Raw genomic sequence first — 72,089 nt, forward strand, 5'->3', positions numbered from 1 at the left:
TAAGAGAGTCATCAGAACGAAGCTACACTTTCATCATTCATTTCTTGAGAGAGAACCACCTACTTATGTGTTGAGATCAAGAGATTTCAATCCTACCATTTGAACCTTGATTTTTAGACTCTTCAAGTTGCTTTCCACTCGAATCGTCTTACCCAAGCTAAATCTGTGAGAGAGTGATTGAGTATTGTGGAGACTATCTTTTGAAGCACAAGAGCAAGGAGTTCATCATTATCAACAACATCTATTACCTTTTGGAGAGTGGTTTCTCCTAGATTGGTTAGGTGTCTGGTACGTCCGTTTTGCATCATGCTTTTATATCAATATTTATTGCATTATGGGCTGTTATTACACATTATATCTCAATACTTATGGCTATTCTCTCTTATTTTACAAGGTTTACCATGAAGAGGGGGAATGCCGGCAGCTGGAATTCTTGCTGGAAAAGGAGCAAATGTTGGAAACCTATTCTGCACAACTCCTAAAGACCTGAGACTCCACGAAACAACTTTTTGGATTTAATAAGGATTTATGGGCAAAAGAAATAGGCCAGGGGGCCCACACCCTGTCCAGGAGACAGGGGGCGCCCCCCCTAGGGCGCGGCCCCCTATCTCCTGGGCCCCCTGGTGGGCCTCCGGCATCCATCTTCTGCTATATCATCACTTTCCCTCTGGAAAAAATTGTGGGCAAGCTTACGGGACGAAACTCCGTCGCCACGAGGCGGAACCTTGGCGGAATCAATCTAGGGCTCTGGCAGAGCTGTTCTGTCGGGGATACTTCCCTCCGGGAGGGGGAAATCATCACCAACGATCCTCTCATCGGGAGGGGGTCAATCTCCATCAACATCTTCACCAGCACCATCTCCTCTCAAAACCCTAGTTCATCTCTTGTATCCAATCTTGTATCAAAACCACAAATTGGTACCTGTGGGTTGCTAGTAGTGTTGATTACTCCTTGTAGTTGATGCTATTTGGTTTACTTGGTGGAAGATCATATGTTCAGATCCTTTATGCATATTATTACTCCTCTGATTATGAACATGAATATGCTTTGTGAGTAGTTATGTTTGTTCCTGAGGACATGGGTGAAGTCTTGCTATTAGTAGTCATGTGAATTTGGTATTCGTTCGATATTTTGATGAGATGTATGTTGTCTTTCCTCTAGTGGTGTTATGTGAACGTCGACTACATGACACTTCACCATTATTTGGGCCTAGAGGAAGGCATAGGGAAGTAATAAGTAGATGATGGGTTGCTAGAGTGATAGAAGCTTAAACCCTAGTTTATGCGTTGCTTCGTTAGGGGTTGATATGGACCCATATGTTTAATGTTGTGGTTAGGTTTACCTTAATACTCCTTTTTGTAGTTGCGGATGCTTGCAATAGGGGTTAATCATAAGTGGGATGCTTGTCCATGTTAGGGCAGTACCCAAGTGCTGGTCCTCCCACATATCAAATTATCAAAGTACCGAACGCGAGTCTTACGAGCGTGATGAAAACTAGCTTGACGATAATTCCCAATGTGTCCTCGGGAGCTCCTTCTTCATTATTATAATTTGTCCAGGCTTATCCTTTGCTACATAAAGGATTGTGCCACCTTGCTGCACTTTATTTACTTTATTTACTTTTTGCTTGTTACTATTTATCTTATCACAAAACTATCTATCACCTACTATTTCAGTGTTCGCAGAGAAAACCTTACTGAAAACGGCTTATCATTTCCTTCTGCTCCTCGTTGGGTTCGACACTCTTACTTATCGAAAGGACTACGATAGATCCCCTATACTTGTGTGTCATCAAGACTCTTTTCTGGCGCAGTTGCCGGGGAGCGTAGCGCTCTTGGTGAGTGGAACTTGGTAAGGAAACATTTATATAGTGTGCTGAAATTTTCTGTTACTTGTCACTATGGAAACTAATCCTTTGAGGGGCTTGTTTGGGGTATCTTCACCCCAACCAGAAGAGCAAAGAGATGCTCCTAAACCTACTGAAACTTATGAAAATATTCACTTTGAGATTCCTTCGGGTATGATAGAAAAACTGCTAGCTAACCCTTTTGCAGGAGACGGAACATTGCATCCCGACTTACACCTTATCTTTGTGGATGAAGTTTGTGGATTATTTAAGCTTGCATGTATTCCCGATGATGTTGTCAAAAGGAAGGTCTTCCCTTTATATTTGAAGGGAGATGCAATGACATGGTATAGGCTATGTGATGATACGAGATATTGAAATTATAAGTGATTGAAGTTGGAATTTCACCAGAAGTTCTGTCCTATGCATATTGTTCATCGTGATCGTAATTACATATATAATTTCTGGCCTCGCAAAGGAGAAAGCATCGCTCAAGCTTGGGGGAGGCTTAAGTCAATGTTGTATTCATGCCCCAATCATGAGCTCTCTCGGGAAATGATTATTCAGAACTTTTATGCTCGGCTTTCTCTTGATAATCGCAACCTGCTCGATACTTCCTGTGTTGGTTCCTATATGCTGAAGACTATTGATTTCAAATGGGACTTATTGGAAAGAATTAAACGCAACTCTGAAGATTGGGGTTCCCACGATGGTAAGAAGTCAGGTATGACACCTAAGTTCGATTGTGTTAAATCTTTTATGGATACCGATGCTTTCCGTGGATTTAGCTCTAAGTATGGACTTGACTCTGAGATAGTAGCTACTTTTTGTGAAAATTTTGCTACTCACGTTGATCTCCCTAAAGAGAAGTGGTTTAAATATAATCCTCCTGTTGAAGTGAAAGTAGTTGCACCTATTATAGCAAAGAGAAGACTATTACATATAGTGATCCTATTATTCCTACTGCTTATGTTGAAAAACCTCCTTTTCCTGTTAGGATAAAAGATCATGTTAAAGCTTCGACTATTGTTCGTAAGAGTAATACTAGGACTTATACACCTCCTGAGCAAATTAATGTTGAACCTAGTATTGCTATGATTAAAGATCTTTTGGATGAGGACTTAGATGGGCATGTCATCTCTTTCTTGGGTGAAACTGCTAATATTGCTAGACCCGATACTAAGACACGTAGACTTGTTGTAGGCACGCCTGTTATTTCTGTTAAAATAGGAGATCATTGTTATCATGGTTTATGTGATATGGGTGCTAGTGATAATGCGATACCTTATGATCTTTATAAAGAAATTATGCACGATATTGCACCTGTTGAATTAGAAGACATTGATGTTACTATTAAGCTTGCTAATAGGGACACCATTAAACCTATTGGGATTGTTAGAGATGTTGAAGTATTGTGTGGGAAGATTAAATACCCTGCTGATTTTCTTGGTCTTGGTTCCCCACAAGATGATTTTTGTCCCATTATTTTTGGTAGACCCTTCTTGAATACTGCTAGTGCTAAGATTAATTGTGAAAAGAATATTGTCACTGTTGGCATAGATGGTATGTCTCATGAGTTTAATTTTGCCAAGTTTAGTAGACAACCTCGTGAAAGGGAACCATCTAGTAAGGATGAAATTATTGGTCTTGCTTCCATTGCTGTTCCACCAACTGATCTGTTAGAACAATATTTGCTAGACCATGAAAACGATATGTTTATGAAGGAAAGGGAAGAAATAGATGAAGTGTTCCTTAAGCAAGAACCTATGCTAAAACATAACCTTCCTGTTGAAATTCTTGGGGATCCCCCTCCACTCAAGGGTGATCCCGTGTTTGAACTCAAACCCTTACCTGATAATCTTAAGTATGCTTATCTTGATGAAAAAGAAATATATCCTGTTATTATTAGTGCTAACCTTTCAAAGAAAGAAGAAGAAAGATTATTGAAAACTCTGAAGAAGCACAGAGCTGCTATTGGATATACTCTGGATGATCTTAAGGGCATTAGTCCCACATTATGCCAACACAAAATTTCAGTGGAGAAAGATGCCAAACCAGTTAGAGATCCTCAAAGATGATTAAATCCCAAAATGAAGGAAGTGGTAAGAAAGGAGATACTAAAACTCCTTGAGGCAGGTATTATTTATCCCGTTTCTGATAGTGAATGGGTAAGCCCTGTCCATTGTGTCCCTAAAAAGGGAGGTATTACCGTTGTTCCTAATGATAAAGATGAATTGATCCCGCAAAGAATTATTACAGGCTATAGGATGGTAATTGATTTTCGTAAGTTAAATAAAGCTACTAAGAAAGATCATTACCCTTTACCTTTTATTGATCAAATGCTAGAAAAGCTATCCAAACACACACATTTTTGCTTTCTAGATGGTTATTCTGGCTTCTCTCAGATACCTGTATCAGCGGGGGATCAATCTAAAACTACTTTTACTTGCCCTTTTGGTACTTTTGCTTATAGACGTATGCCTTTTGGTTTATGTAATGCACCTGCTATCTTCCAAAGATGCATGATGGCTATATTTTCTGATTTTTGTGAAAAGATTTGTGAGGTATTCATGGATGACTTCTCCGTCTATGGATCCTCTTTTGATGATTGTTTGAGCAACCTTGATCGAGTTTTGCAGAGATGCGAAGACACTAGTCTCGTCCTGAATTGGGAAAAGTGTCACTTTATGGTTAATGAAGGCATTGTCTTGGGGCATAAGATCTCCGAGAGAGGTATTGAAGTTGATAAAGCCAAAGTTGATGCTATTGAAAAGATGCAGTGTCCCAAGGACATAAAAGGTATAAGAAGTTTCCTTGGTCATGCCGGCTTTTATAGGAGGTTCATTAAGGACTTTTCTAAAATCTCTAGTCCTCTTACTAATTTATTGCAAGAAGATATTCTTTTTGTCTTTGACGATTATTGTGTAGAAGCATTTGAAACACTTAAGAAAGCTTTGATTACTGCACCTATTGTTCAGCCACCTGATTAGAATTTACCTTTTGAAATTATGTGCGATGCTAGTGATTATGTTGTAGGTGTTGTTTTAGGGCAAAGAGTCGATAAGAAATTGAATGTTATCCATTATGCTAAGAAGACTCTTGATACTGCCCAGAGAAATTATGCTCCCACTGAAAAAGAGTTCTTAGCAGTTGTGTTTGCATGTGATAAGTTTAGACCTTATATTGTTGATTCCAAAGTTACTATTCACACTGATCATGCTGCTATTAAATATCTTATGGCAAAGAAAGATGCTAAGCCTAGACTCATTAGATGGGTTCTCTTGCTCCAAGAATTTGACTTGCATATTATTGATAGAAAGGGAGCTGAGAACCCCGTTGCAGACAACTTGTCTAGGCTAGAAAATGTTCTTGATGACCCATTACCTATTAATGATAGCTTTCCTGATGAACAATTAGCGGTCGTCAATGCTTCTCGTACTACTCCTTGGTATGCTGACTATGCCAATTACATTGTTGCTAAATATATACCGCCTAGTTTCACATACCAGCAAAAGAAAAGGTTCTTTTATGATTTAAGACATTACTTCTGGGATGATCCACACCTTTATAAAGAAGGAGTAGATGGTATTATTAGACGTTGTGTGCCTGAGCATGAACAGGAACAAATCCTACGCAAGTGTCACTCTGAATCCTATGGAGGACACCACGCTGGAGATAGAACTGCACACAAGGTATTACAATCTGGTTTTTATTGGCCTACTCTTTTCAAAGATGCTCGTAAGTTTGTCTTATCTTGTGATGAATGTCAAAGAATAGGTAACATCAGTAGATGTCAAGAAATGCCTATGAATTATTCTCTTGTTATTGAACCGTTTGATGTTTGGGGCTTTGATTATATGGGACCTTTTCCTGCCTCCAATGGTTATACACATATTTTAGTTGCTGTTGATTACGTTACTAAGTGGGTAGAAGCTATTCCAACTAGTAGTGCTGATCATAACACTTCTATTAAAATGCTTAAAGAAGTTATTTTTCCGAGGTTTGGAGTCCCTAGATATCTTATGACTGATGGTGGTTCACACTTTATTCATGGTGCTTTCCGTAAGATGCTTGCTAAGTATGATGTCAATCATAGAATCGCATCTCCTTATCACCCGCAGTCTAGTGGTCAAGTAGAGTTGAGCAATAGAGAGCTCAAATTAATTTTGCAAAAGACTGTGAATAGATCTAGAAAGAATTGGTCCAAAAAACTTGATGATGCATTTTGGTCCTATAGAACTGCATACAAAAATTCTATGGGTATGTCTCCATATAAGATGGTTTATGGAAAAGCATGTCATTTACCTCTTGAACTTGAACATAAAGCATATTGGGCTATTAAAGAGCTCAATTATGACTTCAAACTTGCCGGTGAGAAGAGGTTATTTGATATTAGCTCACTTGATGAATGGAGAACCCAAGCATATGAGAATGCCAAGCTTTTCAAAGAAAAGGTCAAACGCTGGCATGATAAGAGGATACAAAAGCGTGAGTTTAACGTAGGAGATTATGTGTTATTGTTCAACTCTCGTTTAAGATTGCAGGAAAACTTCTCTCAAAATGGGAAGGTCCTTACGTTATCGAGGAGGTCTATCATTCTGGTGCTATAAAAATCAACAACTTTGAAGGCACAAATCCGAGGGTGGTAAACGGTCAAAGAATTAAACATTATATTTCAGGTAATCCTATCAATGTTGAAACTAATATTATTGAAACCATAACCCCTGAGGAATACATAAGAGACACTTTCCAGAACGTTCCCGACTCCAAAAAGGAATAGGTACGTGGTACGGTAAGTAAACCGACTCCAAAACAACTCTAATGGCAATTTTTATCAGTTTTGGATTATTTAAGGATTTTAGGAAGAAAGAAGTAGTCTAAAAGGGACACGAGGCTCCCATGAGAGAGGAGGGCGCCCCCCCCCCCTGTAGGGCGTGCCCCCTATCTTGTGGGCACCTCGTGTGCCTCCCGGACTCCGTTTTCTTGTATGTTACGTATTTTGGTCGGTAAAAATTCATTATATATTCTCCCGAAGGTTTTGACCACCGTATCACGCAAATATCCTCTGTTTTCGTTTTGAGCTGTTCCTGTTGCAGATTTGGAACAGGATGTCGTCCCAAGATTCAGAGGGAGAGAGCTACATGCCTGATTATATTGCAAACCCAGAAGTATATGGGGATGTGGAACATTATGGCTGGACCACAGAGGAAGAAGAAGACTATGATCCAAAGAGGAAGGAGGAGACAAGCTCCGATGAAGAGGACGATCCACTGCCTCAACCTGGTGATATGCATGTGGAGTTCAAGAAGTCAAGCCTCCCTAAGGTCCAATCTATCCCACCACGTTTTTTGCAGGACAGCAAGGCAACACTATGCAAAAAGATAATGAAACTTGAGCTCGAGAATGAGGATCTGAGGGCGGAAAATTTTAGCCTCAGACGCAAGCTAGAGAAGAAAAGTGCAACAACTCCTACTTCACCACCTCCGAAGAAATAATCACATGTGTATGGGCACTCCCCTTGGCAACTGCCAAGCTTGGGGGAGGTGCCCCGGTATCGTATCACCATCACACTCCTATTTTTACCGCTTTATTTAGTTCGATCCTTTTAGTAGTATCTTGATTTTTACCGCTTTATTTAGTTTTGAGTTTTGCTTTACGATCTCTTTATGTAACCGAGTCCGTGTGCTATCTATAATAAAGATTAGTGTTGAGTCAAGGGCTTTGCTATGTTGCTATGATCTTGAGAAAGTAGAAAAACAAAAGAGTTCATATTGATCTTATGGATAGTGATAACTTCACACATAGAAAGTATGAGGCATAAAAATTGTTGAGAGTTGATGAACGTAGCCTTGGTCATCGTTGCAATTAATAGGAAGTGATAAGGAAAGAGGGGTTCACATATAAATATATTATCTTGGACATCTTTTATGATTGTGAAGCACTCATTAAGACGACATGCTAAAAGAGTTGATGTTGGACAAGGAAGACAACATAATGGTTTATGTTTTCCAACATCTCAGTTAAAGTATATTGTCATTGACCTTCCAAACATGTTGAGATTGCCTTTTCCCCTCATGCTAGCCAAATTCCTTGCACCAAGTAGAGATACTACTTGTGCTTCCAAGTATCCTTAAACCCAGTTTTGCCATGAGAGTCCACCATACCTACCTATGGATTGAGTAATATCCTTCAAGTAAGTTGTCATCGGTGCAAGCAATAAAAATTGCTCTCTAAATATGTATGACTTATTAGTGCAGAGAAAATAAGCTTTGTACAAACTTGTTGTGGAAGTAATAAAAGCGACAGATTGCATAATAAAGGTCCACATACAAGGGGCAATATAAAGTGACATTCTTTTGCATTAAGATTTTGTGCATGAACCCTAAACGCACATGACAACCTCTGCTTCCCTCTGTGAAGGGCCTATCTTTTACTTTGTGTTTTACTTAATGATTGAGTCAAGGTGATACTCACCTCTCCCTTTTTATTTTTATCCTTTGGCAAGCTCCTCGTGTTTGAAAGATCATGAGACATACATCCAATTGGATGTAAGTTGGCATAAGCTATTATTGTTGACATCACCTAAAGGTGAATATGTTGGGAGGCAACACAATAAGCCCCTATCTTTCTCAGTGTCCGGCTGAAACTCTATAACCACACGTATTGCGTGAGTGTTAACAATTATAGGGGACTACAAGATAGTTGAGTATGTGAGCTTGCTGAAAAGCTCTATTATTGACTCTTTCTGATGTTACGATAAATTGCAATTGCTTCAGTGACTGAGATTATAGTTTGTTAGTTCCCAATGAAGTTTTGAACCATACTTGACATTGTGAATTGCTTATTACTTGAACATAGGGAATCATATGACAAAATCCATATATGTTGCTGTTATTAGAATGATCATGATGCCCTCATGTCTGTATTTTATTTTTTATCGGCACCTCTATCTCTAAACATGTGGACATAATTTTCGATTTCGGCTTCCGCTTGAGGATAAGCGAGGTCTAAGCTTGGGGGAGTTGATACGTCCATTTTGCATCATGCTTTTATATCAATATTTATTGCATTATGGGCTGTTATTACACATTATATCTCAATACTTATGGCTATTCTCTCTTATTTTACAAGGTTTACCATGAAGAGGGGGAATGCCGGCAGCTGGAATTCTGGCTGGAAAAGGAGCAAACGTTGGAAACCTATTCTGCACAACTCCAAAAGACCTGAGACTCCACGAAACAACTTTTTGGATTTAATAAGGATTTACGGGCAAAAGAAATAGGCCAGGGGGCCCACACCCTGTCCAGGAGACAGGGGGCGCCCCCCCTAGGGCGCGGCCCCCTATCTCCTGGGCCCCCTGGTGGGCCTCCGGCGTCCATCTTCTGCTATATCATCACTTTCCCTCTGGAAAAAATCGTGGGCAAGCTTACGGGACGAAACTCCGCCGCCATGAGGCGGAACCTTGGCGGAATCAATCTAGGGCTCTGGCGGAGCTGTTCTGCCGGGGACACTTCCCTCCGGGAGGGGGACGTCATCACCAACATCATCACCAACGATCCTCTCATCGGGAGGGGATCAATATCCATCAACATCTTCACCAGCACCATCTCCTTTCAAAACCCTAGTTCATCTCTTGTATCCAATCTTGTATCAAAACCACAAATTGGTACCTGTGGGTTGCTAGTAGTGTTGATTACTCCTTGTAGTTGATGCTATTTGGTTTACTTGGTGGAAGATCATATGTTCAGATCCTTTATGCATATTATTACTCCTCTTATTATGAACATGAATATGCTTTGTGAGTAGTTACATTTTTTCCTGAGGACATGGGTGAAGTCTTGCTATTAGTAGTCATGTGAATTTGGTATTCGTTCGATATTTTGATGAGATGTATGTTGTCTTTCCTCTAGTGGTGTTATGTGAACGTTGACTACATGACACCTCACCATTATTTGGGCCTAGAGGAAGGCATAGGGAAGTAATAAATAGATGATGGGTTGCTAGAGTGACAGAAGCTTAAACCCTAGTTTATGCGTTGCTTCGTTAGGGGTTGATATGGACCCATATGTTTAATGCTGTGGTTAAGTTTACCTTAATACTCCTTTTTGTAGTTGCGGATGCTTGCAATAGGGGTTAATCATAAGTAGGATGCTTGTCCATGTTAGGGCAGTACCCAAGTGCCGGTCCACCCACATATCAAATTATCATAGTACCGGACGCGACTCTTACGAACGTGATGAAAACTAGCTTGACGATAATTCCCAATGTGTCCTCGGGAGCTCCTTCTTCATTATTAGAATTTGTCCAGGCTTATCCTTTGCTACATAAAGGATTGGGCCACCTTGCTGCACTTTATTTACTTTATTTACTTTTTGCTTGTTACTATTTATCTTATCACAAAACTATCTATCACCTACTATTTCAGTGTTCGCAGAGAAAACCTTACTGAAAACCGCTTATCATTTCCTTCTGCTCCTCGTTGGGTTCGACACTCTTACTTATCAAAAGGACTACGATAGATCCCCTATACTTGTGGGTCATCAGTGTCATTTGGGAGCCTCCAAGATCTTCTGGACTTGAACTAAGGAGTTTGTAAGGGCAAGGAGATCACCTAATTCATGAAGATATTCCCTAGTTGAGGCTAGTCATTCATGGACATAAGCCATGGCGGAATAGACAAGGCTGTTTCTTTATAGACCCTTCACGGGTGGAGCCCTCCATGGACTCGTGCGGCCATTACCCTCTGTGGTTTGAAGTCTCCATCAACTTGGACGTACAATAGCACCACCTATCAGAAGCATGCAAAAAACCACTGTGTCTTCATTGCGTTTTATATTCCCATCTCCACCCCTTTACTTTTTGCACAATTGCATGTCGTGCTATTTCTGCCGCCATATCTCGAGATATGCATGTGTAGAAAGTGTTGGTTCTATCTTAACTAGCGCCAAAATCTTCCTAAACTTAAGAAAATTAAAAACCGCATCTTTGGTTTGTTAAGAGTTATCGGATTCCGGGATCCACAGACCCAAGAAAGGTTCAAACTCAGGGGCGTGTGTGAAGAACTCAACCTCTCGAGCTGATCGATCTGCTGCTCTCACGATCTGCAACTATTTTGTTCGCTGTAGATGTTACATAGATTCAATCTTTCATAAATATAATTCGAGGGTTGTACCGATTGAAGAGATCAAATCGTGGCAATGTGACTATCCGAATATCCAAACTTTCATTGATCATTGATGTAAAGAAGCATGAAAGAGGGGAGCGAGTCCCAATAACCTTGCCTGAATTTAATACCTTGAAATTGATTGCATGGAATATTGTTCGAAGGAGGAACCTGAGTTTGAAATTCGCCCAGACAAATATTATGCTGCTTTAAATGCCGATTGGCCTCCATGTCTCTTGCCAATGAGTGATTATGTCCCTCGTGAAAACTGCCAAAATGAAGGTCAACAGTAATTGCATTGCCTTGATTATCCAAGGAAACTTTATTGCCAAAAATTATCTGGTTGGTTTGCCGGTGTAGGTGGCTAGCCGCCGGCGAGCTTTCTGGTGGCTCATTGAAGGTAGGAGAAATATGCTCTGAACAAGAAATGGAGTCCAATAAACCGAATTTTGCCAATTCTGAAACAAAAGATGGATCCCAAGCTTCATTCCTGGAAGAGAATGCCAGTTTGGATTTTATTGCCACTGGTTCGCAGGGTGAGAGCTCAGAAAAATGTTGATCTGAATGCCAACTAGAATCCTTCCATGGAACAACATGACTCTTTGGACGTATAGTTGAAAATGGCACATAAAGTCTGGAAAAATACGATCTTTGAGATGATATATGAAATGACCAACTCGGTTGGATGCCACAGAGAAGTGAAATTTTCGATCACCCAACCATTTGACTTGAAACCCCGCAGAAGAACCTCCAATACAGCATTGTAGAGCAATAGCAACCGAATCTTCTAAGAGAGGAAAAGAGGCGAAGGAGAAGAAAACCACCAAGAAAATTTCCTTGGTTCCATATAGAGGAGAAAAGTGGACCGTGGATCCAAAATGACGACGAACCTGTGCTGCGATCATCTGGCCTGGCTTGATGTCCCAGTGGACAAGACCGTCCATGATGCCAAGGATTAGAATGCGCCATCGTTAGGGTAGAGGTGGAGGTGGTGGAGAGGCATCATCTCCTCATTTACCGATCACCCTTATTATATCCTTCTTGAATATTCATCATATTAGGACCAATTTCAAACCTTGTGCAAATTGTCATCACTAGTATCAACTCTCAAAATAATATAAGTGAAGCATGAGAGTGTTCGACAAACTACTCCAAAAGGATATAATTGAAGTTCAAACAAGTAATTAAGTAAATGGGTAGCTATGTGAGGACTCACTCTCATTTAAAAACTTTCAGATCTTAATTATTTTATTAGAAAAACAAGCAAAAGAAAATAAAATGACATTCCAAGAATAACACACATCATGTGAAGAAGCAAAAACGTAGGCTCAACTGAGGCTAACCGATAATTGTTGATGAAGAAATGTGGGATGCCTACCGGGGCATCCCCGAGCTTAGATGCTTGAGACTTCTTCCCAAGCTTAGATGCCTACCGGGGCATCCCCAAGCTTAGATGCTTGAGACTTCTTGAAATGTTATCTTGGGATGCCTTGGGCGCCCCCAAGTTTGAGCTTTTGTGTTTTGTGAATTCCTTTCATATCACGGTTTCCCTAAATCTTAAAATTTCCATCCACACAGAACTCAACAAGAACTCATGAGATAAGTTAGTATAAATCAATGCAAATCCTTATCATTCTCTATTGTAGCAAATCACTAAAATTATAATCTAACATTGCATAATAAATTCCTCTACATATTTAATACTCCTATCCTCAAATAGAATCATTAAACAAGCAAACATATGCAAACATAACAACAATCTGCCAAAACAGGACAGTCTGTAAAGGATGCAAGAATATTCATACTTATTTAACTCCAAAAAATCTGAAAATTACAACAATGTAGATTTTTTTAAGCTAATTGTGTAAAAATTTCAAGATTTTACCACGTTTTGACTTTCCAGAAGAATTTAGACAATGATAGCAAACTTTCTGTTTTCAAACAGCAACATGTAGACTTGCAAAACAAGCATGGTAAAGGCTATAATTGACATTTTTATTGAAATGGAAGATGCAAAACATTATTCTAAATAGAAGCAAGAAATTCTAACAAAATAAAATAACTCTCCAAAAAAAACTCATATCATGTGATGCATAAAAATATAACTCGAAGTGAGGTTACTGATAATGTTGAAGACGAAAGTAGGGATGCCTTCCGGGGCATCCCCAAGCTTAGTTACTTGGATCTTCCTTGAATACTACCTTGGGTGTGCCTTGGGCACCCCCAAGCTTAGGGTCTTGTCTCTCCTTATTCTCCTTATATCGATATCTCACCCAAAACTTGAAAACTTCAATAACACAGAACTTAAAGGAACTTCGTGAGATAGGTTAGTATGATAAAGACAAATCATTCCCTTTGGTACTATCGAAGACAAGATTAATAATTTTTCTCACACAATGCCTATTATAACCTATCATTTCTACAATTTATATTGACCAATATAAGCCATAGAAACAAGAAAACAAGCAAACTATGCATTGAAAACAGAATCTGTCAAAAACAGAATAGTCTGTAATGATCTGGTCAATGACCATACTTCTGTAAATCCAGAAATTATGAAAAATTTGGACAATGTAGGAAATTTGTATAGCAACCATCTTTAAAAAATTCAGAACTTTATCACGTTCCAGTGAATTTAAACAATTCTGTCACTAGAAGTAAAAGTTTATGTTTTTGCACAGAATCAAGTCAACTATCATCCACACTATCCCAAAGGCTTTACTTGGCACTTTATTGAAACAAAAGCTATAAACATGATTACTAAAGTAGCTTAATCATGTGAACACACAAAAACAGTAGGTAGAAGTGTTGGGTTGTCTCCCAACAAGCGCTTTTCTTTAATGCCTTTTTAGCTAGGCATGATGATTTCAATGATGCTCACATAAAAGTAAAGAATTGAGACATAACGGGAGCACCATGAAGCATATGACTAGCACATTTAAGTCTAACCCACTTCCTATGCATAGGGATTTTGTGATCAAACGATTCATGGGCGCAAGAATCAACTAGCATAGGAAGGCAAAACAAGCAATACTTCAAAACTTTCAACACAAAGAGAGGGAACTTGATATTTTTGCAATGTAAAAGCATATCTTCCTCTCTCATAGTAATTTTCAGTAGCATAATGAATGAATTCAACAATATAACCATCACATAAAGCATTCTTTTCCTGGTCCAGATGCATAAATTTTTTATTACTCTCCACATAAGCAAATTTATTCTCATGAATAATGGTGGGAGCAAACTCAACAAAATAACTATCATGTGATTGAAAATTAAAATCATGATGACAAGTTTCATGGTTATCATTATTCAATATGGCATACATGTCATCACCATAATCATCATAGGTAGCAACTTTGTTTTCATAATCAATTGAAACATCTTACAAGATAGTGGAATTATTATTATAAGATTCAACACCCTCCAAAATAGTGGGATCATTAGTACCTAGAGTTGACACTCTTCCAAACCCACTTTCATCAATATAATCATAATAAATAGGAGGCATGCTTTCATCATAATAAATTTTCTCATCAAAACTTGGGGGAGTAAAAATATCATCTTCATGAAATATAACATCCCCAAGCTTGTAGCTTTGCATATCATTAGCATCATGGATATTCAAAGAATTCATACTAATAACATCGCAATCATTCTCAACATTCAAAGATTTTACGGCAAACATTTCATTGAATTCTTCTTCTATTAATTGAGCACAATTTTCCTATATCCATCATTTTCAAGAAAGACATGATAAAGACGAATAATATGAGGCCACCTCAATTCCCTTTCTTGTAACTTTCTTTTATAAACCAAACTAGTGATAAAACAAGAAACTAAAGGATTCAATTGCAAGATCTAAAGATATACCTTCAAGCACTCACCTCCCCGACAACGGCGCCAAAAAAGAGCTTGATGTCTACTACACAACTTGTTCTTGTAGACTCGTGTTGGGCCTCCAAGCGTAGAGTTTTGTAGGACAATACCAAATTTCCCTCAAGTGGATGACCTAAGGTTTATCAATCCGTGGGAAGCGTAGGATGAAGATCGTCTCTCTCAAACAACCCTGCAACCAAATAATAAAATGTATCTTGTGTCCCCAACACACCAAATACAATGGTAAATTGTATAGGTGCACTAGTTCGGCAAAGAGATGGTGATACATGTGTAGTAATGATAGTAGATATTGATTTTTGTAATAGTAACAATAAAGAACAGCAAGGTAACGAGTAACAAAAGTGAGCACAAACGGTATTGCAATGCTTGAAAATGAGGCCTAGGGTCCGTACTTTCGCTAGTGCAATCTCTCAACAATGCTAATATAATTGGATCATATAACCATCCCTCAACGTGCGATGAAGAATCACTCCAAAGTTCCTATCTAGCGGAGAACATATGACAAAAATGTTTGTAGGGTACGAAACCACCTCAAAGCTATTCTTTCCGATCAATCTATCCTAGAGTTTGTACTAAAATAACACCAAGCTATTCTTTCCGATCGATCTATCCAAGAGTTCGTACTAAAATAACACCATATGATACATATCAACCAACTCTAATGTCACCTAGATACTCTAATGTCACCGCGAGTATCCATGAGTTGATTATACGATATGCATCAAACAATTTCAGATTCATAAAACTCAAAACAACACAAAGAACCTCAATGAGTGCCGCAAGATTTCTATCAGAGAAATAACCACGAGGACGTGCATCAACCCATATGCATAGATTACCCCAATGTCACCTCGGGAATCCACGGGTTGAGTGTCAAAACACATATCAAGTGAATCAATATGACACCCCATTGTCACCACGGGTATTGATAGCAAGACATACATCAAGTGTTCTCAAATCCATAAAGTTATTCAATCCGGTAAAACAAAATCTCAAAGGGAAAACTTAATTCATCACAACAAGATAGAGAGGGGAAAACACCATATGATCCAACTATATTAACAAAGCCCGCGATACATCAAGATCGTGCCAAATCAAGAACACGAGAGGGAGGGAGAGAGAGAGAGAGAGAGAGAGAGAGAGAGAGACAGAGAGAGAGAGAGAGAGAGATTAAACATATTGCTACTGGTACAAACCCTCAGTCCCGAGGGTCGACTGCTCTCTCCTCATCATGGTGGCTGCCGGGATGATGAAGATGGCTTCCGGTGATGATTCCCCCCTCCGACAGAGTGCCGGAACAGGGTCTAGATTCTTTTTTCGTGGCTACAGAGGCTTGCGGCGGCGGAACTTCTGATCTTGGGTTATTTTTGGGGGTTTCTGTATTTATAAGATTTTTTGGCGTCGGTTTCACCCAAAGATGGGCCATGAGGGGCCCATAAGACACCAGGGCGTGCCTGGGGGGGGGGGGGGGGCTGGCACGCCCTGGTGTGTTGTGCCCATCTCGTGGATCTTCTAGCCCCCCCGCGAAGCTTCTAGTGCCTCTTCTGTTCCAAAAAAATTGTCAAAAAGTTTCGTTGCATTTGGAGAACTTGAATTTCTGCACAAAAAACAACACTACGGTAGTTCTGCTGAAAACAACCTCAGTCCGGGTTAGTTCCATTCAAATCATACCAAAACCATATAAAATAGTTGTAAACATGGCATGAATACTTCATAAATTATAGATACGTTGGAGACGTATCACCCCCTAGATGTATCTTCTCGATCCAACGGTGTAGAGCCAACCCGTCTCGTTTGCGGCGAAGGTGAGGGAGCCAAAGGTGAAGCTTTGGCTCGACATGAAGGCGATGGCTTGAATTCGAGTTCCGATCTGGGTTAGCTCTCCAGATCGAGCAGAGGGCTTCTTGACTTGTACAACAAGATGAGAATCTTCTGGAAGGAGGGCTTCCTGGGGGTCGAGGGGCCCTTGCCACGCCTTGGCGTGTTAGACCCTGAGGCGAGCCTAGTGACTGGCTTCACAGCCGACGGCCCACCTTCTGTATCGTACCGTCACTTGTAATGCATGAGAAATACAACAATTTGAAACTAAAAAAGAGAGCCCATTTTAGGTTGTGATGAAAAAAAATGGGCGTGATTTATGTTGAAACAGGAGCAAGTGCTTCCCAGCACCATGGGAGTGGGAGATTGACGGAGTACATGGTTGCTACTTAGTCTGTACAAATATATATGATCAGATATTTCCAAGGGTTTCGTGGTTGGTTTTTTCTTTGAGCTGACTTTGTGGTTGTTTGTTGTGCCAGACAATACGGTGGTTTCGGCGTCCATCTCATGGCAGCACTGAGGTAGTGGAAGCAAAACATTCGACGAATCTAACTTTGCAGCTACTGGTGAATGGACGCCAGTAAAGGCGGCCAGATCTTGTCCTTGACACTTTGACAGGCTGAGAACAAACCTGCTTTGCTTATTTGGGTTACAGCCACAGGTGGCTGAAACCGCCAATATATACTCGTTGCAGAGCCTGGCAGTTGGTGAAGTAGAGGCCGAATTAATCACCACACTCCATTTTTGTGTAGATAGCAGAAGAACAAAAATGATAACCCTTCGTCCACGATGTGTGGAACGAGAACGTATGATCCACCCGACTCACCGTACGTTCACCAACCATGATTTAGGTTCCATATATATATACGGTTCTAGAAAGGAGATAAGGTGGGAAAAGGCAAGAAAGTGAAGATGGGCATGGATCCGTTGTCTTGAAGCTAGGAGTAGCTGCACGCCGAGGCAGCCCGTAGCTGTCACGGCGAGTGCTCCCTGCTCTGGCTAGCTACCGCGTTTTTGCTCGTGGTATTATACGTGCGAGACAGGTCGATGCGCCATGCAGACCGCGACACGCGATAGAGAGGGACGCTTAATTTTGTGGTCGCCCGTGCCGACTAACATCACGACGGCAACAGAGTATGACCTGCAGCTGGTTAACTTCTCCTTTAAAGAAAGGTGCAAGTATGCATTTACGTCCGGCTACAGCTACCCCATGTCGGCTCACAACAATGAATGGAATGGCACTATCCTTTGGGCTTGGAGTGTGTGCTAGGATGCATCTTCGGCTCGACCGCGACGCGAGTGCGAGCGACTACGGGCGGGTGGGGCAGACGAACGCAGCAGCAATGAAGGAAGGCGGTGTATGGCAAGCCACGCTTGACGCTACTGTGCGCGGGCGGGGCCAGCGGCAACGGTAACCTGGCCGGCAGCGGTGGGCGTCTCGCCGCCCGTGACGACGGGGTCCACGTCCCGGTATGGGGGCTGTTCCGCTTCCGCGGCTCCGGTCTTGTCTTTTCTTCATGTCCGAACCGATCGTCTCCCGGCCGTTGGCACGCCTTTTCCTGGTTTTCCGTGCCGCAAAGCGCAGTAGTCATTGGGCAAAATGTACACATTTGACCTCGAGACGAAAGTATTTTACAAATTGAACTGTTCATGATTTTTTTTTACACAGCTGACCCTTTTGTGTAGCGCCTGACAACTAGGCGTCATACTACGCTGTGCAACGCCTGACTGACAGACGCTACACGTTTGGCCTGCATCGCACCCCAGACTGCCTGAAAATTGCTAAGTCAGTGTGCAACGCCTAAGAGCCAGGCGTTACACTATATAGTGTAGCGCCCAGTGTCTAGGCGTTGCACTACATCTTCAAGCGGCCACTAGTGCAGCACCTAGCTCTTAGGCTCTGCACTGTGCTGTGCAGCGCTTAGCTCTTAGGCTCTGCACAACGACTTAGCAATTTTCAAGCAACCAGGATGCGACGTTGACCCGCCGTGCAGCGCCTTTCCGTCGGACGCTGCACAATGCAGTGTGGTGCCTGGCTGTCGGGCGCTACACAAAAGGGTCAGCCGAGTGAACTTTTTTCAACGAGAGTTCACTTTGTGAATTCTTTTTATTCACGGGTCAAATCTTTCTTTTTTGCCTAGTCATTGGGGGCGGTTTGCATCGGCTGCGGCGCCCGATGGTTCTGTTTGTTGGGAAACCGGGGCCACCACGAGGGTGGCGGCGGCTAGCGCATGAAGCGCTCGGGATAGCCCCTCCCGTCCTTAAGTGGGTACTTATCCCTTGACCCCCTGGTCCCTATACAAAGCAACGAGGAGCTATCATTGTAACACCTGATCATTGATTAATAAAGCTGGTCTCCTCCATGTCTTTCTGTGTCATTTATTTTCGCGCGTTCGACTACTTCGTCTACGATGCTCGCCCTCGCTCCGCAACCTCGGACCGGACTCGCCGGCGGAGTTGCGGAACACGTTATCAGCACGCTTCGCTCTATCAACTCTCTGTCACGCCTGCATCACGCAGGCTTTCGTCGATGCCGCGGAGGTATAAGATCCGATCCCCACTTTTGCAAAAAATGGATTCCCTTCGCTACTGCGATTCCGTTTTTGCGATTAGATTATTTTTCGGATTTGATCTACCTATGGTGTGGATTTTCCTCCCAAGAACCAAGCGGACGAACACGTCGCCGACCAATGTCGATGTTCCTGGACTAAGAGGAACTTGTTGACTGCACTATAAGGAGTCGGTACAGATCGCGATCCAGATGATCGCGGTACCGCCGCAAAAGCACCAGATGTGCCATGCGCCGTCGTTTTTCCGGATGAACGCGAGAAGACCCGCATCCTGAGGCCGGCGTCCAGATGACGACGTGCTTTCCGCGACCCTCCTGGTCGCGCGTGAAGCGACGTGCCCTGCTGGCCGCGACCCCGCTGCTCGCCGGTGCTGCCTCGCTGGCCGCGCTGCGCAGCCCCGCCCCGTCTCGCTGGCGCATGCTCGTAGCAGCCCGCCTCGATGGTCGCTGCCGCGTCGTGGCCGTGGCCACCGCAGCCGCTGGCCTAACCTGGCCTGGCCGCGCCGCGCCGTGGCCGTGGGCCCTGCTGGCCGCGCCATGCCGCCCCGCCTCGCTGGCCGCGGCGTGGCAGCGCGCCGTGCCGCACCGTGCGTGCGTGCGGGCCTGACGAGGCCGCCGCCGCTCGGGCGCTAGGGTTGGAAACCCTAGCGACCCCTGAGCTGGCAAGCGGGCCAGCCCAGCAGGCCAGCCCAGCGGGCTGTGCGCAATGGGCCCCCTTTTCCCTCCATAAATAAAGGGGGAAGGGCGGTGGGGCTGGCTACATGGGCCGACGGCCCATTTTTCGGCCTGCAGACGAACCGGGCCAGGCCAGAGAGTGCGCGCGCTCGCGCGCGATTATTCACGTTTTAGCCTCTATAGTTTCATGTTTTTATGCGTAGTTTATTCCTGCTGTAATATTTCGCGTAGAAGCCCCTGGAACTGTATGTTTTCGCTGAAAACACGTATTTTGGCCTTAAAAAGCCTCGGGAATTCAATTTTTGGGCTATTTTTCACGTACGAAATGCGCTTAACATGCTATATTTTGTAAACATGTTTTATTGTATGATTTTACTACTGTAGATTAATTGTTTTGCATTCTTAATCATTAAGTAAGTCATATAAGAACATGTTTTAGATAATGGAACGTCATTTTATTGAATAAGTTTATCAACATCGCTTTGTGCAAAAGATTATCTGCTATAATCTCATGATATTTTCATAAATCGCAGATGGCCGGAATTGTCAACAAGGAGTTTCCTAAGTTGGCCCAGACAGGGCTAAACTACCTGTCATGGTCCTCGGACTGCGAGATTTTTCTCCAGGGAAAAACCCTCCTGAGGGCGATCGGTAAGGGGGCCCAGCTGGCCGCCACTGATCCCAAGTTTGAAACTGAGAATGCGCAGGCTCTGCACTTCTCCGTCATCACCTGTCACCTACTCTGAAAGATGAGTATATGGCCGAGCGCAGTGCTTCTGGCCTTTGGACCGCTCTTAAGCAGCGGTTTGAGCGGCTGAAGTACACTGTGAAGCCACGTGCAGAGTCAGAGTGGATCCGTCTGAGGTTTGTGGACTTCAAGACGGTTGGGGAGTACAATTCGGCTCTGCACCGGATCTGTATGACTCTTCGGTTGTGTGGTACTGAGATTACCGACTCCCAGAAGATTGAGAAAACCCTATCCACTTTCCACCCCGACGCGGTCTAGTCCTCACGGAACTACCGCCAGGGGAACTACACGAGGTATTCAGAGTTGATTGACGTCCTCCAGGTGGTGGAGGCGTAGAACGAGGTTCTCAAAAAGAACTTTGTCGCGCAACCACTTGGGGGGAGTTCTCGCCAGGAGGTGAACACTCTCAAAGTCCGCAAACCTCAACAGAAGAAGAGGGGCCGCAAGGGCAAGAAGAAGGGCCCTCACCCCCGCCCCGGCTAAGAAGAACAAGCCGGGCAAGGAGGGCAGAGACCTCATGCTGCTTCCGTTGTGGCTCGGTGGAGCATTTCTCCCGCCAGTGCCGCGCACCACCGGAGGTCATTGAAGCATACAAGGCTCGGAAGGCGTGTGAGACACACCTCGCCTTGGTTCAGGAGGGAGCATCACCGGCACCCATGGCGTCACCCATGATGACCTCTACGCCCCCTGTTGCGCCCATAGAGGCGAACCCCGTGGTGCCCATCGCGGCAGCTTTGGCGGTCTCTACCGACACCCACGTTGCCATGGAGGTTGACCACATGGTCGCCTCAGCGGTGCCGCCACTAGACATTGATGCTGCCTCCAAGATGATTTCTAAGGAGGATCAGCTCACTAGTATGGAGATTGCGGCTGAAGTGAATGGCTTCTTCACCGGGTCCACTTAGCATACCTCTTTGGTTATCATGATTCCATGATTTGATACAATAAATTTGAATAAATTCGATTTGGTTGTAAGCTCTATGAGAGCATAAACTTATTCTTTACTTTGGCGATTGGATGACATTTATTTCATTCATTTATTCCATTATTCATACATGACAGCATGTTATGTTCTGAGATGTGTGCATTTATTTTTAATGTATTTTTTCCTCATTACATTAATTAGATGTCATATTTTAGAACACGTGTGGCGCCCGAATGGAGGAAACGTGCCTTGCCGATAGCGCCACCACTCATACCATTTTACGAGAAACTAAGTACTTTGAGTCCATTAAAAAATCTCCGGGAAGTATTATGACAATCACCGGCTGCGGTTCTCACATAGTTGGCTCCGGACGAGCCACTATTATACTCCCTATGGGAACAACTTTGATCATTAATGATGCATTGTTGTACCCGAAGTCGACTCGTACTCTTTTGAGCTTTAGAGACATCCGCGCTAATGGTTTCCATGCTGAGACCGATGATGAAAACGGCAAGGAGTGCCTACTCATCACAAAGCGGGATGCAGGTGGTAAACATGTTATCGAAAGGCTTCCTTCGTTTGACACAGGGCTATACTACACTAAGATAGTAGCACCGCCCGTGTACACTACCCTCAATACCATCTTTAGATGCTCTGAACTCTTCTGCCTCTGGCATGATAGGTTAGGCCACCCCGGACTTAGGATGATGAGAAATATAATTAACAACTCGCATGGCCATAATGTTAACGTGAAGAACTTCCTGAATCCCGATAATTTCGTGTGCTCTGCATGCGCTAAGGGGAAGTTAGTCATTAGGCCATCGCCCCTCAAGGTGAGGGATGAAATCCCCACATTCTTGGAACGTATCCAAGGGGACATATGCGGTCCAATTCAGCCCCTCACGGGGCCGTTTCGGTACTTCATGGTGCTCATTGATGCTTCCTCTAAATGGTCCAATGTTTGCCTGCGGTCAACACGGAATCATGCCTTTGCAAAATTGATCTCTCTGATCATAAAATGAGGAATAATTTCCCGGATTATCGTATAAAGTCTATTCGAATGGACAACACCGAAGAATTTACTTCAAAGGCGTTCGATGATTATTGCATGGCAATGGGAATCAAAGTTGAGCACTCGGTACCACATGTTCATGCACAAAATGGACTTGCCGAGGCATTGATTAAAAGAATTAAATTCATTGCCTGACTGCTCCTTCAGGGTTGTAATTTACCAACTACATGTTGGGGCCACACGGTGTTACACGCGGCTAATGTCATCAACTTTCGACCGCCGGTCTACAACATCCACTCTCCTGTTCAACTTGCGCAAGGGTCGGCACCGAAAATTTCCCACCTTCATAGGTTCGGTTGCCAGGTATATGTACCAATACCACCCCCTCGGCGATCGTCGACGGGCCCGCTCCACAAGTCGGGGATATACGTTGGTTATGAGACTGTGTCCATAATCAGATATCTGGACCCCATGACAGGTGATTGTCACATGGCTCGTTTTGCTGATTGCATTTTTGACGAGGATTTTTCCCAACTTTAGGGGGAGAGAATCAACCCCTTGATGCTAAAAGTCGAGAAATCATGTGGCAAGCCACGGGGATCCACGCTCATGACCCGCGCACTGCTGAGACTAAGAGAGAAGTCCAAAAGATAATAGATTTGCAGTCCTTAGCAAATCAACTGCCCGACTACTTTAGTGACTTAAAGACTATGACAAAATCGCATGTGCACACGCGCAATGCACGAGAAAGGGTTGAAATACCAAAGAAAAATGATGGTATACCCGCTCCCGTCCGAAGGCCTAAAAGGACGAGAAATCTGGCTTCTCAAATCCCAAGTACTCGGGGACGCCTGACGAAAAAGGATAAGAGAAATTTATTACAGTCTGTCGCCAAAGTACCCCAAATTGAAACGGGGAGCCAGTCGAGACCTGGCACAAGTACGAAAAATTCAGTGCACAAAATTCCGGACTTAAACTTTCCCATAGGGGAAACACCCAGCGGAGATGTGAGCGCACACATCGACGCGGGAAATCTAAAGGACCTAGCTCCCATAATGGGAAATTTGGTAGAGCAAGTGTTTGCGCTAGATGCGCTCCATGATGAAATGGCCATAAATTATGTTTATGCGAGCAGTCCCTGAACCGAGCAACGGTGATTGTCGACATCAACTTTGCTACGAAAATCGCCTCAATCAAAGATCTTGACCCTGAGCCCAACACGCTCGCTGATTGCAAGAAAAGGTCGAATTGGAAAGATTGGTAGCAGGCAATTACTGCAGAATTATTATCTCTCAACAAAAGGAAGGTATTCGGACCAGTTTGTCGAACTCCTCCCCACATTCGCCCTGTTGGCCATAGGTGGGTTTTTGTTCGAAAGAGAGATGAAAATAATAAGGTAGTACGGTACAAAGAAAGGCTCATCGCTCAAGGGTTCACTCAATGACCAGGTGTCGATTTTGAGGAGACTTATTCCCCGGTCATGGATGGAGTTACCTTTAGATACTTGATCTTGATGGTAGTAAACATGGGCTTGAAAATGAAACTAATGGATGTTGTCACTGCTTACCTGTATGGTAACTTGGATTTGAACATATACATGAAGGTTCCAGAAGGTATCCCTGTTCTGAACCATGATAGAGCAAACAGGGGTCTATACAGTGTTCAACTTCAAAAGGCATTGTACGAACTCAGACAGTCGGTAGAATGTGGTACAATCGCTTAAGCGATTTCCTTCATCAGAAGGGCTACACGAGCAATAAAGATTGCCCATGTGTTTTTATACAGCGATCCCAAGATGGATTCTGTATAATCTCGGTGTACGTGGACGATTTAAACATAATCGGTACACCTGGGGATATTGAGGAAGCGAGTTCCTACCTGATGTCGGAATTCGAGATGAAGGATTTGGGTAAAACCAAGTTCTATCTAGGTCTGCAACTTGAACATTCCCCTGATGGGATCCTAGTGCACCAGTCGGCCTACACCCAGAAGGTGTTGGAAAGATTTGGATTTGATAAGGCATATCCTTCTAAGACCCCGATGGTCGGGAGATCTTTACAGCCAGACAAGGACCTGTTCAGGCCAAAGGAAGAGGGGAAGGAAACTCTGGGACCAGAGGTTCCTTACCTGAGTGCAGTTGGAGCACTCATGTATCTTGCAAATTGTACACGACCAGACATTGCATTCGCCGTCAGTTTGCTTGCAAGGTACAGTTCTGAACCTACCAAAAGACATTGGAAAGGTGTAAAGGACGTCTTTCGTTACCTGCAAGGGACAAAAGATCTTGGCCTGTTTTATAAGAGGAATCAAGACCTATCTATTATAGGCTATGCCGATGCTGGGTACCTATCAGACCCGCACGATTGCAAATCGCAGACTGGATATGTTTTCCTTTGTGGTGGAACTGCATTTTCCTGGAAATCGTCCAAGCAAACACTTGTGTCGACTTCCACGAACCACTCGGAAATCATGGCACTATTCGAAGCATCAAAAGAGTGTGTATCGCTTCGGCGGATGATCTGCCACATTCAGCAGACATGTGGGCTGAACACCATACAAACCCATACCATTATCTATGAAGATAATGCTGCTTGTGTTGCACAAGTCCAGATGGGTTATGTGAAGAGTAACCTCACAAAGCATATTAGTCCCAAGTTCTTCTATGCACATGAGCTGCAGCAGTTGAATGAGGTGAAAGTTTTGCATACTAAGTCATGTGACAATCTTGTTGATATGTTCACTAAATCATACCGGCATCAACCTTAGAGAGGTGTGTGCGTGGAATCGGTATGATGAGACTTAGAGAGATGCAAGGTTTAGGGGGAGAAACTTCACAAACTCGTCACTAAAATCTCAATCCTGATGATCGAGTACTCAACTTGATGGTTGAGTAGATTGTACTCTTTTTCCCTTGAGTGAGTTTTCCTGATGTTTCTCACACGAGGTTTTTGACGAGGCAATACGTGCAATGCAACAACGTATACTGTGTGCTCTTTCACCATATTTTTTCCCACTGGGTTTTTTGGAGTTTTGAGGCATGGATATATGGATAATTACCCAAGGGGGAGTGTTGGGAAACCGGGGCCACCACGAGGGTGGCGGCGGCTAGCGCATGAAGCGCTCGGGATAGCCCCTCCCGTTTCCCCTCTTTACGTTAAGTAGGTACTTATCCCTTGACCCCCTAGTCCCTATATAAAGCAACGAGGAGCCATCATTGTAACACCTGATCATTGATTAATAAAGCTGGTCTCCTCCATATCTCTCTGTGTCATTTACTTTCGCCTGTTCGACTACTTCGTCTACGACGCTCGCCCTCGCTCCGCAACCTTGGACCAGACTCGCCGGCGGAGTTGCGGAACACTATTGAATGTGACATATTTTGTATTGCTATTTCTATCTTCTCTAGCCTTGTATAGTTGCTAGAGATATGGTAGGATTAGTTTTCTTGTCACGCAAGACATCGTGTGTATATATTGTAACGGACTTCATGGAATACAATGAGTTGCATCCTGATACATCTCCAACGTATCTATAATTTTTGATTGTTCCATGCTATTATATTACCCCTTTTGGATGTTTATGGGCTTTATTTTTCACATTTATATCATTTTTTGGGACTAACCTACTAACCAGAGGCCCAGGCCGTATTGCTATTTTTTTGCCTATTTCAGTATTTCGAAGAAAAGGAATATCAAACGGAGTCCAAACGGAATGAAACCATCGGGAGCGTGATTTTTGGAACGAACGTGATCCAGAGGACTTGGAGTGCAAGTAAGAAGCAGCCGAGGCCTCCACGAGATAGGAGGGCGTGCCCCCCCATAGGGTGCACCCCCCTGTCTCATGGGCCCCTCGCGCGTCCACCGACGTACTTCTTCTTCCTATATAAGCCTACGTACCCCGAAAATATCCAGGGAGCAACCGAAACACAATTTCCACCGTCGTAACCTTTTGTATCCGCGAGATCCCATCTTGGAGCCTTCGCCGGCGCTCCGCCAGAGGGGGAATCGACCATGGAGGGCTTCTACATCAACATCCTTGCCCCTCTGATGAGTTGTGAGTAGTTTACCACAGACCTTCTGGTCCATAGTTATTAGCTAGATGGCTTCTTCTCTCTTTTTGGATCTCAATACAATGTTCTCCCCCTCTCTTGTGGAGATCTATTCGATGTAAACTCTTTTTGCGGTGTGTTTGTCGAGATCCTATGAATTGTGGGTTTATGATCAAGTTTATCTATGAATAATATTTGAATCTTCTCTGAATTCTTTTATGTATGATTGAGTTATCTTTGCAAGTCTCTTCGAATTATCAGTTTGGTTTGGCCTACTAGATTGATCTTTCCTGCCATGGGAGAAGTGCTTCGCTTTGGGTTCAATCTTGCGGTGTCCTTACCCAGTGACAGAAAGGGTTGCAAGGCACGTATTGTATTGTTGCCATCGAGGATAACAAGATGGGGTTTATATCATATTGCTTGAGTTTATCCCTCTACATCATGTCATCTTGCTTAATGCGTTACTCTGTTCTTATGAACTTAATACTCTAGATGCAGGCAGGAGTCGGTCGATGTGTGGAGTACTAGTAGTAGATGCAGGCAGGAGTCGGTCTACTTGTTACGGACGTGATGCCTATATAAATGATCATGCCTAGATAATCTCATAATTATTCGCTTTTCTATCAATTGCTCGACAGTAATTTGTTCACCCACCGTAATACTTATGCTATCTTGAGAGAAGCCACTAGTGAAACCTATGGCCCCCGGGTCTATCTCTTATCATATTTGCTTCCAATCTACTTTTATTTGCATCTTTACTTTTTGCATCTATATTATAAAATACCAAAAATATATTTATCTTATCATACTATCTTTATTAGATCTCACTTTCGCAAGTGGCCGTGAAGGGTTTGACAACCCCTTTATTGCGTTGGTTGCGAGTTATTTATTTGTTTGTGTAGGTGCGTGGGACTTTTGAGGAGCCTCCTACTGGATTGATACCTTGGTTCTCAAAAACTGAGGGAAATACTTACGCTACTATTGCTGCATCACCCTCTCCTCTTCGAGGAAAACCAACGCAATCTCAAGACGTAGCAAGAAGGATTTCTGGCGTTGTTGCCAGGGAGGTCTTCGCTCAAGTCAAGACATACCAAGTACCCATCACAAACCCATCTCCCTCGCATTTACATTATTTTCCATTTGCCTCTCATTTTCCTCTCCCTCACTTCACCCTTGTCATTTTATTTGCCCTCTCTTTCCCAATCTCCTCCTCTCTTTTTTGCTTGCCTTTTTCTGTTTGCTTGTGTGTTGGATTACTTGTTGCCATGGCGCAAGATAATACCAAATTGTGTGATTTCTCGAATACCAATAATAATGATTTCCTTAGCACTCCGATTGCTCCTCTTAATGATGTTGAGTCTTGTGAAATCAATAATGCTTTGCTAAATCTTGTTATGAAAGATCAATTCGCCGGCCTTCCTACCGAAGATGCCGCTACTCATCTAAACAACTTTGTTGATTTGTGTGATATGCAAAAGAAGAAAGATACGGATAACAATATTGTCAAATTGAAGTTATTTCCGTTTTCACTTAGAGATCGTGCTAAAGTTTGGTTTTCGTCTTTGCCTAAAAATAGTATTGATTCTTGGAACAAGTGCAAAGATGCTTTTATCTCTAAGTATTTTCCTCCCGCTAAGATTATCACTCTTAGGAACAATATTATGAATTTTAAACAACTTGATCATGAGCATGTTGCCCAATCTTGGGAAAGAATGAAATTGATGCTTCGCAATTGCCCTACTCATGGTTTGAATTTATGGATGATCATACAAAATCTTTATGCCAATTTGAACTTTGCTTCTAGAAATCTCTTAGATTCGGCCGCGGGAGGCACGTTTATGGAAATAACGTTAGGAGATGCTACAAAACTTCTTGATAATATTATGGCTAATTATTCTCAATGGCACACCGAAAGATCTTCTAGTAAAAAAGTGCATGCTATAGAAGAAATCAATGTTTTGAGTGGAAAGATGGATGAACTTATGAAATTGTTTGCTACTAAAAATACTCCTCTTGATCCCAATGATATGCCTTTGTCTTCCTTGATTGAGAATAATAATGAATCTATGGATGTGAATTTTGTTGGTAGGAATAGTTTTGGAAACAATGCTTATAGAGGAAACTTTAATGCTAGACCGTTCCCTAGTAATTCCTCTAATAATTATGGAAATTCCTACAATAATTCTTATGGTAATTTTAATAAGATGCCCTCTGATTTTGAGAATAGTGTGAAAGAATTTATGATTTCTCAAAAGAATTTTAATGATTTGGCTAGGAACGTTGATAGACTTTCGCTTGATGTTGATTCTCTTAAACTTAGATCTTCTCCTCCTAAGCATGATATCAATGAGTCTCTCAAATCAATGATAATTTCCATTGATGAGTGCAAAGAAAGAACCGCTAGATTGTGTGCTAAGAAAGATTGCTTTATAAAAGCGTGTTCTTCTAGTTTCCATGAAAATAATGATGAGGATCTTAAAGTTATTGATGCGTCTCCTATTAGATCTATGTTTTGCAATATGAATCTTGATAATTATGGGACTGATGATGAATCAACTTTGCCTAGAAGGCGTCCAAAGAATTCGGAGTTTTTAGATCTTGATGCTAAATTTGGTAAAAGTGGGATTGGAGAGGTCACAACTTTAAATAGCGTTGAACCCACTATCTCGGATTTCAAGGAATTTTATTATGATAATTGTTCTTTAGAAGGTTGTATTTCTTTGTTGCAATCCGTTGTTAATTCTCCTCATGCTTATAGTCAAAATAAAGCTTTTACCAAACATATTGTTGATGCCTTGATGCAATCTTATGATGAAAAACTTAATTTGGAAGTTTCTATACCTAGAAAACTTAATGATGAGTGGGAACCTACTATAAAGATTAGAATTAAAGATCATGAGTGTTTTGCTTTGTGTGATTTGGGTGCTAGTGTTTCCACGATTCCGAAAACTTTATGTGATATTCTAGGTTTCCATGATCTTGATGATTGCTCTTTAAATTTGCACCTTGCGGATTCCACCATTAAAAAGCCAATGGGAAGGATCAATGATGTTCTCATTGTTGCAAATAGAAATTTGGTGCCCGTGGATTTTATCGTTCTTGATATAGATTGCAATCTTTCTTGCCCTATTATTCTTGGTAGACCTTTCCTTAGAACGATTGGCGCGATTATTGATATGAAGGAAGGGAATATTAGATTCCAATTTCCATTAAATAAAGGCATGGAGCACTTTCCAAGAAAGAAAGTCAAATTACCTTATGAATCTATCATGCGGGCTACTTATGAGTTTAGTGCCAAAGATGGCACTACTTGAATCTATCTTCGCTTTTATGCCTAGCTAGGGGCGTTAAACGATAGTGCCAGTTGGGAGGCAACCCAATTTTCTTTATGTTTTTTGTTTTTGTTCCTTTTTAGTAATAAATCTTGATCTACCTTCTGTTTATATGTGTTTTTATCTATTAATTAGTGTTTGTGCCAAGTAGAACCTATAGGATAACCTATGATGATAGTTGATTTGATTCTGCTGAAAAACAGAAACTTTGCACGCATGAATTTAGTTATGTTAATTCACAGAAACACGCTTTTGCGTTGATTATTTTTTCTGCTGATCAATAAACAAATTGTCCAGGACTTCCTATTTTGGTAGGATTTTTAGAGTTCCATAAGTTTGCGTTAGTTACAGATTGCTACAGGCTGTTCTGTTTTTGACAGATTCTATTTTTCGTGTGTTGTTTGCTTATTTTGATGCATCTATGGCTGATAAAATAGTTTATAAACCATAGAGAAGTTGGAATACAGTAGGTTTAACACCAAAATAAATAAATAATGAGTTCATTACAGTACATTATGTGGTGGTTTTGTTTTCTTTCACTAACGGAGCTTATAAGATTTCCTGTTGAGTTTTGTGTTGTGAAGTTTTCAAGTTTTGGGTAAAGCTTTTATGAACTATGGAATAAGGAGTGGAAAGAGCCTAAGCTTGGGGATGCCAAAGGCACCCCAAGATATTCAAGGATAGCCAAAAGCCTAAGCTTGGGGATACCCCGGGAAGGCATCCCCTCTTTCGTCTTCGTTCATTGGTAACTTTACTTGGAGCTATATTTTTATTCGCCACATGATATGTGTTTTGCTTGGAGCGTCGTGTATTATGTTAGTCTTTTCTTTTTAGTTTACCACAATAATCCTTGCTGTACACACCTTTTGGGAGAAGCCTACTTGATTAGAATTTGCTAGAATACTCTATGTGCTTCACTTATATCTTTTGAGCTTGATAGTTTTTGCTCTAGTGCTTCACTTATATCTTTTAGGGCACGGTGGTGTCTTAATTTTGAAGAAATTTCTAGTCTCTCATGCTTCATTTATATATTTTTGAGAGTCTTTTAGAACAACATGGTATTTGCTATGGTTTTAAAGTTGGTCCTAGAATGATGAGCATCCAAGTTGGGTATAATAAAAACTATTATAGGAAGAGAATTGGATGCTATGATCAATATGATGCTTGATAATTGTTTTGAGATATGGAGGTAGTGATATTAAAGTCATGCTAGTTGGGTGATTATGAATTTAAAGAATGCTTGTGTTGAAGTTTGTGATTCCCGTAGCATGCACGTATGGTGAACCGCTTTGTGATGAAGTTGGAGCACAATTTTATTTATTGATTGTCTTCCTTATGAGTGGCGGTCGGGGACGAGCGATGGTCTTTTCCTACCAATCTATCCCCCTAGGAGCATGCGTGTAGTGCTTTGGTTTTTGATGACTTCTAGATTTTTGCAACAAGTATATGAGTTCTTTTGACTAATGTTGAGTCCATGGATTATACGCACCCTTTCACCCTTCCATCATTGCTAGCCTTTCTTGTGCCGCGCAACTTTCGCCAGTACCATACACCTACCATATACCTTCCTCAAAACAACCACCATACCTACCTATTATGGCATTTCCATAGCCATTCCGAGATATATTGCCATGCAACTTTCCACCGTTCCGTTCATATGACACGCATTACTTTTGTCATATTGCTCTTTGCATGATCATGTAGTTGACATTGTATTTGTGGCAAGGCCACCTTCATAATTTTCATACATGTCGCTCTTGATTCATTGCATATCCTGGTACACCACCGGAGGCATTCATATAGAGTCATATCTTGTTCCAGCTTTGAGTTGTAATTCTTGAGTTGTAAATCCATAAAAGTGTGATGATTTTCATTATTAGAGCATTGTCCTAGTGAGGAAAGGATGATGAAGACTATGATTCCCCCACAAGTCGGGATGAGACTTCGGACTTTACAAAAGAAAAAAAGAGAAAGGCCAAAAAAAAGAAGGCCAAAGAGAAAAAAGAAAAAAAGGAAAAAAAGAGAGAAAAGAAAAAATAAATAAAATGAGAGAAAAAGAGAGAAGGGACAATGCTACTATCTCTTTTTCCACACTTGTGCTTCGAAATAGCACCATGATCTTCACGATAGAGAGTCTCATATGTTCTCACTTTCATATACTAGTGGGAATTTTTCATTATAGAACTTGGCTTGTATATTCCAATGATGGGCTTCCTCAAAAATGCCCTAGGTCTTCGTGAGCAAGCAAGTTGGATGCACACCCACTTAGTTTCTTTTGTTGAGCTTTCATATATTTATAGCTCTAGTGCATCCGTTGCATGGCAATCCCTACTCACTCACATTGATATCTATTAATGGGCATCTCCATAGCCCGTTGATACGCCTAGTTGATGTGAGACTATCTTCTCCTTTTTTTTCTCCACAACCACCATTCTATTCCACATATAGTGCTATGTCCATGGCTCACACTCATGTATTGCGTGAAAGTTGAAAGAGTTTGAGATTATTAAAGTATGAAACAATTGCTTGGCTTGTCATCGGGGTTGTGCATGATTAAATACTTTGTGTGATGAAGATAGAGCAACAGCGAGACTATACGATTTTGTAGGGATAACTTTCTTTGGCCATGTTATTTTGAGAAGACATGATTACTTTGATTAGTATGCTTGAAGTATCACCATTTTCATGTTAATATGAACTTTTATTTTGTATCATTTGGATCTGAACATTCATGCCACAATAAACAAAATTACATTGAGAATTAAGCTTTTTATCATTCCACATCAAAAAATCACTTTTTATCATTTACCTACTAGAGGACGAGCAGGAATTAAGCTTGGGGATGCTTGATACGTCTCCAACGTATCTATAATTTTTGATTGTTCCATGCTATTAATCATTTTTGGGACTAACCTACTAACCGGAGGCCCAGCCCGTATTGTTGTTTTTTTTGCCTATTTCAGTATTTCGAAGAAAAGGAATACCAAACGGAGTCCAAACGGAATGAAACCTTCGGGAGCATGATTTTTGGAATGAACGTGATCCAAAGGACTTGGAGTGCAAGTCAAGAAGCAGCTGAGGCCTGCACAAGATAGGAGGGCGCCCCCCCTATAGGGCGCGCCCCCTGTCTTGTGGGCCCCTCGGGCATTGAACGACGTACTTCTTCCTCCTGTATAAGCCTACGTACCCCGAAAACATCCAGGGAGCAACCGAAACACAATTTCCACCGCCGTAACCTTCTGTATCCACGAGATCCCATCTTGGAGCCTTCGCCGGCACTCCGCCGGAGGGGGAATCGACCACGGAGGGCTTCTACATCAACATTCTTGCCCCTTCGATGAGTTGTGAGTAGTTTACCACAGACCTTCGGGTCCATAGTTATTAGCTAGATGGCTTCTTCTCTCTTGTTGGATCTCAATACAATGTTCTCCCCCTCTCTTGTGGAGATCTGTTCGATGTAAACTCTTTTTGCGGTGTGTTTGTCGAGATCCGGTGAATTGTGGGTTTATGATCAAGTTTATCTATGAATAATATTTGAATCTTCTCTGAATTCTTTTATGTATGATTGAGTTATCTTTGCAAGTCTCTTCGAATTATCAGTTTGGTTTGGCCTACTAGATTGATCTTTCTTGCTATGGGAGAAGTGCTTAGCTTTGGGTTCAATCTTGCGGTGTCCTAACACAGTGACATAAAGGGTTGCAAGGCACGTATTGTATTGTTGCTATCGAGGATAACAAGATGGGGTTTATATCATATTGCTTGAGTTTATCCCTCTACATCATGTCATCTTGCTTAATGCGTTACTCTGTTCTTATGAACTTAATACTCTAGATGCACGCAGGAGTCGGTCGATGTGTGGAGTAATAGTAGTAGATGCAGGCAGGAGTCGGTCTAGTTGTTACGGACGTGATGCCTATATGCATGATCATGCCTAGATAATCTCATAATTATTCGCTTTTCTATCAATTGCTCGACAGTAATTTGTTCACCCACCGTAATACTTATGCTATCTTGAGAGAAGCCACTAGTGAAACCTATGGCCCCGGGTCTATCCCTTATCATATTTGCTTCCAATCTACTTTTATTTGCATCTTTATTTTTTATATCTATATTATAAAATACCAAAAATATATTTATCTTATCATACTATCTTTATTAGATGTCACTTTCGCAAGTGGCCGTGAAGGGATTGACAACCCCTTTATTGCGTTGGTTGCGAGTTCTTAGTTTGTTTGTGTAGGTGCGTGGGACTTTTGAGGAGCCTCCTACTGGATTGATACCTTGGTTCTCAAAAACTAAGGGAAATACTTACGCTACTATTGCTGCATCACCCTCTCCTCTTCGAGGAAAACCAACGCAAGTTCAAGACGTAGCACATCCTACGTCTTTCTACATGGTATCGGTTTACCCTACGATCTCCATCGCTTCCGCCCTGCGCCGCCGCCGTCGCGCCCCCTCAACCTTAGGCCGCTGCCGCACCCTCTCTCCTGCTACCGCCGCCGCCACCGCAACTCACCAAACCCTACACCGCTGCTGCCGCTACCCTCCCGCAGCTGCCGCCACATCCTCCCAAACCCTAATTGCCGCTGCCATCTCCTCACAGCCGCCACACTTCCCTCCCCTCCAACGCAGCCGCCGTCTTACGCTGCTGTTGTCTTCTCCCTCCACCACCTCCCAAACCCTAACCCCACCGCTCTCCCCTCCCACCATGTCCCGCTCCAAGGCCGAACCCTCCGACGCCAGCTCCTTCGCTGGCACCATGTTCACCTCGGATCGCCTCAATAGGCTTCACATCAAGGATCATGTGCCCATCATCCTCGACCTCTACTCATCGTCCTACAATGCATGGTGCACCTACTTCGCGCTTTTGTTACGCTCCTACCATATCATTGAGCACATTGATGGGAGTGTCGACTTCACGACATGAAGGACGATGATGAGTGGCTTGTCGTGGACGCCTGTATTGTCAAGTGGCTCTTCCTCACCATCTCTCAAGGTCACTTCAACATGGTGAACTCCTGTCACCCCTCGGCGTACGCCATGTGGACACAGTTGTGCAATCTATTCCTCGACAATCAGCTCCAATGCGGTGTCTTCCTCCAAGGGGAATTCTTCACTATACAGCAAAACGATATTTCGATCGATGAGTACTGCACGCGGCTGAAGGTTCTCGCCGACGAGCTGCACGATGTCAGCATGACCATCGACGACTCCATCCTCCTCATCAACCTCCTTCGGGGCCTCCACCCCGACCTTGGCCAGTCTACGGCCAACCACTCCCTCATCACGTCGATGTACGCGAAGGCGGTCATGTACCTTCGTATGGAGGAGAAGCGTCTCCGCCACTCTGCCCGGCAGGTGACCCACACCGCCCTTCACGTCGGCCTCGATGCTCCTCCAACCCTGCCAGGGCCGCGGGCGCCTGCTCCTGCGCCTCCACCCGCGCCCGCGCCCTCGGGTGGTCGCAAGCAGAAGGGTCGCGGGGGCCAAGACCGCAACTCCAACATGGCGCCACGCCCTCCCGTGCCCGCGGCGGCTGCCCCTCCTCCGCCTTGGCTCTCAGGGTACAATCCCTGCACGGGAGTCGTGCGTGCATACTCTATGCCCGTCCCCCGCCCACCAGCTCCGAGTATTCTCGGGCCACGGCCGACTCCTCCTGAGGTGCTGCTGACCATGCTGGTTCCCGCATCATACGACAACACTGTGGCCTACACTACAAAAAAATACACTTCCATGATGATACGTGTTTGTCACAGTAGGTCGCGTTTTTGTCATGCATGTACATCCATGATGATTTTATGACAGAATCAAGATAGTCATACCTGTGTTGTCGTAGAAGTGTTCCATGACATTACCAAAATTATCATCACAGAAGTGTCCACTTCCATGACGATAAATCGCGTGTCACAGAAGTGCTTTCGTCAAGGGTGACCAACACGTGGCATCCACCGTAACGGAACACCGTTAAGCTATCAGGTTGGATTTTGCATCCGATAACCCGTTAACAGCCCTGACCAATGGGAAATTTCCACGTGTAAAATTCTGATTGGCCGAAGGGAACACCTGTCAGCTCGTTAGTGGGCCAGATGTCGCCCGTCCATTGGAGGAGACATGCCTATGATACATCGACACGTGGTTGGGCCCAACAGAGGCCCTTATAGGTTAAAAAGGCCGGCCCTATCAAAGGCCCATAGTACTTAATCAGGTACTAGTGGGCCAACCCAATAGCGACCTACTTAATAAAGGCCCATTTACGGCCCGAAGCCAGATCTGGCCCGTTAATTATTCGCCCAATATTTGGGCCCATTTACGGCCCGATGTTAGATCTGGCCCATTAATTGTTCGCCCAATATTTGGGCCCATTTGCGGTCCGAAGCCAGATCTGGCCCGTTAATTGTTCGCCGAATATTTGGGCCCAACTACAGCCTAGTGACTTTCGGCCTGTTAGAGGCCCGATGTAGACATGGGCCCATTTCAGCCCGGTGTGACTTTCGGCCTGGGAATGGCCCGTGCTGCCCATGGGCCATATATGGTCCAACGGGACATCGGGCCTACTAACGTCCCGTGCTAAAGGTGGCAACAGTTAAGCCCAATGTGACTTTGGGCCTGTTAAAGGCCTGTCGCGTAATTCGGCCCGTTGATGCATGTACTAAGGTTTCGGCCTCTTAAAGGCCCATGATATTAGTGGGCCAACTAAGGCCCGAGATATATTTCGGCCTGGTAACGGCCCGTGAGCTAATTGGGCCCAAAAAGGCCTGGTCTACATTTCGGCCTGCTGAAGGCCCGTCGACGACTAGTGAAAATTGAGGCCCAACATGCATTTTGGCCTGCTAAAGGCCCGTGGTTTCATCTCGGCCGTAACAGGCTAGTACAATATTCAGCCTGTTAATGGCCCAACGCTACCTGGGCCAAACTAAGCGCTGGGTCGACAAAAGGCCCAACTAAAATATAGGCTGGTGTAAGTTTGGGCCTGGAGCAATGTGTGAAGGCCCCAATCATTCGGGCCCAAGAAAGACGCAGGCCGACCCAATTGTGGCCCTCTAAAAACCAGGCCCGTTAGAGTCGAATGTTTTGGCCCGGTCGACTACATCTGATTTTTTTGAGATAGCGAATGATGGCAGTAACTAGTAGGAATTAAGAAAAAACCTACTCTATTCAATAAAGAAATTACGGCATAGTAACTAAGAATAAACCTACACTATACAATAAAGGATTTAAGGTATATTACATCCACTGGGCATCGAAGTTCGCCACCAGTGATCATAAAGCGCAACAAAGAAGCAGATTACAAAAACTGGGCACCATTGCAGCGTAACAAAATAATACTGAGCCGAGACCACTTCTAAGACAGTTCAAGAAAGGTTAGCCTTGCGGGAGAACTGCTGCGCAAGCTGCTGAGCAAGGCTGTGAGACCGGCCTAGCATGTCGGTCATAGCTTCCAGGTGTAGCTATTTAGCGATGAGGTTCTCATTGGTGTTCTCCGCAATCTTTCTCGGAGATAGGACTTCAAGTCGAAGTTGAGTTGTAGAATGCCTTTCTGCTAGAACTTGGGACTGAAAAAGTCGAACTGATTCAGACAACGAATTCTGTGAGCTTGTCTGACTGTTAGTCTCAAGTAACTTGAACACTGCATCAAGACAAGACTTTGGGGTTGTCTCGCTATCTTCAAGATGTTTTGCCTTCTTTGCTGCAATATATGTTGGGTTTGTCTCACAGCCTTCAGCAGACTTGTGCATGCCATCAGGCATATCACCCTGAAACAAAGCAGAGAGATGACAGGTTTTGCACGTGTATAAACAAAGATGATAACTATGTTGTCAATTCCATCCAATTTCAAATTAGAAAATAAAGAGTAAGTTCAAAATATCAATAGCATAATTTGGCATTGTTCATAATGCGGGGAGCTTCACCACACTACTGGATTACCATGTCAACATAACAAGCATAGATGAAGGGCAAAGAAAATCATTGTATCTATTTTGGATAATGTGCATGGCATGTTGTTCATATCATCAGCCACATCAGTAAGATAAAACAGGAGACGTCAAGGTGCAAACGTGGGCTACTTCACCACACACTGGATTATAGATCCACAAAAACAAGAATACATATAGGGAGTATTAAGTAATGTGCATGGTATGAATAAGGAATTTGGTTTTACAAGTAAAACTTAGAACTTACGGTTCTTGCGAACATGCATTTTGGTAGAAACAGCAAACTAAACAGCAGTAAACGATAGGGAGTATGAGCAAATTAAACAGCAGTTGAGGATAAAGGCTTTAGAAGTACTGACTTACATTAATAGATAACACCGGCTTTATAATGCCCTTCTCCATGTCAAGGGAAGGATAACTCAAGAATTTCAGCACAAAATCTTCTTCGTAAGCATTGCATGTACTCTACATTTTGTAGAGAGTAATTATAGATATGATAATACTGGAAGGGATAGAGGATAATGAAGATAAGATGCAGATTGATGCTACATAATCAACTACCAATCTCTGGAAGTACAAGCGTTACAGGACAAAATGTACTGACAAGAGCAATGGGCTACACTTCTGCACTGGCATTGTGTGTATTCTACTTGTTGGTAAGATTAAATATAGATCTGATCTTTTTAGTAAATGGTGGGCGAGGGAGATAAGATGCAGAATGCTACAAAATGAACCAATCCCTCTTCCCATAATACAAGAGTATTTTGAACACTGGTGTACTGTACAAAACGTTCTTATATTATGGGACGGAGGGAGTAGCTGTTAATGTAAGTACAATGATAGACTATGTTCAGTCCTTACAAGAGGATTGCAGAGCTAAACCTCTTCAAAAGCATTGGGTTGATTCTAAATTTATGTAAGAGTCCATACGGATCTTATAATGTCCAGCAAATGGATGATTACCAGGCTAACATGTGCAGTGATGCTACATAATCAAACAGCTATGAAAGTAAGTATGGTCATATAGGGCAAGAGGTACTCACAAGAGCAATGCAGTGTGTAGTATAGTTGCGAGATTCTGTGGTCCCTTGAGAACGAATGTTCTTCTGCTAACAGTTTTCGTACAAGTGAAACATTAAGGAAAATGCAGAAATGTAGTTCAAATTGTGATGTGATATTATAGACAGTACCTTACGCTGCAGCCGAGACCAGTGTGTAACAAGATTATTCCAGTCACCATCGGATAAATGCAGCACCGGAGACTTTACAAAAATTTCGTTCAGAGGCTTGCCATTGAAGTGCGCTTGCCTCAGGTAGGAACGATACTTCATCAACGAGTGCTTGAAAAGTGCAACCAATCCTTGCTCGTCATCACAATCCAGTTTGCTCCTCACCTATTTAAAAGAATGAAATGTTGTGTCTTCTATCAGCAGAAACATATGCAGTAATGAACATGAATAACATTAGTACATTACTTACGCGTAAGTTGCGGAGGAAGACTGGAAATTGTTCTGTGTCTGCGGTATAATCTTTCCATGAAGGAAAGATGCGCACAAAGTTTCTGACAACAACACAAGCTTCGTCTTCTAAACTGGGAAGAAATGGAACAGGGGTCCTATTTGCTGCAATTGGGGCTCTCTCTGGTTCAAAAAGGGAATTGGCAACTGGATTTGGTGTACTCTTTGCTGGAATGGGGGTTTTGCGTCGTACATCTGGTGCTATGTCAACTGGCATAATCATACTGTTTGCTGCAGTTGGGGTCTGCTGAGTTGGGGCATCAGAAATGACCAGTGTAGTAGGGCTAGAGTCTGCTAGAGTTGGGGTGTTTTGTGGGTCAGGTGATATTGCAACTACACCTAATGGGCTATTTGATTTATCAGGTGCCACTACCTTTTCCAAATACTTTGCTTGTGCTCCTCCATGATCAGCAATCACCCTCTTCCTTTTGAACGTCTGATACACAAGAACATCATTTGAATGGATAAATGTGGTATGATGACAGATGGAATATGTACTGAAAATGGATAGGCAGGGCGTATTCACATACACGATGTGTAAACTAAGCTAATGGTAGTTCAACAGAGTAGAAGCAATGCAAAGCATCAGTTGCAAGATATGTGCGAGTAATGTAACCTTGGAAAGTTAGAGCAAGTACCTTGATGGGTGAATAAGATAGGGCATCTTCCTCTGACTCCTCCACTAGGGAGCTACATTGACTTAGGTCTCCCTCTAGCTCAGAATCACTGTTAGGATCATATTCTGAGCATGAATCTGTAGGTGGAGAGCGTTTGCATTGCATTGCATCCAGACTTGATTTCAGTCCCTTAATGCCAAGTTTGACAGCCATGGCATTATTCTGTTTTATTCTTTTCATGCGCGCAAGCTCATAATCATTATGATGATGTTCAGAATCTGAGATTCATGACAACATAAAAAGTATTTAGATTATCTATGGAATGCATTGCGGATTCAACTCGAAGAGTGTCTCCTATAAACCCCTGCATATGCAAAGTTCACCCCAACCGTGCTGACCAGACCACACACAGAAATACAAACCCCTTATGTCTCTATAAAAGGCAGGCACACATTTCAAAACTGAAGTAGGAACATTAGAATCATATGAAATTCATATTTGAACAAATAAACTAAGCAATTATGAGTGGCATAATGTTTGGCTTCAAGGGTGGAGTGTTGGTAGTGCGACACAAAGCAAGTAGGAAGATTGTATTCCATGTAAAAGATCGAAACCTATGTAAAATATGGAAATGACACTTTCTTTCTATACAATGCAGTGTTCGTTGCACACACATGATGGAAGAGATCACATAGAGAAATACTATTCACTCATGTCTACGGTTCCAGTATTTAGAAACAGGGTGGTCCACCCTAAAAGAATATTGACAACAAATATGACAAGGCAAGCATAGATGTAGTGAATCAATCATTTACTTGTGAGCTTACTAGGACAAGTATGCATAATTGTAACTGTAGTAAGAGATCGTCCAAAATCTGAATGAAGAAGTTTGTCTAGCACTTATTGTTTGCAACTAATCTATGTGAATAATTGGATATTATATCGAATGAGTAAAAGACAAGTAAAATTGTCAACAAACCTGGCTTGCAGTAGTAATCTGGGTCAATGTCACTACGACCAACAATCCAAAATGACTAGTGTCTGTTCCGAGGGCCGGAATTTTGAAAATCCTGTGAACTTTAGAGGTACTAAAAATTACCGAAATACATCTGAACCATTAAGTGTAGGTAGCACTGAGCACACAACAAACCCTAACGATAGTCCTGCCTATTGAGTAATGAATCAATTAGAAAATGGGTGATGAGGAGTGGCTGCTGAGTGTTGAGGACGTATCTCAGGATAAATTGGGTTGGCTTGGTGGGTGCTGCACGCTTGAGCCCTGAACGGACTGGGAAGGTAGGCACGACGGCGCGCCCAGGCAATGGTGACGCTGTTGGGCGAGCGGCTCCTGGCCTCCAGTTAGTCCGGCGTCTCCTCCTAGACTCATGTCGTCCGGGGACGGCAAGTCGCCAGCGAGGCGGGCGGCTGGGGGCGAGTAGAGATCGGAAGCGCGCAGCAGAACAGAGTGGAATCGGGGCCTGGGACGACCCAAAATCCCAGGGTGGGTTGGCCCACCGTGGGCACCCTATAGAGATACACACTCGAGCGGCGAACATGCATTTTTGAAACTAATTTAGGAACATTTAGCTGACTGATACGTCTCCAACGTGTCTATAATTTTTTATTGTTCCATGCTATTATAATACCCCTTTTGGATGTTTATGGGCTTTATTTTACACATTTATATCATTTTTGGGACTAACCTACTAACCGGAGGCCCAGCCCATATTGCTGTTTTTTTGCCTATTTCAGTATTTCAAAGAAAAGGAATATCAAACGAAGTCCAAACGGAATGAAACCTTCGGGAGCGTTATTTTTGGAACAAATCTGATCCGGAGAGCCTGGAGTGCAAGTCAAGAAAGCTCTGATGGGCCCACAAGATAGGAGGGCGCCCCCCTGTAGGGCGCGCCCCCTGTCTCGTGGGCCCCTCGGGCGTCCACCGACGTACTTCTTCCTCCTATATATGTCTACGTACCCCGAAAACATCTGGGAGCACCACGAAACACAATTTCCACCGCCGTAACCTTCTGTATCCGCGAGATCCCATCTTGGAGTCCTTGCCGACACTCTGCCGGAGGGGAAAGCAACCACGGAGGGCCTCTATATCAACATCCTTGCCCCTCCGATGAGTTGTGAGTAGTTTACCACAGACCTACGGGTCCATAGTTATTAGCTAGATGGCTTCTTCTCTCTTTTTGGATCTCAATACAATGTTCTTTCCCTCTCTTGTGGAGGTCTATTCGATGTAAACTCTTTTTGCGGTGTGTTTGTCGAGATCCGATGAATTGTGGGTTTATGATCAAGTTTATCTATGAATAATATTTGAATCTTCTCTGAATTCTTTTATGTATGATTGAGTTATCTTTGCAAGTCTCTTTGAATTATCAGTTTGGTTTGGCCTACTAGATTGATCTTTCTTGCCATGGGAGAAGTGCTTAGCTTTGGGTTCAAACTTGCGGTGTTCTTACCCAGCGACAGAAATGGTTGCAAGACACGTATTGTATTGTTGCCATCGAGGATAACAAGATGGGGTTTATATCATATTGCATGTGTTTATCCCTCTACATCATGTCATCTTGCTTAATGCGTTACTCTGTTCTTATGAACTTGATACTCTAGATGCAGGCATGAGTCGGTCGATGTGTGGAGTAATAGTAGTAGATGTAGGCAGGAGTCGGTCTACTTGTTATGGACGTGATGCCTATATACATGATCATGCCTAGATAATCTCATAACTATGCGCTTTTCTATCAATTGCTTGAAAGTAATTTGTTCACCCACCGTAATACTTATGCTATCTTGAGAAAAGCCTCTAGTGAAACCTATGGCCCTGGGGTCTATTTCTTACCATATTTGCTTTCCATTTACCTTTATTTGCATCTTTACTTTTTGCATCTATATCCTAAAATACCAAAAATATATTTATATTATCATACTATCTTTATTAGATCTCACTTTCGCAAGTGGCCGTGAAGGGATTGACAACCCCTTTATTGCGTTGGTTGCGAGTTCTCAGTTTGATTGTGTAGGTGCGTGGGACTTTTGAGGAGCCTCCTACTGGATTGATACCTTGGTTCTCAAAACTGAGGGAAATACTTACGCTACACTTTGCTGCATCACCCTCTCCTCTTCGAGGAAAACCAACGCAAGCTCAAGACGTAGCACTGACCAATTAAACAACTCTGTTTTAATAATATCACATTCGTATTTGAACAACTAAGCTTGTTTAGCTTGATGGGTGGAGCAGTGTTATTATGACACGAAGCACGTATTCTGATCGTATAGTGATCATAAAAAGGGGAAACTCTAAGAATATTTTTTTAGCAAAAGAGGGTTTCCCCTTCGATTTCTATTAAAGAAACCACCACGGAACCAATATGATCAATTAAACCCTAAGCATGATCAATTAAACCGTATTATGGTTGTGCCAGGGCAGATTTGAAGCTGCAAACTGGAGAAATGATATTTAGCATCCATTGTTTGCTTTGAACTAAGAACTACCCCCTCAGTCCCATAAAATAAGAACGTTTTTGACACTAGTGTAGTGTCAAAAATGTTCTTATATTATGGGACGGAGGGAGTAAATTCTAAGAGCTGAAAAGAAAGTAGAGTAACCAAGTTAAGATCTATTTTCTGCTTGAGATCAAAAAGTTGAGGAGATATGAAGTACCACCTCTCTTGCGGCGCCGTGTAGGCATCAAGGGTGCGATGGCTGTCGATGGCGTTGAAGCAGATCTGCGATGGTAGATGGGTGCATCGGGGGATAAGTCCCGTTGTGGTGGTAGAGAAGGTCGTCTGAGCGGCCCCGGCAAAGACGACGACGGCGCCGATGAAGCGAGAGGACGTGATGCAAGGCTATTGGTCCGTCGCCGTGGATGAGAAACGACCATCTCTAGAAGTGGACGACGCGGTCTTGGTAGGCGCTCCGGCATGGTGGAGGACGGTGGCGATGGATGTGGTGGAGGACGGCGGCGATGGATGGGGTGGCGGACGGAGGCTGGTATGGGGTGAAGGAAATATGCCCTAGAGGCAATAATAAAGTTATTATTTATTTCCTTATATCATGATAAATGTTTATTATTCATGCTAGAATTGTATTAACCGGAAACATAATACATGTGTGAATACATAGACAAACATAGTGTCACTAGTATGCCTCTACTTGACTAGCTCGTTTATCAAAGATGGTTATGTTTCCTAGCCATGGACAAAAGAGTTGTCATTTGATTAACGAGATCACATCATTAGGAGAATGATGTGATTGACTTGACCCATTCCGTTAGCCTAGCACTTGATCGTTTAGTATGTTGCTATTGCTTTCTTCATGACTTATACATGTTCCTGTAAGTATGAGATTATGCAACTCCCGTTTATCGGAGGAATACTTTGGGTGAACGTCACAACGTAACTGGGTGATTATAAAGGAGTACTACAGGTGTCTCCAAAGGTACATGTTGGGTTGGCGTATTTCGAGATTAGGTTTTGTCACTCCGATTGTCGGAGAGGTATCTCTGGGCTCTCTCGGTAATGCACATCACTATAAGCCTTGCAAGCAATGTGACTAATGAGTTAGTTGCGGGATGATGCATTACGTAACGAGTAAAGAGACTTGCCGGTAACGAGATTGAACTAGGTATTGAGATACCAACGATCGAATCTCGGGCAAGTAACATACCGATGACAAAGGGAACAACGTATGTTGTTATGCGGTTTGACCGATAAAGATCTTCATAGAATATGTAGGAGCCAATATGAGCATCCAGGTTCCGCTATTGGTTATTGACCGAGAATAGTTCTAGGTCATGTCTACATAGTTCTAGAACCCGTAGGGTCCGCACGCTTAACGTTACGATGACAGTTTTATTATGAGTTTATGAGTTTTGATGTACCGAAGGAGTTCGGAGTCCCGGATGAGATCGGGGACATGACGAGGAGTCTCGAAATGGTCGAGACGTAAAGATCGATATAGTGGACGGCTATATTTGGATTTCGGAAAGGTTCCGAGTGATTCGGGTATTTATCGGAGTACCGGAGAGTTACGGGAATTCGCAGGGGAGAAGTATTGGGCCTTTTTGGGCCATACGGGAATAGAGGAGGGAGGCCACAAGGAGGCGCGCACCCCCCCTCTGGTCCGAATTGGACAAGGGGTGCAGCCCCCTTTTCCTTTTCCCTCTCCCCCTCTTTCCTTCTCTCCTACTCCAACAAGGAAGGAGGGAGTCCTACTCCTGGTGGGAGTAGGACTCCCCATGGCGCGCCCCCTCCTAGGCCGACCGCCCCCTCCCCCTTGCTCCTTTATATACGGGGGCAGGGGGCACCCCAAGACACACAAGTTGATCTTCAAGATCATTCCTTAGCCGTGTGCGGTGCCCCCTTCCACCATATTCCACCTCGGTCATATCATCGCGGAGTTCAGGCGAAGCCCTGCGCCGGTAGAACATCATCATCGTCACCACGCCGTCGCGCTGACAGAACTCATCCCCGACACTTTGCTGGATCGGAGTCCGGGGATCGTCATCGAGCTGAACGTGTGCTGAACTCGGAGGTGCCGTACGTTCGGTACTTGGATCGGTCGGATCGTGAAGACGTACGACTATATCAACCGCGTTGTCATAACGCTTCCGCTTACGGTCTACGAGGGTACGTGGACAATACTCTCCCCTCTCGTTGCTATGCATCACCATGATCTTGCGTGTGCGTAGGAAATTTTTTGAAATTACTACGTTCCCCAACAGTGGTATCATAGCCTAGGTTTTATGCGTAGATGTCATATGCACGAGTAGAACATGAGTGAGTTGTGGGCGATACAAGTCATACTGCTTACCAGCATGTCATACTTTGGTTCAGCGGTATTGTGAGACGAAGCGGCCCGGACCGACATTACGCGTACGCTTACGCGAGACTAGTTTCACCGTTACGAGCACTCGTGCTTAAAGGTGACTGGCGGGTGTCTGTCTCTCTCACTTTAGTTGAACCGAGTGTGGCTACGCCCGGTCCTTGCGAAGGTTAAAACAACACTAACTTGACGAACTATCGTTGTGGTTTTGATGCGTAGGTAAGAATGGTTCTTGCTAACCCCGTAGCAGCCACGTAAAAGTTTGCAACAACAAAGTAGAAGACGTCTAACTTGTTTTTGCAGGGCATGTTGTGATGTGATATGGTCAAGACATGATGCTATATTTTATTGTATGAGATGATCATGTTTTGTAACCGAAGTTATCGGCAACTGGCAGGAGCCATATGGTTGTCGCTTTATTGTATGAAATGCAAACGCCCTGTAATTGCTTTACTTTATCACTAAGCGGTAGCGATAGTCGTAGAAGCAATAGATGGCGTAATGATAACGATGCTACGATGGAGATCTAGGTGTCGCGCCGGTGATGATGGTGATCACGACGGTGCTTCGGAGATGGAGATCACAAGCACAAGATGATGATGGCCATATCATATCACTTATATTGATTGCATGTGATGTTTATCCTTTATGCATCTTATCTTGCTTTGATTGACGGTAGCATTTTAAGATGATCTCTCACTAAAATTATCAAGAAGTCTTCTCCCTGAGTATGCACCGTTGCGAAAGTTCTTCGTGCTGAGACACCACGTGATGATCGGGTGTGATAGGCTCTACGTTCAAATACAACGGGTGCAAAACAGTTGCACACACGGAAAACTCAGGTTAAACTTGATGAGCCTAGCATATAACAGATATGGCCTCGGAACAGGGAGACCGAAAGATCGAGCGTGAATCATATAGTAGATATGATCAACATATTGATGTTCACCATTGAAACTACTCCATCTCACGTGACGATCGGACATGGTGTAGTTGATATGGATCACGTAATCACTTAGAGGATTAGAGGGATGTCTATCTAAGTGGGAGTTCTTAAGTAATATGATTAATTGAACTTAAATTTATCATGAACTTAGTCCTGGTAGTATTTTGCAAATTATGTTGTAGATCAATAGCTCGCGTTGTTGCTTTCATATGTTTATTTTGATATGTTCCTAGAGAAAATTGTGTTGAAAGATGTTAGTAGCAATGATGCGGATTGGATCCATGATCTGAGGTTTATCCTCATTGCTACACAGAAGAATTATATCCTTAATGCACCGCTAGGTGACAAACCTATTACAGGAGCTGATGCAGACGTTATGAACGTTTGGCTAGCTCAATATGATGACTACTTGATAGTTTAGTGCACCATGCTTAACGGCTTAGAATTGGGACTTCAAAGACGTTTTGAACGTCATGGACCATATGAGATGTTCCAGGAATTGAAGTTAATATTTCAAGCAAATACCCGAGTTGAGAGATATGAAGTCTCCAACAAGTTCTATAGCTAAAAGATGGAGGAGAATCGGTCAACTAGTGAGCATGTGCTCAAATTGTCTAGGTACTTCAATCGCTTGAATCAAGTGGGAGTTAATCTTCCAGATAAGATAGTGATTGACATAATTCTCTAGTCACCATCACTAAGTTACTAGAACTTCGTGATGAACTATAGTATGCAAGGGATGACGAAAACGATTCCCGAGCTCTTCGTGATGTTGAAATCGACGAAGGTAGAAATCAAGAAAGAGCATCAAGTGTTGATGATTGACAAGACCACTAGTTTCAAGAGAAGGGCAAAGGGAAAGAAAGGGAACTTCAAGTAGAATGACAAGCAAGTTGTCACTCCCGTGAAGAAGACCAAAGCTGGACCAAAGCCTGAAACTGAGTGCTTACACTACAAAGGAAATGGTCACTCAAAGCGGAAATGCCCTGAATATTTGGTGGATAAGAAGGATGGCAAAGTGAACAAGGGTATATTTGATATACAGGTTATTGATGTGTGCCTTACTAGTGTTTATAGTAGCCCCTGAGTATTTGATACTTGTTCGGTTGCTAAGATTAGTAACTCAAAACAGGAGTTACAGAATAAACAGAGACTAGTTGAAGGGGAAGTGTCGATGAGTGTTGGAAGTAGTTCCAAGATTGATATGATCATCATCGCACACTGCCTATACTTTCGGGATTAGTGTTAAACCTAAATAAATGTTATTTAGCGTTTGCGTTGAGCATGAACATGATTTGATCGTGTTTATTGCGATACGGTTATTCATTTAAAGTTAGAGAATAATTGTTATTCTGTTTACATGAATAAGACCTTCGATGGTCATAGACCCAATGAACATAGTTTGTTGGATCTCGATCGTAGTGATACACATATTCATAATATTGATGCCAAAAGATGCAAAGTTAATAATGATAGTGCAACTTAATTGTGGCACTGCCTTTGGGTCATGTCTGTATAAAGCGCATGAAGAAACTCCATAAAGATGGATTTTTGGAATCGCTTGGTTATGAATCATTTGATGCTTGCGAACCGTGCCTTTTGGGCAAGATGACTAAAACTCCGTTCTCCGGAACAATGAAACAAGCTACTGACTTATTGGAAATAATACATACCAATGTATGCTATCCAATGAGTGTTGATGCTCGTGGCAAGTATCGTTATTTTCTGACCTTCACAAGATGATTTGAGCAGATATGGGTATATCTACTTGATGAAACATAAGTCTGAAATAGTTGAAAGGTTCAAAGAATTTCAGAGTGAAGTGGAAAAATCATCGTAACAAGAAAATAAAATTTCTGCGATCTGATCACGGAGACAAATATTTGAGTTACGAGTTTGGTCTTCAATTAAAACAATGTGGAATAGTTTCACAGCTCACACCACCTGGAACACCACAACGTTATGGTGTGTCCGAACGTCGTAACCGCACCTTACTAGATATGGTGCGATCTATGATGTCTCTTATCGGTTTACCACTATCGTTTTGGGGTTATGCATTAGAGACAGCTGCATTCACGTTTAAATAGGGCATCATCTAACTCCATTGAGACGACACCGTATGAACTATGGTTTAGCAGTAAACCTAAGCTGTTGTTTCTTAAAGTTTGGAGTTGCGATGCTTATATGAAAAAGGTTTTCAACTTGATAAGCTCAAACACAAATCAGAGAAGTGCGTCTTCATAGAATACCCAAAGGAAACTGTTGGGTACACCTTCTATCACAGATCCGAAGGCAAGATATTCGTTGCTAAAAATGGATCCTTTCTAGAGAAGGAGTTTCTCTCGAAAGAAGTGAATGGGAGGAAAGTAGAACTTGATGAGGTAACTGTACCTTCTCCCGAATTGGAAAATAGTTCATCATTGAAATCAGTTCCAGTGATTACTACACCAATTAGTGAGGAAGCTAATGATGATGATCATGAAACTTCAGTTCAAGTTACTACAGAACCTCGTAGGTCTTCCAGAGTACGGTCCGCACCAGAGTGTTACGGTAATCCTGTTCTGAAAGTCATGTTACTAGACCATGATAAACCTACGAACTATGAGGAAGCAATGATGAGCCCAGATTCCGCGAAATGGCTTGAGGCCATAAAATCTGAGATATGATCCATGTATGAGAACAAAGTATGGACTTTGATTGACTTGCTCGATGATCAGCAAGCCATGTTAAATAAATGGATCTTCAAGAGGAAGACGGACACTGATAGTGGTGTTACTATCTACTAAGCTCGACTTGTTGCAAAAGGTTTTCGACAAGTTCAAGGTGTTGACTACAATGAGATTTTCTCAACTGTAGCGATGCTTAAGTCTGTCCGAATCATGTTAGCAATTGCCACATTTTATGAAATCTGGCAAATGGATGTCAAAACTGCATTCCTTAATGGTTTTCTTAAAGAAGAGTTGTATATGATACAACCAGAAGGTTTTGTCAATCCTAAAGGTGCTAACAAAATGTGCAAGCTCCAGCGATCCATCTATGAACTGGTGCAAGCATCTCAGAGTTGGAATATATGCTTTGATAAGTTGATCAAAGCATATAGTATTATACAGACTTGCGGTGAAGCCTGTATTTACAAGAAAGTGAGTGGGAGCTCTGTAGCATTTCTGATACTATATGTAGATGACATATTCTTGATCGGAAATGATATAGAATTTCTGGATAGCATAAAGGGATACTTGAATTTCTGGAAGCTGCTTACATATTGAGCATCAAGATCTATATAGATAGATCAAGACGCTTGATAAGATTTTTCAATGAGTACATGCCTTGATAAATTTTTGAAATAGTTCAAAATAGAACAGTCAAAGAAGGAGTTCTTGCCTGTGATACAAAGGTGTGAAGTTGACTCAAGACCCGACCATGGCAAAAAATAGAAAGAGAATGAAAAGTCATTCCCTATGCCTCAATCATAGGTTCTATAAAGTATGCTATGCTATGAACCAAACCTATTGTATACCTTGCTCTGAGTTTGACAAAGGAATACAATTTTGATCTAAGAGTAGATCACTGGACAGCGGTCAAGAATATCCTTAGTGAGGACTAAGGAGATGTTTCTCGATTATGGAGGTGATAAAAGAGACGGTCGTAAAAAGTTACAACGATGCAAGCTTTTACACCAATCCAGATGACTCTAAGTCTCAATCTGGATACAGATTGAAAGTGGGAGCAATTAGCTAGAGTAGCTCCGTGCAGAGCATTGTGGACATAGAATATTTGCAAAATACATACGGGTCTGAATATGACAGACCCGTTGACTAAACTTCTCTCACAAGCAAAACATGATCATACCTTAGTACTCTTTAGGTGTTAATCACATAGCGATGTGAACAAACCCTTTGGGTGTTGATCACATGATGATGTGAACTATGGGTATTAATCATATATAGATGTGAATATTGGTGTTAAATCACATGGCGATGTGAACTAGATTATTGACTCTAGTGCAAGTGGGAGACTGAAGGAAATATGCCCTAGAGGCAATAATAAAGTTATTATTTATTTCCTTATATCATGATAAATGTTTATTATTCATGCTAGAATTGTATTAACCGGAAACATAATACATGTGTGAATACATAGACAAACATAGTGTCACTAGTATGCCTCGACTTGACTAGCTCATTTATCAAAGATGGTTATGTTTCCTAGCCATGGACAAACGAGTTGTCATTTGATTAACGGGATCACATCATTAGGAGAATGATGTGATTGACTTGACCCATTCCGTTAGCCTAGCACTTGATCATTTAGTATGTTGCTATTGCTTTCTTCATGACTTATACATGTTCCTGAAACTATGAGATTATGCAACTCCCGTTTACGGGAGGAATACTTTGGGTGCTACCAAACATCACAACGTAACTGGGTGATTATAAAGGAGTACTACAGGTGTCTCCAAAGGTACATGTTGGGTTGGCATATTTCGAGATTAGGTTTTGTCACTCCGATTGTCGGAGAGGTATCTCTGGGCCCTCTCGGTAATGCACGTCACTATAAGCCTTGCAAGCAATGTGACTAATGAGTTAGTTGCGGGATGATGCATTACATAACGAGTAAAGAGACTTGCTGATAATGAGATTGAACTAGGTATTGAGATACCAATGATCGAATCTCGGGCAAGTAACATACCGATGACAAAGGGAACAACGTATGTTGTTATGCGGTTTGACCGATAAAGATCTTCGTAGAATATGTAGGAGCCAATATGAGCATCCAGGTTCCGCTATTGGTTATTGACCGAGAATAGTTCTAGGTCATGTCTACATAGTTCTCGAACCCGTAGGGTCCGCACGCTTAACGTTACGATGACAGGTTTATTATGAGTTTATGAGTTTTGATCTACCGAAGGAGTTCGGAGTCCCGTATGAGATCGGGGACATGACGAGGAGTCTCGAAATGGTCGAGACGTAAAGATTGATATATTGGACGACTATATTCGGACTTTGGAAAGGTTCCGAGTGATTCGGGTATTTATCGGAGTACCGGAGAGTTACGGGAATTCGCAGGGGAGAAGTATTGGGCCTTATTGGGCCATACAGGAATAGAGGAGGGAGGCCACAAGGAAGGAGGCGCGCACCCCCCCTCTGGTCAGAATTGGACAAGGGGTGCAGCCCCCTTTTCCTTTTCCCTCTCCCCCTCTTTCCTTCTCTCCTACTCCAACAAGGAAGGAGGGAGTCCTACTCCCGGTGGGAGTAGGACTCCCCATGGCGCGCCTCCTCCTAGGCCGGCCGCCCCCTCCCCCTTGCTCCTTTATATACGGGGGCAGGGGGGCACCCCAAGACACACAAGTTGATCTTCAAGATCGTTCCTTAGCCGTGTGCGGTGCCCCCTTCCACCATATTCCACCTCGGTCATATCGTCGCGGAGTTTAGGCGAAGCCCTGCACCGGTAGAACATCATCATCGTCACCACGCCGCCGTGCTGATAGAACTCATCCCCGACACTTTGCTGGATCGGAGTCCGGGGATCGTCATCGAGCTGAACGTGTGCTGAACTCAGAGGTGCCGTAAGTTCGGTACTTGGATCGGTCGGATCGTGAATACGTACGACTACATCAACCGCGTTGTCATAACGCTTCCGCTTACGGTCTACGAGGGTACGTGGACAATACTCTCCCCTCTCGTTGCCATGCATCACCATGATGTTGCGTGTGTGTAGGAATTTTTTTGAAATTACTACGTTCCCCAACATGGGGATGTGGTGTTCTAGCGTGGACGGTGTATGAATGGGAAAATGGAGGGCGAGGTACGGGGAACCATGTTTTTGGGACGCGCCTGTCTGAAATATTGGAAAGTTACGAACTTAGCCCCCGTTTAAAATTTGGACGTCTCGTCGGTTGGGATAGGACGGTAATCTCGCATCTCGCCAATATTTGCCCAGAGTGATTTCAGGCGAGGAGAGGGTGGTTGGCGCCCATGGTTGGCGCCCACGGTGTATGAACGGGGCTAACAGGTAGGGCGGTTGTGTCACGTCTAAGTGAAGTTACAAACCTGCCCCTATTGAAAATATTTGCCTACATCGATTTCGGCCGAGTCGAGTTTGTTTTGCCGCCCACCGTGTATGAATGGGGAATGGAGGGAGAAACAGAGGTCTTTCGGACGAGTTTGAATCAAATGTGTTTTGCCGCCCATGTTTGATGCCCACCGTGTCGGAATGGGCTCAGAGGCAGTCGTGTCACGTCTAATTGAAGTTACTAACCTACCCCTATTTAGAGCAGTGGAAATTGGGCCGATGGATTGTCCGTGTAATGGGTAGACAGTAATTTCCATCTCCCAAACACTTGGCTTCGGGCAGCCGACGTGGGACTGGACATTTTGCCGCTTCTTTCGAATTTTGGGACAATAAGCATCCACGTTTACCCTCGCAACTAAATTCGAATCCATTTTGTATTCCTATATGAATCTTTATAAATCATTCTATGTGTTTTATATATCTTCAAAAGGACGACAAACATGTATTCCACTGTCATATATGAATATGGTTTACAAATGCCGATACTCAAATTCAGAAGCTAGAATCCAGTTTAAGGTGAATTCGAATATTTGGAACACTTCATGTCCAACTCAAATGTCACACACAGCATAATGTGTACTCCCATTTAGATATGTACACAAGCGATGTATCAAGATTCAAAAACCAAGTCAATCAACCAAGAATGTACAGAACTAACGGACATATAAACACTTATAGAGTAATATCAACTAACATACATAAGCCAGGCCGCTGTACCTTTTTTTTGGCTACAACAACATCCTTTTTTTAGCCAGCATCTTGGCCCTTTTCGATGCGTGCCACTTATGGTCCATCTATATTACTACTATTGTTGAATGCACATTCAGCCCAATTGGCATATTTGTAGGTCTGGCATAGCAATCCAAATGAAATGTCTCTGAGTCTTATCAATTAATACAGACTTGTGCTCAAATAAAATTACAAATTAGAAAACAAAAAAAAATTATTACATGATCTCTAAAACAAATGGGTTGATTGATTACGACAACACAAAGGTTATTCAACGATGGAAAGAATATTTCACCTACTATTTACCAAGTAGGAATTTAATTTCCTTTTTTCCTTCAGGACCTTAACAATCTGGTCAGTCTCAGCTTGCTTCGTTTTGAAATCCACCAAATATTTAATGGCTGTCTTGAGTACTGCTTGTGATTGTGATGTTTGCTTCCTCAACATGTCAACTTCATCTCTAAGTGCAGAAGCAAAATCTCTTTCTACCACTAGTTTAGCCTCTAGAGCATCAGCAGTTGGCAATTCATAATGCACGATCGGGCCGGTGCCACTGCTGTGGGATGATGCAACGTCCATGGGGACCTCGCTCTTTGATATTGGGCTAACCTGTTTTTCCATTAAAGTTCCGATTGGATTCATAAAAGTTGAAGTTAGCAAAACAACTCAATTGGGAGTTATAACAGCAAACCAGTTAAACAAACAAGGAATTAAAGAGTTTCAATTGGATGCTTAAAAGTAGTTATTAACATCATTGTAACCTGCTGTTGCAGCAGCAAAGCAATTAAACAAACAAGTAGATATTTAAGTTAAGGCAAACAGGTAATTCTTAACAGTAAGTATCAAACACATAGATAGGCGCAGTCTACAATATGATTAACAGGTTGTGGCATTATCTAATCAGTAGCAAACTAAATTAAGCCAAGCAACGTAATTGAACAATTTTGCAATAAGTGGCTAACTAAAATTCCGAGAAGCAGGTAACTGAACTTACGCTAGTTCTTTGTACAGGCACACTGCAACTTCTTTTTCGCTTACAAGGTTGTACGAAGGAGTCCATGGCAACAATTGCTTGGATACGCAGTCCCAATGCTTCTTTCTTCCCACACTACATTGGTAAGTCGAATGGTTAATCTGGTAAGATGGTGCGTCCTTGATATGTTATATGAGGACGTGTAGTCAAACTAGTTGTAGCCACACACATCACACTGTCTTTTACTATATATTTCATGCGATTACTTTTGGAATATCGAGATCTAAGCAATCTACAATAGGATGAAAAGACTGGCATCCTTCACATTATTGGCGAACTCAGTTCATAGAAACAAGCAACCATTATGTGGGTAAATCAAAAGCGCCACTGGAATATTTTTCACTATCCAATCATACACGCAAAAAGGGGCGACGCCACCATAGGGGCTGGTATGGGCGGCCGCCTCAGGTGGCTGGAAAGTGTGCGCCTAGTTTGAGTCGTCCAGGTTGGCCCATGCTAGTTTTGTTCGTCCCAACGCACGAGCAGGCAATGTAAAATATGAAGAAAAATGTTTCAATTTGGATGGGCCAATAACATAAGTGCAAGGCAGGCCCTATAGCAGGCTCGCGGCCCAAACGAGTGCCTCCCATATCGATCGACAGCAGGAAAAATCCCAATTCATTCGCTCCAGCCTCCAGTCTGGTTTGCTCCTAACTTAGCCGCTGCTGGATTGACCGACACGACACTTCCTCGCGCCCTCATTGGAGGGCGGTCGCCGGGCTTCAAGCAAATCGAAGGACAAGAAGATGAAGATCCAACCCTGGGTGTAGCCTGCATGGGAGGCAGCGGCGGCAGCACGGGCATGGCATTGAGCTTGTGCAAAGGACAGTCGCAGCTTGCAAGAGTAGCATGCGCAACGAGCAGGTACATCACATCCCTGATTATATCTAATTCAACTCTTCAATTTCTGGCCAATAGTTAAACCTGACGGTGTTGTAAAACTGCTTGTATGTAGGGAATCTATGAGAAAATGGAACCAATTTCTACTTATTTTATAACTCCCCCAATCAATACTGAACTGACTGAATCTGATGTATCTAATCAAGTTTCCGGTGCAAACATACAAGCTCATGTTGTTCTTGAGCCTGAAGAGTCTAATGAACAGACTGCTAATGAAGGATTTGATGCAAACATTTTACATGCTCCTGGTGATGAACATATAGTGTCTAATGAGGGATCTAATGCAAGCATTTTGCAAGATCATTGAAGGATTTAGTGTCTAATGATGATCTACTATGTTGAGAGAGACAGAGATTTGCGGGAATTGATGACAAGCAAATTATAGTGCATTTTCATAGCTTGAGGAAACATCGAGGCCATCTACCAGAAAGTCCCCGTATCATGACAACATAGCACAAATACTTTTCTAATCTATTGTTTGAAACTATTGGCATACTTGTGCAGGATAGATATATTGGTATGCAGTTTGCGCACTGGTTATAGGTGCAATTACACTTCGATATTTTCACCCAGAGAACCAATAATTCAAGCAGGTACAGACCATGTTTGTAGTCCTTGTACACCATGTTGCATTTTGTGTTTTTTGGTGCTTGCATCATTTAGTGTTTATAATCTGAACTACTTTGGATCATTAGCTGGTTTTCAAAGTGCATGTAGCTTCACATTTCTCAAGTTATGTTGATTCCGGAGTGCAAGTGCCTCCGTATTTTTCAAGTTAAATGTTCACCCCTGGTAACTTGAATTCGTGGATCCGCCACTGCACACAAATCATACACTAATGCCAGTACGAATTAAATGAAATGCAGGGACTTACGCTAGCTCGTTGTACAGGCTCACTGCAGCTCTGCTTGCGCTTGGGATGTTCCATGTACAAGTCCATGTTACCACTTGCTTGGATGTGCAGGCCTTGTGCTCCTTGCATCCCCCTCTACATTTTTGACATGGCGAATGGTTGATCAAATAAGAGGAATCGACCTTGATGTTGTACCGGAGGACAGATACTTACAAGGTTATACGGGTGTGCAGGATGTGTACCAGATCTCATAGCGCCGTCATGCTTCGCTAAAAAATGGATTTACTTGTTTAAGATGATATCTCTAGAAGAAATAAGAGTTAAAGTCAGAGTTGCATAGGCGTGTAAGCTAAGAGAGCAGTGAAAGGATATCCAAACATCATCGGAACAGTGCACAAGGGAGTGATATGTGGATACCTAGTTCGGGCCGGCGTTTGGGCATGCTCTCCTAGCTAGAGTGCGGGTCACTTCAGAGCCGTTGAGGGTGATGCGCTGGCGTTGGCTGGCCATGCACGGATGCAGATCTTGAGTGGCAGCAGAGCGCTATGATGCGGTGGACGAGACTGTTGGTGAAGCCCCAACGACCTCAGGGGGCGGAGGTGCGATGATGTGCTCAGTGAAGTAGCCCCGGTGAGCTGGGAAACGGCGTCGGTGAAGCGCACCTGATGCGGTGGAACTCGGTGTCTGTGAGGCACGTTGGTTGCGGCAGCCGACATTGTCGGTGGACCACCCGGTGCGGTGGATGAGGGCGTAGATGAGGTAGCTCCGGTGCGGTGGTGAAGCACGACCGTCGTCTTCGTCGTCGTCGTCGTCCGGCACAGAGGCGGGGAAAGAGATGAGACGAGGGGCGATTCGAACTTTGCTTGGGTTGGCGGCGAATTAGGGATTTGAGCAATCTGGGCGCGGAAGGAGACGGTGGAGAAGAGAGATTTTGCAGGGCTGGAATTGGGGCCGCCAGATATTTCAATCCGAAACGTGGAAGCGCGAACTTATTTTGTCGTCGTCCTTTTTTTGGGGGTGGGCGTGGGGGTGGGGGAGTGGGGGAGTGGGGGAGGGAGGGAGGGGGTGGGTGGCTGGGTGCTACGCGTCCGTCCGACACACGCGACCACCCCGACAGGACTATGCTTCGGTGCCTTAAGGCACCTGCCTTTGTGGCCATGACATGTGGGCCCAGAAGGTGGTTGGCCCACATGTCAGTGACCCAAAGGCAGGTGCCTTTAAGGCACCGAAGCTGCGTCCACCCCGACACGACCCTGGTCTGCCTGGTGCGCCTACATTTCAGAATGCAAATGAATCTTCTTTCATTTGCAAACGAATTTGTATGTATTACCATGCCCGTGTTTTCCTTGCAATAGTTAGTCATTCGAAACAAGATACTCCCTCCGTTCACTTTTGTAAGTCATTTTAGACAACTTAAAATGAACTATTTTGCATATTGCCTAAAATGTCTTCATGGTCTTATAAAAGTGAACAGAGGGATCACTATAAATTAATTAATGAGGAGTTATTTGAAAAAAAATTGAAACGGTATCCATGCTAACGTGGATTAGAGTGTGTGTCACATAATTAGTTATTTGAATTAGAGTGTGTGTCACGTAGCGATCTCCAATTCTAACGTGGATTTGGCATTTCCCTGTATCCATGCTACTTTTTTAATACAAATTCATATGTATATGATGAACACCATGGTAGTGAGAAAACTTTTGGATGGATTCAAACATATGACCTACAAAAAAGCACAACAAATTGAGTCAATGTCAACTTTTCGAAACTTAGTATGGCACGAATTCGAAATAATTACCCATATGCATGGTCCTCGGTTCAAATCTTACAATGTACACCGAATTGAAACATCGATATTAAGTCACGTACTATGTACATTCAAATGTTGTTTTTAGCCCCCCCCCCCCCCCGCGCGCACAAACGCTACATACTTCCTGTATCGGTCAATCTTCCTCTCCTAACCACCTTAGGAAGCTATCGGTTTCCAACACACGTTCATTCTTTCTCCTCATGTTTCGATCTAAGTGTCTCAACTACACAACCCCTTTTCCCACTTTGTTACCAAATGTATTTACCTCACACACCCACCATTGCACCCCATGCCGAGCTCTCTCTCTCTCTCTCTCTCTCTCTCTCTCTCTCCCTCTCACCCTATCACGCTAAATACATGCATTGCCTATCTAGCCCCCCCAACCTCTTGTGCGCATGCACGCACGTTGTATATCTAGGTCACTCCCTCGAGACTATCTCACTCTTTCTTCCGCACGGCGGGCCACTCTCGCTCATCTCGTTCTCTTTATCTGAGTCTCGGTTAACCTCGTTTTCTTTCACACACAAATGATATATCTCCCTATTCGGGCCTCGATCGACACACTCTATACTCTCTCACGCAGATTGTCTATCTAGGTCAGCCCATCCAAGCCGCCGCCACTCTTTCGACCTCATGGCGGGCCACGCTCACTCAATCTCTCTCTCTCTCTCTCTCTCTCTCTGTATGTCTTGATTAACCTCGCTCTTTCTCGGACAAAAACGATATATCACCATGTTTGAGCCCAATTCGACCTATTCACATTGTATACTCTCTCACGCACATTGTCTATCTAGGTCACTCTCTCCAACCCGTCTCACTCTTTCGATCGCACGGCGACCCTATGTGATCGATTGACCTTGCTTCCTCCCACGCACAAAATATATCTACACGTCTGTGACTGGATCATCTCTCAAGCTCTATCTTACAGCCCTCACCCTTGCCAAAAGCTCATTTGGACAATATCTCTCCAGAGAATATATATCTGTTCAATGAATGTCGGACCACACTCACTTTGTCTCTCTATCTATATGTCTCTTGACTGACGTCGCTTTCTCACACCGTATCTTCCACGCATTGAAGCTACTACCTGTCCATCCCTCGCAAAGTCGGAGCTATTTACATTGCGAGGGGCACTCCAAGCTTGGATTAATTTGTGTAGGCATTTATTCCGGTCGGTTTAGATTATATTTTCGTAGCATTCGGCCCACAACTACTCCAAACACCGTTGCAACCCCCGCAACTCCCCTAGTTGATTTCCCTCTGGCTCGGTCATCGCTCTCTCGCACGTCCTTTCGCGCCTTCAACGTCGCACCATGGTATTATTGCAAAAAACTATGTTGTTCTCTTTAATTATTATAAATAAGCTACAAAACTACACACCGTTAGTCCACTTGGAATCGAACAAATTTCGACCCACAAATTAAAGTGCTACAAACTACACACCGAAGGGCCCACATGTCATGAAACAAATTTGGACCCATATACAAATTAAAAAAATTAAGGACGAGGATTGAACATGCGACTGGGCCTTCAAGCCGCATGTCAATAGGCAACATACATAGAACAACAATGTTTGTTGTACACCCCTTTGTTCATATAATGTTTTTATATTACCACAGCCTAATTAATGGATAACATGTAATATTATTTTTAGTACTATTCGCCTTCACTTACTGGTGGGTTCCATGTGTGATTTCTCTCTCCTCCCCTTCTGCGTTTAGATGCACTAGCAAACACGAAGAACTCGCGGGCGATGTTGCCGTTGACCATATCTGGACGCGTTCACAAGTCACGGCACCAGTTTCACATACTAGCAGCACTAGTCAGTGTGTACGTGCAATGCACGTTAATTTGGAAGTATATTAAGTGCATGCAGATATTAAGTATTAGGATATTATTTGCGTATTATTATGTGATTAGCACTATTTTTGGCATGAAATTAACTGCACGCTAAACGTGTTGAGCGCTCGACCTTGAAGTAGTCTAGGTCGTTGGATGAGAAGGAATACATGTGGCTTGATGACGTTTTATATTTAATTTGATACGGCTCTAGCAGAACATTCAATCGATCAAACCATAGACTTCGTTCAGTCTGACTCCGACTTTAAATTATACGATGATCGATATAAAATAAATGGAAATGATAAACGTTCGACTTTTAAGCATGGCAATCCGAATGTTTTCATGACAAATTTAGATTACGCAGCGGCGGCGGGGGCGTCTTGCGGAGGGAAACGGCTCCTCTGCCGTGCTCTGTGTGTCGTCGGGCCACTGACCAACGGCGACGGCGGCGTCTTGCACCGTTGTTGGCGTACTCCTGGACGTTGTCCTAGCTTCAAGGAAGGCCAAAATGTTCTGGACTTCGGAGCGAGTCAACTGGCGGGAGGAGGCGACTGGCGTTATGCTACGTCTTGATCTTGCGTCGGTTTTCCTTGAACAGGAAAGGGTGATGCGGCAATAGTAGCGTAAGTATTTCCCTCAGTTTTTGAGAACCAAGGTATCAATACAATAGGAGGCTCCTCAAAAGTCCCACGCACCTACACAAACAAACAAAGAACTTGCAACCAACGCAATAAAGGGGTTGTCAATCCCTTCACGGCCACTTGCGAAAGTGAGATCTGATAGAGATAGTATGATAAAATGAATATATTTTTGGTATTTTATAATATAGATGTGAAAAGTAAAGATGCAAATAAAAGTAGATTGAAAGCTTATATGATAAAAGATAGATCCGGGGGCCATAGGTTTCACTAGTGGCTTCTCTCAAGATAGCATAAGTATTACGGTGGGTGAACAAATTACTGTCGAGCAATTGATAGAAAAGAGAATAATTATGAGATTATCTAGGCATGATCATGTATATACGCATCACGTCCGTGACAAGTAGACCGACTCCTGCCTGCATCTACTACTATTACTCCACACATCGACCGCTATCCAGCATGCATCTAGAGTATTAAGTTCATAAGAACAGAGTAACGCATTAAGAAAGATGACATGATGCAGAGGGATAAATTCATGCAATATGATATAAACCCCATATTTTTATCCTCAATGGCAACAATACAATATGTGCCTTGCTGCCCCTGTTGTCACTGGGAAAGGACACCACAAGACTGAACCCAAAGCTAAGCACTTCTCCCATGGCAAGAAAGATCAATCTAGTAGGCCAAACCAAACTGATAATTCAAAGAGACTTGCAAAGATAACTCAATCATACATAAAACAATTCAGAGAAGAGATTCAAATATTTCTCATAGATAAACTTGATCATAAACCCACAATTCATCGGATCTCGGCAAACACACCAGAAAAAGAGTTTACAGCGAATAGATCTCCACAAGAGAGGGAGAGAACATTGTATTGAGATCCAAAAAGAGAGAAGAAGCCATCTAGCTAATAACTATGGACCCGAAGGTCTGTGGTAAACTACTCACAACTCATCGGAAGGGCTATGGTGTTGATGTAGAAGCCCTCCATGGTCGATTCCCCCTCCAACGGAGCACCGACGAAGGCTCCAAGATGGGATCTCACGGATACATAAGATTATGGCGGTGGAAATTGTTTTTCGTTGGCTCCCTGGATGTTTTCGGGGTTCGTGGGTATATATAGGAGGAAGAAGTACGTCGATGGCCGCTCGTGGGGCCCAGGAGATAGGGGCGCACCCAGGAGGGGTGGGCGCGCCCTCCTATCTCCTGGCCGCCTCGGTTGCTTCTTGACTTGCACTCCAAGTCCTCTGGATCATGTTCGTTCCAAAAATCACGCTCCCAAAGGTTTCATTCTCTTTGGACTCCATTTGATATTCCTTTCCTTTGAAATACTGAAATAGGCAAAAAAACAGCAATACAGGTTGGGCCTCCGGTCAGTAGGTTAGTCCCAAAAATGATATAAATGTGTAAAATAAAACCCAAAACATCCAAAAGGGGTAATATAATAGCATGGAACAATCAAAAATTATAGATACGTTGGAGACGTATCACGTTGGTGCAAGGAAGCGGTCGACGGCGGCCATCCAAGCCGCTGAGGGGGGCACTGGTACTCGCGCGGGGACAGGCGCTGTCATCGGCATGGCGGATACATTCATGTGCACGGGCACCGGCACGGGCACGCAAATCAGTGCACGTGCAAGCGCATGCGCTGGCAGGATCATGGTCATCGGCACAGGCTTGCGCGTCAGTGCACGCGCAGGCGCATGCACTGGCAGGTGCACGGGCGCGTGAAAGTCGGCGGGGACCTCGTGGAACCCCGTGGGATCAAGCTCGGCGACAATGTGCGGCTCCCAGCCCATCAATGCCACGGGGATGGGCGCTGGCGCAATCAGGGCGACGGGAGCCGGAACGGGAGCGGGGATAGGCGCGGCGTCTTCCCGCAAGGCCAGTTCAAGCTCGTCCCAAAGCGCCTTATGTTCTTGAGACTCCGGCCGGGTATCTTCCTTAGGAAACTGGAACACTAAGGGCAATAATCGTGAGGTGGCATCGCGTACGTTTAGGTCAAGCTAGTTGAAGGTAGATGACAGGAGAACCGGAGAGGAAGAGAGAAGATTGTAGCGATACCGGGTAGTGCGGGTTTGATTTTAAACTGCGGCGCCGGCGACATTAAAAGTGGGAGCAGTTTGGACGACGGTGGGCGGCGGAGCCTGGTCAAAGGGCTCTCCTCACGGTGAGCCTGCACAGTGGTCTGCTCGCATGCCTCCCTGACAACCGGCGCAGCGGTCTCCTCGCACGCCTCCTATCGACTCACACGCTTGCTCGGACGGCACCTGCCGATGAGAAGCGGGGACTCGTGGCGGTACGTAAATGCCCACGGTTTCAATAGTGAAAGCATTTGCCTTAACGTGACAGGTCTTTGTTCCAAAATACCTTGGCTCTTCATTTGTGCAACTTGTCATAAGCAGCTTGTCTCAAATTGAAGAAAAAACTTACGAAGTAATATTTGTGCCATATCACGTGACCATGCTCAGTTTCAAGAATTTATGCTCACTTTTGGATTTTTTGAAATTTAAGATCCAAGATTCGAAACAATATCATAACCTGCATCATGCAATAAATTTTCAAGCTGTACATCTGTCCTGTTGTATTTCTTAAGAAAGGATTTGGTCAAACATTTTGCTTAGTTAGACTTCAGACAAGTTATATATGCAGAGTAAAAGGATAATCCCTCCGTACCAGTGCATTGCCTGATATATTAACTCAAGTACTAGGCACGAACAAACGGGCTCAATTCTGTGCTCATCCTGGTGTAGTAGTAGTAGTACTAGGCAATGCAGTTGACGGGTGACCTTGACGAGCGGCGACCAAGGGAATTGAACCGTGCTCGGCACGGTAGGTAACATTGTCTAGTTACTAAAGCATCCCTCCTTTGTTCATCGGTAGTCATTATGGACCGGGGACATGAGGGGAATTTCCTAGGGCTGGAATTCTGGCCGCCAGATATTTCGACTTGAAATGCTGAGGCTCGACTGGTTGGGGTTGCCTAATGTGCGTACCACGCACGCCACCGAAGGACACGAGCCTGTTTTTTTTGTTTTTTAGGATCAACACGAGCCAAGGTCTGGCTGGTATGCCGTTGGGTCCTACCATTCGAGAATACGAAAGGAACCTTTTAAATTGCCGAATGAATCTATGTGTATTACAATACCTGTATTTTCCTTGCAAATACTAATCTCAACGTGGTAATTGATTTATGACGAGTTGTTGAATTAGAGTGAGTTTGTGATATAGTGATCTCAACGTGGATTTTACATTTCATGGTATCCCTAGTAAGTTTTCCAATGCAAATTCAAATTTAAAATATGAACAATATGGAGGTGAGAAAACTTTGTATGTATCAAGCATATGACCACACACACAGAGAGAGAGAGACACACACGCAAGAACACAACAACATTCCAATAAGTATAGTGCATCTATTTTTCCAAACCATGCATGTATGACACGAATTCAAAAATACTCCTATTCCTAAATATTAGTCTTTTAGAGAGTTCAACAAGTGACTACATACGGAGCAAAATGTGTGAATCTAGACTCTAAAATATGTCTATATACATCTATATGTGCCAGTCCATTTGAAACCTCTAAAAAGACTAATATTTAGGAATGAATGGAGTAAAATGTAAGACATGCATGGTGCTTAGTTCAATATTCAAAATGAACATGAAACTGAAACATGAATATTAAGTCTAGTACTACAGTACATGCAAATGTTGTGTTTAGGCGGAGCTATGATTGTCGGGGGTCAACCCCTCGACCTTAGATAAAATTGTGGAGCTCTGTTTAGGGTTGTTTAAATTATATTTGTCCCCACCCTCCCAACCACCGATTGGTTGTGCACCCCTCACCCCTCCTCCCCAGGAGAATATCATGTGCCCCCATACCTTAGATGCTATATGCCGATGCGAGTTGCTTGGAGCTTGTAGATCTGAGATATAGCAGCTCACATGATGTGTCTTAATATTTTTATGGGAAACCTTGATGAGTTTGAGAATTGCACACAATTTGTACAAAAACTACTCAGATGCCCTTGGATCCCATATCCAACGACCTCGAAGCTCGTATCACCATAGCATCTAAGATGAAGGAGGACATCATATGCTCCTGTATGTAAGAATATCATGTGCTACCACACCTTAGATGCTTTGGTGATACAAGCTCTTCGGAGCCGTTGGATTTGTGACCCAACACCTCCTCGGTGGTTCGAATGGTTTTTTGCAGAAAAGCCCCAAAAGAGTTCGGCCACTGCTTACAAGCACAAAGACTGCTCAGATGCCATTTGGTCTCAGATCAAACGACCTCCAAGCTCGTATCACCATAGCATCCAAGCTGCGATAGCACCTTATGTTTTCTCGCACGGGAGAATATGAGGTGCTCCCGCACCATAGATTCTATGGTGATACTAGTTCACTGAGATCTAACGGCCCACAATAGGAGGTTTGAATGTTTTTGCAATATACGGCTGATAGAGTTTGGGAAATGCGCAGAAAGTACAAGTACTACGCATGTGCCATCTGATCACTGATCATACGACCTAGATGCTCATATCACCGTAGCGGGTAATTAAGCTACGGGGAGCACCTAATATGAGCAACGGGGAGCCGTTGGATCGAAGATGTAGCGGCACACACGAGGCCTGAATGTTTTATTTGCAAAAAAAACCTTTGGAGAGTTTGGAAATTGCGCATAATTACAAAGACTACTCCCAAGCCATTGGATCTCACTTTCAACGGTGTAAAAACTCGTATCACCATAGTATCTAAGCTACGGGGTGGATGTGATATTCTATGTCGTTGTCATTTTTGTTCGTAAACTTGCAAAATACGTGTAACTCGTGTCGTTACTTGTCTAACCGTGCAAAGTGTTTGTTCAAAAAAACCATCCTACACTGAAATATCAGAAGAACACACGGGGGACCCACTTGTGATTAATCAAATTTGGACCTAAAACTAACAAATCTGAAAGACGAGATTCGAACTGGCAACCTGGACTACAAAACGTAAGTCGATAGCCTGAAACAACAATGGTTGTTGGCTTTGTCCCATAACTTGATTTTATACAGTACTTGCGTTGAGTAGAGTAGAGGGAGTGCCTCGTCAACACGTGCATGACCGTTGTCTCACTTACTGGTGAGTCCCAGGTCTGTGATCTCAATCTCTCTTCTCTCCATCGTCTAACCTTTGCACGGGCACACACGAAGAGCGGCGCTAGCTTGCCGTGGTGTTACTACAACTAAAAAAAGCTTGGAAAATAGAAGAATCGCCTAGAACAAGAGACGTTATGGCTGGTCGAGACGGAGCTAACCACATCTATCCTCCGTGCCACGTTTGCATGATGAAGCTGTGTGGCTAGTGGGGTGTTTTCGACCGACTGGCTGGGTCCCGAGGTCGAACCATAGGTACTACGTCTGATACAGTATATTTTTACACGCACATTTTTCCTCCGTGCCGAGACGTGGCACACCCTACCGCGCGGTTTCGGGGTCCTCCCGGGTGGTGCACGCATATATTCTTCCTGACGTGGGACGCCCTACCGCATGTTTTCTGGGTCCTCCTCGGTCGTAGCGCCAAAGCAAGTAAATGAGTCGTAAAATCACGAAACACCACCTTTCCCGCCGAGTACATCAGTGAAGCACGGTGGCTAGCTAGTTGGGCTAGTTCGACCGATTAGCTAGGCCGCCGCCACATTTGTTTTTTCACCCCTTTTTTATCTACTTTCTGGCAGGTAAATTTAAATATCCACCGCGGCGTTGCTCTGGTGTTTGGGTGCGGCGGGATTTTTAATTTTTTGATTGACGGGAGCAGGCGCATGTCGCCAAAACAGAGAGACTTTAATGAGTTCAACATGTCGCCAAAAGGGCGAGTACAGGAAGATATCCGCAGCGGTGAACTCCATTACCGGAGCCCATCCAGATTCGGCGGGCTCGGGGGTGCGCGGACTGGAACCTACAGCCGGACACGAGTCCGGGGGTCCGGTGACGCAGGCTTCCTTGGGGGTGAAGCCGGTGCTCGGCTCTACTGCTGATGAGTGTGCGGCCTCCGGGGCGGGTTCCATCCACCCGTCCTCGGACGATGCGATCTGCCCTGGATTTAGGTCCGGAGCTCCTGCAGGTGCGATATCCCGAGTATTGTCAGACATCAGGTCTAAGATGTGCTTGTCGTGGCTGTTCGGTGCTTCTGGCGTAGGCCCGAATCCGTCGAAGATCAAGTCTCCGCGAATATCGGTCTTGTAGTTAAAGTTTCTGAATCTGACCTGATGGCCAGGGGCGTAGCTATCGCTCTGCTCCAGATGGCCAAGCGAATTGGCCTGCAGTGCGAAGCTGCCGAACACGAAGGTCTGTCTGGGGATAAAAGTCTCACCCTGGACCGTGTCGTTTTTTATGATTGAAGGAGCCATCAAGCCTTGCAGCGACGACACAGAGGAACTCTCAATGAAAGCACCAATGTCGGTGTCAGAATCGGCGGATCTCGGGTAGGGGGTCCCGATCTGTGCATCTAAGGCTAATGGTAACAGGAGGCAAGGGACACGATGTTTTACCCAGGTTCGGGCCCTCTTGATGGAGGTAAAACCCTTCTTCCTGCTTGATTGATATTGATGATATGAGTATTGCAAGAGTTGATCTACCACGAGATCGTAGAGGCTAAACCCTAGAAGCTAGCATATGATGATTATGATTCTGTTTCTAAGGACTAAACCCTCCGGTTTATATAGACACTGGAGGGGGCTAGGGTTTACACAGAGTCAGTTACAAAGAAGGAAATCTATTATCCGGATCGCCAAGCTTATCTTCCACGCAAAGGAGAGTCCCATCCGAACACGGGCCGAAGTCTTGAGTCTTGTATCTTGACGGTCCAACAGGCCGGCCAAAGTATATAGTCCGACTGTCCGGATACCCCCTAATCCAGGACTCCCTCAGTAGCCCCTGAACCAGGCTTCAATGACGATGAGTCCGGCGCGTAGTTTGTCTTCGGCATTGCAAGGCGGGTTCCATCTCCGAGTACTCCAACGTAGATTAAGGATTGTGTCCAGCTTCGCGAGGCAATTTCCGCACCCCATCGTAGCATAGCACTTCATAAATCTGATCTGCTGGCAATTTTTGTACGGTGTGCTCTCATACCGTGGCCTGGCCCAACACGAACCGGTTTTTCTTAGCCTGCCTCGATACGCATCGCAAGGCGGTTTTATTGGCACACCCTCCCAAAGCAGAGATTGTGTTCCCCTTATCGTGGGATTTTCCATTAATACGGGCGTGTGCAACCCCACGACGCCTGTTGGTATGACTCCGTGTTTTTAGGTAAGCCCCAAGCGGTTACGCTGAGGACACTTGATATTCACCCCCTTTATAGAGGGGTCGAGGCCTATCCCTCTTTTCTACCACGCTTGCGCCTTTTCGCATCTCGAGTTCCAACACCCGAAGCCCAAGCACAAGCCCTCCGGATCTTCAATCATGTCCGAATCCAACCTTCAAGGCCGGTGGGTGGCTTCCTCTGTCACAGAGGAGGATATTGCGAAGCTTAAGGAGGTCGGATACCTAACCGCCGACATTAGGCACAGGCTCCCTGCTCCAGGGCAGATCATCCCTACTCCCGAGCCCAATGAGAGCGTCGTATTTGTTTCTCACTTCCTCCGCGGCTTAGGCTTCACTCTTGATCCCTTCGTGAGAGGGCTCATGTTCTACTGCGGGCTAGATTTTCATGATCTAGCTCAGTACGCCATCCTTCATATCTCGTCATTCATCGTTGTGTGCGAAGCTTTTCTCCACGTCACCCCGCACTTCGGCCTATGGCTCAAGACCTTCAATGTGAAGCCGAAGATGATTGAGGGGCGACACGCGGAGTGCGGAGGTGCTGTAATAAGCAGGAACGCCGACGCCCCATGGCCAGAGGGCTCCTTCCCGGAGGTGTCCGATCTATGGCAGCGGAGGTGGTTTTACGTCACGACTCCCAGAGGCACAAAGTGGGTGGCTGCCCCCGACTTCCGTTCTGGCCCTCCGCCTCAACTGGCGTCATGGGCCAATGCTGGACGGGATTGGGGGCCTGCTAATGATGTACCAATGCTGCAGAGCCGCATACGGGAGCTTTTTGAGAGGGACATCAGCCTTGTAAGTGTAATTCAGGTAATGCTAGTCCGAAGGATCTTGCCGTGCAAACGCCGGACTCTCCGGATGTGGGAGTTCAATCTGGAAGGTCCGCGGACTATTCTGCACTTCTTCGGCGTCACGCTCGAAGGGATGTGTAAGTTATTCTTCGGACCACAAGTAAAGTGTTCGGACACCACCGAGGATGCGGGCCTGAGCTGCAATCGCCTAGATACCCAAGTAAGCAACCCAGAAACCAAACACTTTGTTTATTTTTATCATAACATTATTTTGAAAATCCTCCCTGGCCAGGAATGGTAGCAAGGCGGAGAGAATCGGGTGTCCGGTGCCACTTCCCGAAGGCTCGCCTAGTCCCACCATAGCCAAGATGCTTGGTCGTGTGCTAAGCAAAGTGCCCTCAGGGAAAGACGGAGGGAAGAACAGAGAAGCAGAACTTCACACATTGCACATCCAAACCGGGGGAATTGCTACCTCCCCAAAGGAGGATAGTCGGGGAGCGGAATCTAAGGCCTCCTCCCCTCGTGGGAAGAAGAGGGCCACCTCCAAAGTCTTGGAGACGGAGGTGCCCAGAAAAGGGAAGAAAGCTTCACCAAGGGGCCCTGCCCCGAAGGGCGTCCTCACCGTGCCATGCCCGCCAATGGGCCAACCCTCAGCCGATCTGTAAGTTAATCATAAATATGAAGGTACTGCTTCCTTCTCCGAGAACAATAACCAGGATCCATTCTTTGCAATCCGGCTAGCAGCTCTTCTCGATAGAGTTTGTCTTCGGGGAATCTCCTTCCGGAGATGATGGAGAGTGAGACCCCACCAACCTCTCCGCCTCATGGGGCGGGCGACCCCGAGGTGTCGTCACGGAGGAGTCCAGATTTGCCGAAGCCAGAAGCTAATACTTCGGCCGCCTTGAGCCCGGAGCGTTCGGCTCCCACGAGGGGTTATAAGAAGGGTCCAGCACAGTTCGGCGTCCGGCCGGACACACTGACGGGCCTTCTGGAGCGAGCTGCTCTCTCGGAGGAGCACCGTTCATTAATGAGCACGGTGCTCGAGAAGATTTCATCCGCCAAAAGCGGGTTGAATGAAGCCTTTACGAGCCTACTCAGAGGCTTTGAGGTATGTAATGAAAATACATAATTTTTGACTGTGACGCACGCGCTAGGTGTGCTCCATATGGATAGTATCCCCTGAGACTCTGGTTGCCAGCCCTAGGCGGCAAACGAAGGATCACATTGTTAAGTAATGATCGCGCTGTATTTATGCGCAGGTGTCCAAGGATCCGGCAGCTGACCGGTCCGTTGAAGTTGCCAAACTAAGGAGGCAGATTGGAGCTATTGATGCCGATATCACACTGGTGAACGAGCGGCTTAACGAGTCACAAGGTATGTGCTCTCCTTTCCTTATTGTTTTTTATAGGAAAAATTGAGAGGGGCATAATACTAATGCGATATGCTTGGACTGCAGACGATGCTGCTACCGTGGAAGCCCTAAGGGTAGAACTTGCCCTGGCCAAGGAACAGGCCCGGGCTAGCACTGCGGCTGCCCTACAGGCGGCCGAAGAGTTGAGGGCCGAACAGGCTGCTCATCGCCGAAGCGAAGACAAAATAGGCGAAATGGCTGTGGAGCTAAAAAACGCCACCAACCGGTATGAGCTTCTTGAAAAGGAAAATCGGGTGAATAAGGCTGACCTGAAGAAAGTCCTTGATGAGGCCAAGGAGACGCGTTCCGACATTAGGGATGCACGGGAGGAGCTTCGACAGGCCGGAGAAATCGTGGCTGGAAACCCTTATTTGTTGCGGATGAAGTTTTTGGATCCAAAGTATCCTCCTCTGGACCGATGCTGGAGCCCTGCAGACGCGTATACGGATTTGGCAAAGAGTACGGCTGATGCGGCCAAGTTTTTCGAGGATCAAAAAGATAATAAAGTGGAGAAGTTGTTCTAGTCGCAATTCAGTGCTCTGGCACGCTCATTGCCATTGAGTGAGAGGATGGCTGATGTGGCCGAGCTCCATAGGCTATCCGGCCTTGCAATGCGGTCTATAATAGACCACCTATGGCCGAAGGAGCCTAAGCCGGACAGTTATTTTGGTTTAGTGCAACAATTCCTTGGTGCCGTATCGTGGACCGATGCCATGAAGAGGTCGGCGTGCATAGAGGGTGCACGGATGGCTCTTGCCTGCGTTAAAGCATATTGGACAGACATGGAGGCCACCATCGTTGCAACCCAGAATCTGGCGGGAAGCCAGGATCCGGCCGAGCACTACCTGGAGCAGGTAACAGAAGGTGCTCACTTGATAGAGGCTCATGTTCGAAGAATGTCATGTTCGAGTGACAAATCGTTTCATTGTAAAAACAATTTTATTGTTATTATGGAGGCTATGTTTATACTTTTCGCCTGAAAGTGCTATTGTGCCTCTTGTGTGGCCGTTTTATGTATATGTGTAATCTGAAAGTTAGCAGTCGTTGGCTTCAACCCCCAGGCATACAATGCGGGGGTGTTCGCGAAAAATATGCGTAATCACACTTGATCCAACGTCTTGGTCCATTAAGGAGGTGATCGCACGTCGAACTAGGCAACCGGACTATATAACTGTAACACTTTCACTTAGCCATAGGAGTTTGATGGTGGGGCTACTATGTAGCCCCTAGTACCTTTGCGTGCATCCGAATACGGGCGCGTGTGTACATGACCGGGAAATGGTCCTTCATTGATGCGGAGGAATCCTAAAAATTCCGATAAGTCTTCGAGTGGTTGAACAGTCTCTCGCTATATCATGACAGTCAGTTTTCGGCTTTCTCTACTAAGGTGCTCATCCGGAATAACCAGGGCACAATCGCAGTAGTTCTCCTTTGGCCGCCTTAGCCAATAAGAATGGAACATAAGGCGGCAAACCTAGGAGCCGGGACAACCCAACATTTAACCGAAGACATGATTCGGAGCTGATGCATATAAGGCCAAACTCGCGACGCCGAACACTCCCGAAGGTATTCGGACTTTATAACATATACAGGGCTGAGTAACGCCCTTTATTATGAACGCTGTATTTCCCGGTACGTGCATTAGTCTGTCGTGGCGAAATGCCAATAACGGCAGTATCCGATGTGGGTGTAGTTCCCATGGGATGTGTAAACAACAAGAGACAATAAAAAGGTTTACATACGGGCTTAATCTAAAGAGAAACCTTTGAGAGGGGCCCTGCTGCACGTCTGCGCCTTTGTCTCCGT

The sequence above is a fragment of the Triticum aestivum genome, chromosome 6B (genome assembly GCF_018294505.1).
Source record: "Triticum aestivum cultivar Chinese Spring chromosome 6B, IWGSC CS RefSeq v2.1, whole genome shotgun sequence".
NCBI classification, from domain to species: domain Eukaryota; kingdom Viridiplantae; phylum Streptophyta; class Magnoliopsida; order Poales; family Poaceae; genus Triticum; species Triticum aestivum.